The sequence below is a fragment of the Empidonax traillii genome, unplaced genomic scaffold (genome assembly GCF_003031625.1).
Source record: "Empidonax traillii isolate 1590-97213 ecotype Southwest subspecies unplaced genomic scaffold, ASM303162v1 scaffold772:size299382, whole genome shotgun sequence".
Classification (NCBI taxonomy): Eukaryota; Metazoa; Chordata; class Aves; order Passeriformes; family Tyrannidae; genus Empidonax; species Empidonax traillii.
This window is the reverse complement of record NW_020955965.1, coordinates 111593-177276: the sequence shown is the minus strand read 5'-3', so window position 1 is coordinate 177276 and position 65684 is coordinate 111593. Positions and strand designations below refer to the sequence as shown.

Sequence of the window (65684 nt, the reverse complement as noted above, 5' to 3'; positions counted from 1 at the left end):
AAAAAGTTGTGAGGAAGCCAGGATAAGTTGCTCAAATTGGCCCAAGGGCTCTTCGACACCATAGAACATCATACTCAGTACATAAAGTGGGGGAGTTACCTGGAAGAGGAGTCCAATCAGGGTTTTGGGATGGGGTCTGGCATGGGTCAGTGGGTGGTGAGCAAAATGCCTCACTTGGTTTTCCTTGGGGTTTTTTTTGTTTGTTTGTTTGTTTGTTTTTTCTTTTATTAACATTGTTATTATTTACTATCATTATTATATTTTATTTTTGTTTCAATTATTAAATTGTTTTTTTGTCTCAATCTACAAGTTTAACTTTTGATTCTCCTCCCCATTCCACCAGAGTGACGAGGGTGAGCGAGCAGCTGTGTGGTGCTTCATTGCCAGATGAGCTTAAGTCACAACAGTCATTATGGTAGAAAAACACGTACAAAACTTGTTGACTGACTCAAAACCAGTTTCTCCTCCCTAACAGAAATAGTAGCACTCCGGTCAAGTATCCTGTGATTTCCAGAGGAAATAGAGATTATACCAGAGACAAATCTTTCAAACGGCAGCTGTTGGATGGAAGAATTAACAGTGGGTCCTCACTCCTAGTTAGAAAAGACAAACACTATGATGTTCTCGTGTCAAGTAGAGACTAATGCTCAATCTGCGTAGTTAAATGACTTTTTAATTTCTTTAAAGCAATGAACTGTTTCCATTTACTATGGATTAAGTTTTGCTGTTCAAATACCATTTAATGATTTTCTCACTAAAATGTGTTTTCGTAGCGGAAAGATACCATTTATCACATGTAAGGCTAATAGAATCTATACTTAGGTCAGATTAAAAATAATCAGGCTGAGAAGTTAGGTTTCTGAACTCATTTAGTGCTGGTACATATTTCTCCGAAATCATCTGGTACTCTATAAAATTTCTCTTTGAGATTTTGAATTTAATTGTGTGTGTGTATTCTAAAGGTAATTATGCAACTACCTAATTAAAAGTTCAGTCACATAATCATTAAAAGTGTCTTTTGGTGACAGTTGCAGTATGTCAGGTTCAGAACTGAATGATTATCACCTGCTGATTGCAGAACTGAACGTCTATAATGGGAGTAATTTTAAAGCAGTACTTGTTATAAACTAATACTGTTCCTACATTATAGTGATTATTTTGTTGTGTCAGATAACTATTTGAGAAGAAAGAATTATTTTCAGCTTCATTTACTTATTGACAGACATAGAATTAGAAGGTAAAGAGTCAGAGTATTTTATGCAAAGTATTATGTGTCCCTATGGGAATGGTCAAATTAAGCACTCTTAGATGAGGAGCTTTAAGGATCTTCAAGATAGTGTTCTTTTTAAAATTTTAAAAACAGAGAGAAAGGAAGTTATTGAAAATGGTATCATATATACATTATAATATTACTGTACAACAAAAATAAAATCAGTTTCTAATATTAACCAAAATACTTCTACAATATTTAAGATTTTATAATTTTAGATAAAAGTTGTTTGCCCCTGACCAAAATTTTCCCATTTCTTTAAAAAAGATTGAGAGCTTCTGTGTCTTTGGTTTTGTTTTGTTTGTTTGTTAGTTTGGTTTTGGTTTTGTATTGGGGGGGGGGGTAGGTTGGGTTTTTTTGTTTGGTTGGGATTTTTTCCAGAGGAGTGAATAACTTATTTTTGGTCTATTCTTACACTTATATATTAAAATTCAGAGTTGTCTTGTGTTTTGAACATATTTGAATGCCATTATTTTTAGCTGACAAGAAATTAAGATTTGTTTAAAAGGAGAAAAAGGGTCAGGAATGGTTTTTATACCAGTAAAATTTATGTTAGGACTTAGAAAAATGATATCTGAATTAATATCTAAAATCCTACTATTATAAGGATATAAAAATGCATTTCCATTGCTGTTTTTCATTTCTGAACAGCAAAGATATATTAACAATCCCATAAATCACTTCATTGTTAGCAATCTCACATTGCAAGAACACAGAAAGCCTAATTGATAGCTGGTCAATAAAAAGTTGCCCTTTACTGGAAGTCATAGAAAGATTCTCTTGCTGAAGATTAGAATCTCTTAGTGCTGAATCTATTTAATTAGTACAGGTAATTGGAATTTGGCATTTACTGAAATGTTGTAAAACTGAAACAACTCAGATTATTTGTGCTTCTTGTTTTTTTTTATTTTACTGCTTCTCCAGAACCATAAGAACAAGATGGTTTTAAGACACTTTGCAACAGAGCGCCATAAAATGCTGCTTCTCGGGTCCTAATCTTGATTCACTCACACCTTCTTAAATCAGAAATATTTCTATAGAAATCGTTTCATTTGTACTAGATTTATCTAACTGCCATAAAATCTGTCAAGAAAAAAATGTTTGGTTTTGTTCGGTTTGGTCTGGTTTTATGTGTAAATATAGCAGCTGCTATGGTAGAGATATTGTCACAGGACCCTTCCCTGCTTTTGGAAGATTGGTGGTTTTTATTCCTTTGAACACTCCACATGGCTCTAGATAACTAATTATATTAGCCTGTGGAGGCTATTTTTCCATATTTCTCCAGTTGCTGATATATTCAGTTTGAATGAAATAGGAATAATATCAAGAAGAAGAATAGAAAAGTCTTAGTAATTTCACCACTATGAGCACTTCTTTTCCTAAATTAAGCGTGTAATTATCAAACTTTGTCTATATTGTCATATGGTTTAACCTTTATGGAACTAATTAGGTTGAAGCTTAAAATTACTTGCTGTCTAATTTGATGAAACAGCTGCAATTTTTTCCTTCCAAGGAGAAGCTGGGGGGAAATGTAAGCAACTGAGTTGAAAAGTATTATCAATAGCACAAAAGACAGATAGTTGTTAGAAAATAATCAGGAATTGAGGTGACCTGCATAAGAAAACTTTTTGAGTGAACTGGGTAAGCATATATGCAACATAGGAAATATTGCTGTATGGAAAAACAAAGGAAAAAATGAGATACTACATATTTATTTTGATGTCCCAGTGTTTTTACACTATTTATTCTCTGAGATTTAGAAAAGTTTTAATTAAGAAAATGATGACATGTACTTACCTTTCACAGGAGCTGTGAAAATCTAGTGCATCTCACTTGGTCATTCTGACCGATTTTGCTCAGACTAGAACAAATTCCCCAATATGTAGTCATCTTTTCTAATATATAATAATGCATTAGGTAACCTGGGGATTGAACTCCCCAAAATACTCAATGAAAGCGTGTGACAGAAGAGCTGACTCCTTTAGTCTAATAAACATTCTGGCAATAAGTCTGAACATATTGACTCTCATATTAGGGTGGGCTCTTTGAACACATGCATCCAAAGTTGCTGATCAAGCTTCACTAAGACAGTGGCTCAGGTTTATTCTGTAGTGATGACAAACATTCACAGACATTAATTCAATATTTTGAAGATGATTAGAAGATAAAACACTATCATTTTACAACTCAGTTCTCAGCTGAGATCCATAATTGTATGTTTTTACTAGTTTTGAACAGTCAAGAGATCGGCTTAGTGAGTTAGTGTGTGGTGCTGACAACACCAAGGTTGTGGTTTTGATCCCGATATTGGCCAATCATTTAACAGTCGAACTCAGTGATCGTTGTGGGTCCCTTCCAACTCAGAATATTCTGTGATTCTGTGAAATGATTCTATTTGGAAACCAATTTTCTGCATACATGCAAGGGATAGGTCTGCTTCTGTGTGAAGTCTGGATCCCTGCATCCACCCAGCCAAGAAGATCATCAGAAATTAGGAATTAGGAATAGGCAGACGGTGCATATCCAGGGTAGAAAATGCTCTACATCCACGAACCCATTAGATCTATTTACAAAGTAGCATACGTGCCCCTCATCCTGCTGGCAAGCTGTGCCGCAGTATTCTTTCTCTGCATAATTGACCACTACCTCTGTCAAGAATTTCCTGAAGCAGGACATTACGACATAGTCAGCTAAATTTATCTCCTTCTATGTGTGAAACATAGGAATGCATACTGATACAACTTAAAAAAAAAAAAAAAAGCTCCCCTCACCGCCCCCCCCGAAATAGAAACAGGCTTAAATATTGTCTTGTATTTACATGCTGCTATGGAAACCAGTAAGCAGGTAATATATGCCTTTCAACCAAAGTTAAAGACTTTGCCCCTACAATTTTTCCCATTTTTAAATAGATGATGACCACAAAACCTAAAAAACTACAGAAAAAGTTCCTGTTTAAGCTTTAGTACTGTGGATGGGGTATGTAAGATTCTTGTTACTACATAGAAATAGATAAAATACATATATATATATTTCCCTAAAGACACTATGATATTTTCTTTTTAAGTATTAAACATTCCATTTTGCTATTCAGTCTTCATAACCATTCAGGGAGAATTACATGCCTTAAAAAAAATCTTAAAATTCTGGCTAGCTGACAAAAGATATATGAAACCCAGAAATGAAACAGAAGCATAAATTATTTTCTTTTATTACAATAAGGCACTCTAAGAAAATAGATAACTTAATTAATTTTGTTCAGTTTGGTTTCAAATCAAATCTGGGGATGAAAAAAAAAAATACAAATAGAACCAAAAAACCTGGGAATGTAATCCTTGCCTTTTAGAAAGCTTTGGAGCAGTTTATATCAGATTAGGTTTCTCCATTATCATATATATGTGTATGATGATCAGAAAAAAAAGGTTTTATATAAATTATTCAACAAATTTTTTCAGGAGATAGCGTGATATTTTCTGATGCAGAACTATGAAAATATGGTTCTATGACTAGACTTGTAGGCTGTATCCACTTATAAAATAAAGACTAATAACCTTATCACTATTTCAACATCAAATTACTGGTCTGAAGAGAAATGTTACTCTTTGAAAGTCTGAAGACTGAAATATTGTTGTTACTATAGAAAATTAACACTAAATATTTCCTAGATATTTTTTTTTTCCATTCCCTCGAAGGTTGGGATGAAGCATAGGGCGGGTTCCCTTCAAAAAGTCTTTAATCTCTGGACAGTAATTTTCTTTCAGACTGAGAACTAGTATTTCATATAAATAATATGTAACTTTGTCAGGCTTCTTTTGAGTAAAAATTGAGTGTTTTCAAAGCCCCTTAAAGCAAATGAAGTGTGCTGGATCAGTCTTCTTTTTTTAATGTATTGAATTGCTGTATTACAGATTTTAAAATTGATTAAATGATTCCTAATGGTTACAATAGTGGTTATCAATGGAAAAGTTCAGCATTTATCTGAATTGCAATTAGCTATGCATTTCTGAAAGAAAAGATTTACCTTGTGTTCTAGTTCCAGCAAGGACTTTGGAAATATATTCAACTTACATTTTTATCTGCCACTTGTTACTGCAAGATATAAGAAAATCTGAGAGTGTTCCCATTAATGATTCATCTGGCATTAGAAAGTAGGAGTAATTTCCTACTGAAACTCAAAGTATTTGATTGAATACCTTCGAGATAGCTGTGAGAGAATTGCTGTGGACTGAACAAATATTTTAGAGGGGAAAAATTCCTGTAGGAACTCAAACTGCAGACTTTGCCTTAAACGGAGAGTCTATATTGTAATAACATGTGTGGTTTTATTTGAAACACGTAGCTTTGTGTGCAATCTGCGAAGAGGAGAGGTCTAAAGAGGAAAAAATGTTCAATAACAGTGTACAGTATATTAGATATGAAACTCTGCAAAGTACTATGGAGTCACATCTTTCTGTTTTCCTGCTGCTGTAATAATTCTTTACAGAAAATTCAGATAAGGTAGGAAGAAGTGATCAAGTTAGATGTCTAGTAGTCATTACTGGAAGCTATTGGGAGAAGCTGCAAGTTCATGACTGATGGGTTCAGATGGGCAAGTGAAGAGAACAACATTGGAATCCTGATTTGGAAATACGATAATAGAAAACTGACATTTCTCTTACATGGACAGGAGTGGAAGGAACAGCAGCAATGTGAAAAATTGGTAGAATATTTTGCGATGTGGAAATTAGGGAGAGTGGGGAAGTCACTAGATACACAAGGAATGAGAATACATGCGGAGAAAGAAAAAGAGTTGGAAGAGTATCACAAAGACAAAAGCTAGTAAAGGAATGAATGTTGATGATAACACTGGGAAAACAGGAGGAAAAAAATGGAATAGTAAAAGAAAGCAGAAAAATTGGCTTTAGTGAGAGGAGTAGGAAAATAAATTAACTTTTTGTAAGTACAAAAGAGAATGTATACATCACTGTTACAATCAAATTATTTAATTTATCTAAATAATAGAGATATAAAAGTAGAGCAAAAATTTTGGAATGTAATTTCAGTGCAATAGGTGTTAAGAATTTCAGAAAAAAATGTCAAAGATTTTCTTCAAACATGAAACAAATCCTTTAAGTGTAAGTTAATTAACACTGTTAATTTAAAATGTAATTACAAGAAGAGGATCAGAAAAGGAAAGTTCCCTTCTATTGCTATTCTACACCTTTTTGTGGAAAACTGGTAACAAACTCTGACAGAAATAGCTTCAGAAGTGGTTTAATAATTAGGAAAAAATATTTTTTTTTTTTTATGTTCAAAAGCTCTGTATTTTACCAAACTATTTAAAAATGCTAATATAGTGGAGAAAATATTTGGAAAGGACTCTCAAACTAATTAACACTACCCGCCACCACAACCACCCACACTACTATTATTTCTCTCAAAGAACTATACTTTCTAAAATGTAAAAAAAAAAAATTATTCCAGCACATTGTGTCTAGCAAAATTAGATTTGGATACTTCGGAACTTGAAAACTTCTCTACTTATATAGGCTAATTGGCAGAAATATAGACATCTCTAGACAACATAGTTTTAAGCTGTGCCAGTGGAGGTTTCGGTTGGACATTAGGAAGTATTTCTTCACAGAAAGGATGATGAGATGTTGGAATGGACTGTCCAGGGAGATGGTGGAGTCACCATCCCTGGAGGTATGTAAGGAAAGTTGGTTGTGGGACTTACTGCAGTGGTCTGGTTGACATGGTGGTGTTTGGTAATAGATTGGACCAGACGATCTCAGAGGTCTTTTCCAACCTAATTGATTCTGTTAGTCTGTGTTCTCCATCCTACATCAAGAAAGGTGGCAAATTATTGAAGGAATATGGGAAAAAATGTTGGGAAAATTATTTATTAGAAAAAAAAAAAAGGTTGAGCAACATCAGGAAATAATAGCATCTGGGAACGTTTAGATTGTAGGTTTTTTTCTCTAAAAAAAAGACGTAAAAGTGAAGACCACAAAGAACCACTTCAATCAACATTTTTTCCCCCCCCTAATATCACTAGATCCACTTCTGAATCAATTTAGTGTAATGAAAGCACTTTCTCTTGTGTAGACAAGGCACACACATTAATTTACCTTGTTCCCACATTAATTGAAGCATGTGCTGAGGACTCCCAATTACCTTTGAAGCCATTTCTTATTTCTCAGACATCTGTCAACTATCACAGTTCCTTACCAGAGGAAAATCTTATTTTTGACAATATTTTATCACAAAACTTTATGTCTTAACTGAGAAATTTATTTCGATCCTTGAGGAAAGCTTAGTCAAAACCTCCTTTAATAGATGTGACTGCTTTTTGTCATCTCCTATGGTCTCTATTTCTATTACCTTGATGTAGGCTCTTAACTGAAACACCTGGCTGAGGAGTGGAATTATTCCAGTCTCTTTGTAGACAAGAATCATCTGCAGGGGTTCATTCAGCCCACCCTCCGTGAGGTGCAAATGTATACATTTTCCACAGAAGGAACTTAAGTCAATTTGGCTTCTAACTTAAGTTCAAGTCTGTGGAAATATATCTGGTCCTGTTGTCCAAGGGATGCATATTTTGTCAGACAACGCACATTTTATGCTGCCCCTTTCTGGATCCAGGTGGTTGGGTGGTACTCTGATGACTCATGTGCTGTTCTTTTTAGGAACAGAGAATGAAGAATGGGTTGCTGTACTCATGACTACTCTGGTATATGCGCTAGAGAAGCTTGCTTTCTGTGCTGAGAGGGGCCTTGCTAGGTGGAGCGTACAAAACCTGCTGCTTTCTGCATAGCCTTTTATGAGGTCTGGTGCTCAAGGATGTGTATCTTCTTAAAAGAAAGCTGATGTGAATCCTATAAATCCCAAAGTACAAAGTCACACTTTCATTTCACTACGCAAGTGAAGTTCACTCTCTTTCTTTGAATAAGCATCCTTTTAAAAATAAGTACATGATGCTAACTATATTCTTGTGCTCTCGAGAACTTCTGCATTTTTTCCTCAGAAACTACCTTTCCTGTTTCATAACTGTTATCTCTTTATCCTTCTTTTGGGAAAAGTTGTTTAGCAAATACAAGGTTAAATAAAGGGTTAAAAAAACTATATATGATCTATACATGATACATTACGTTAACACAATAAAAAACCCCAAAACCAAAACAAACCCAAACCCATAGCAAGCCAACACAAAAATTTACCACAACAAACAAACAAACAAACAAACCAATCAAAATGCTCTCACAATCACTGATTTCCTAAAGATAGTCCTAAAGATGGATTTATTAAGTTATACAGAGGCAGTTAAATAAGTGGCATGGTGTTAGTGTGAGCTGCTTTTATAATTTTCTGGGCTTTTCTATCTTCTCTTAAACAGCAGTTAGGGTGTTACACAAAAGCATTAGATTCTGAGACTGTGTGTCATCTCTGTCCCATTTTTACAACAAAGCCTGAAAAAGAGTTTTGCTGGATTGCCCACCTTGCCTCACAGTTGCAGCACCCAAGCAATACACTAAAAATACTAAAACATGATCAGTATCTAATGGTAGCTGTTAGTCTAAACTTTCAAATCTTAACTTGTAAGGAGATCTGGGATACAGATATATTAAATAAATTGCCTAAGGGATTTCTTTGGTATGAGACATTGTGAGTTCTTGGAAATTTTTACTCCCAAGTAAACAGTAACATAATTTCTCCTCACAGGGAGAAGTGAACTGTGGCTATGATATTACAATTTTCAACCTCTGATCTTTCTTCCAGCCAAATAAAGCATGATATTTGTTAACACAGCAAAGAACAGGGTGGTCCTTGTGTCTGTTATTGTTTCTCTAAGTCCTTTTTGAAAAAAAAAGAAACTAATGCCTTGACAATTGATACTTTTTTCCGGCTTTGTTGCATTTATTTATTAAAGCAAGGATTTGAGAAAAAATATTTGGATTATTTCTTAAAAGTTAGAAACATTCACTGAGAAATAAGAATTATTATAAAAATTATCATAAAATTATTATTGTGACGACAAGATAATAAATACATGAGAAAAAATAGACAACTATTATAAGAAAATATAATCTTAGTACCTTTGGGCCAAAAATGTCTTAGCATGAGGCTACCTAGAAACAATTTTAAACACCCATTAGATAAAATAATGACCTGACAATGCAGGAGGAATTGTCAGTCTCATGGTGGGAGACTAAGTATGTCTCAATATACTCTATACATTCTATATACTATTTTATTAGGAATATGGGAGAATGTAAAGAATTTCTATAAAATTGGTTAGACATTTCCCAAATAGAATTGATAAAAAGAAAGTTTTAGAAATACTGTTGTATGCAGTCTTAAAATATTTATATGGATACATGTTATTTTCCAACTAAAGATAAATTAATTTTATTGCTCATTGCTCATCACTCTTATATAATACTAAGTACAAAAATTCGGATTGATGTTGATGGTGCTGATTGTCTTTAAAAGTTTAGTGCTTTTTCTAGACAACTATAAATCACAGAGGTACAGAGTGCTGGTCTGATAAAGTACAACGTCCTTATATTTCCTTGGATGCAAATGTCACAGAATTAGACAAATAAGGAGACAGACCTTCTTAGTCTCATTAGTAAGATAAACTTACTACTGAAAAACTGAAGGTTTTACTAAACCTCTAAAAAGCAGCTTGAAATTATCCAGTCTGCATCATTTCAGACAGTTGAGAATAAAATCCTAAAATACTAGCTGAATAACAATAAAAATAATGGGAAAACTCCCCAACCCTAACCCTAAAGAACCATTTGAATAATTTCTGTTGTTCACATAATCATTTATACAGACATGAATATTGTGATATTATATTTTCCTTTGTAATTGGAACTCAGACCAGATTGGATGCTACCTAGATAGAACAATGTATTATTCTGTAATTTGTTATATGTATGCATCTGCAACGATAAGCCTTGTCTGACCAATTGTAGACATCAGCAATGCAGACTGCTACCCCAAAACTTTCCATTATAGGTTCCTTTCATAATCAATAGACATAAATAAAGTGTTCCAGGGCGTGATGCATCCACGTACTAGAGTTATCATAGAGATAAAAGCATAGATACTACATAATATACCTGTTTCCTTAGTTCTTCCTCAAAAAACCTTAAGAACCTGATGATAAAGTGATGACTGCTATTTTTTCCGTCACTCAGATTTTTTTCTAGTATGAATGGGATCACATTACAAATGTAGCTACATTCTTCAAGTGATCATCTGACGTGTTCAAAGCTAATATGATTCAGTTTATCCAGAGAGCATAATTTTATTTTTTTTCCTGGCAGAACCATGTGTTAACCAGGTTGGCCTGTCAACACCTAGTATGCTAAAGCACTGTTTTTGTTCCAAAGCATTCTGGTATAACTTGGGCAGCTTTCCCAAGCTGCCAGGTGGAAGAGATGGAGAAATGCGAGTGTTAAATGACTATAAGCCAAATTGTGTCAACTGTTTCTTACTGATTTTTTTTAACCGGGGGAACTCTAAAATTGAAGTGGAACTTTCTTGATTTAAAAATAAATAAATAGATGTTGAACACCTTTTTTCCTTTCAGAAAGTGTATATGAAAAAGTTAAAATCTAGTAAACATCCTGTCATGGTAGTGGAACAGATATTACAGTTCCTGATACCTAAAGTGTTTTTGCATGGGTTTTTTCTTAATGTTTTTAAATTATGAATGGTCATTTCTGGTGTGTCGTCTTCCTTCAGCTAATTCTCAGTCATTATATTACACAAATATCAGTTCAAACTCATTTATATTACTTTCCTATCCTGCTTCAAATTGAAAACTGAAAAAGATTGTCATAATGGTACTTCTGTGCCCACTTTATTTGTGCAACATTCGAATCATTCTACAATCTGAGCAAAGAGGGGGGATATTTCATGGGGATGTACATAAAAGTTACCATCCCCTTTGGAATTCTAATAAACTCCCTACATCACTTATCTACATCTGTGTTAAAATTCTGAACTGATTCCAGTAATATTGCAGTTTTGTTTTCATTTTAAAAAAAAAGTCTTTTAACTGCCGTGTAATTTTTACTGAGTAATCAACAAAGTAGAAGATGTAGAGCACATAGATAAATGGAATGTAATGTTAATTATATTTTTGATCTAACATTTCACTGTGGTACTACATAAAAAATTCATACATTTATTCAAATAAAAACAAGAAAATAAGCAAAATAAACCACAAAACAAGATTAATCAACACAATGTAATAAAAAAATCCATTCTCATGTTCCTAGATGGAGAGCTGAAAAAGACAGTAAAAAGAGTAGTTGATATTATAATACATTTAATAATAATGTTACATTTAGTGTCTTGAATGTAGGAATTAAATCTTATGCAGTGGGTTTTCTTCTGAGCCTAGGATAATGGTCTTTTATGAAATCCTGTTATACATCCTGAGATACAAACCCTCTCACCTATAATCCTTCTTTATAACATACTCAGAAAAGAAGATTAAAAAAAAAGAAAACAATAAAAAACTCAAACCAACAACAACAAAAACATCACACACAAAAAAAGGGTAAGAAGCATGGTAAGAAGTTTGAAACATAAAGCAATAAGACTGTTATTAATAAAACCATATTGTGATTAAATAGAAAGCCACAAACATTCATAAACCTCCTTCTGTGATGATGACATTGCAGTAGACTAGCACCACTATTGAAATAAATCTTGGAGTTAATGACATAGATATTGTGGATAAGATGATCCACAATAGCTTCATTTAGCAAAGCACTTAAACTGTTAATAATATTGTTTTGGTCCATTTTAACACAGATTTAAAATCCCTGTAAAATAATGAGAAATATATTTTAGCACCAACTTCTTGGAGAGTATGTGGGACATCTCTCTTGCAGTATCCTGTGGAGGACTGGGAAATGGACTTTATTATCTTTTTGGGTTCCTTACAACTCAGCATATTCTATGATATTGTGAATGTTCCCAGTATACTTCTGGGTAAAGTCAAATAAATTAGTTTAAACAACCCTCAAAAATGTTATTTAGTTTATCTCACTTTTTTGAAAATGAGCTATTGTTTGAAATATCACACCTGCTAGATAAACTAGTAGCTGGAGATCAGGTACCAGGACAAGATATCAAAGGATTTCCTTCAGTGTAATATTTTAAACTATACTTCTGTCTTAAAACATACTGTAATATGTGATGGTTGGATGCATGGACAGTGAGGTTGCTAAATGGCAATGAGATCACATGAAGCTGACCATGTAGATGTCACTGAAGTAAATCAATATCTATACATACAGTTTTTTCTTTATTTAATACTATTTTTCTTGGTGAGAGTAATTATCCACATTGTTATATAATGTTATTCAGTAATTCTCTGATTTAAAGCCTGCTGAAGTTTAGGAATATGATTCCCTTGACTTATTAAGCCTAAGAATATTTGCACTTTTTAAAATTTTTTGATCACAACAGGAGGTCTTAACGTAATTATAAAAGGGCATCTTTAGTTCCTAATTTCTAGGGTAGCATTAATTACTGCTGTTGAAACCTTTACACTAAATTCCACTGTCACTACTGTGAGATTTCCTGGCTTTAATAATTAATTCAAACAGTATAATCCATATTATTATTAAATTTCATTTTAGTACAAAGAAGTATAATCCATTTATGGTAATACAATAACTGCTTATTCACACTTTTATGAGTGTATCTAATGAAATGTTTTAAACCTTTTTATGCAAATAGGACTTTTATATATTGATCAGATTTACAGCTTTTTGCCTTTGCTACAATTCTGCATGAACAAACTGCATTTTGTGCAGGATCTCCATAAATGTGCACATACCTGATTAGTAGAGTGAAATTATGAGTATACATATCTGTACTTATTGCCAATTATTTATGTTTTATTGTTTTAATTATAAGGAACAGTTTTTGCAGTGGTGGCAATACAATATTCCTATGTAGAACAGAGTTAAAAGAATTAATGTACTTTTAAATTAGACTGCAAATTAAAGATATTTATCTGGCATTAATTTTAGGTATCACTTAGAGGAGCTGAGATGTATTTTAAATGCAGAGTAAACCGGAAAGTAGAAGTTACATTTCACTGTTAACCGACTGTTACATGACAAGTAAACAAGTTTAATCGTGTTATTCACCTCATTGACTTTAATGATTCAATAATAGATGTAATAGGCACCTCAGGACCAGATGGCTTAGGGGAAAAAAGTCCCCATGAACTACCACTTTTTCATCTCAAGTATCTGATAAATATGTTGACTCCCTGTACTGCGATGACAGCCAGAATTTCTCACCAGCTGGCCAGTTGCTCTGCACAGTGGGTGCTATCATCCTCAGCTGAATGTTGAATTCTCAGCTCTGTAGTAAGGTCAGGACTTGAGGGTTGTTGTTTTTTTTAAACACAGTTTTTTATTGATTTCACATAAACATTACAATTATTGACAAACGGATGAGTGGCTAAGGTCTTAGTAAGGGGTGGATAAAGAGTTAAGGTTGAATTCAAAAGGAGCTCTACTGGTAACAGTGTCCATCTGCCCCTTGAATTAGCAACATGGGTTGAATGTGTAAAGTGCACATGGGGCTACAGCTACCTCTCATCAAGTTGTTTTACTAACCCAACCTTTTGCTCAGTATAGTGCTACCTCAAGCAGAGCCTGCATATGATCATGCCTGGCAGACATTTCAACCATGAAAACACTGTTTATTTCTAGCTGTCATCTGTGCTGCTGCAAAAAAAAAGTGCGCAGAAGAACACACACACCCGCCACCAGCCCCTCCCTGCCTTCCCTAGAAATGTCAACTAAATGGACACGTTGATTATCTACAGCCTGTGTAAGCCAACCCTGTTCAGATCTGAAGCAGTATACAGCCTACTGTCTGCCACTATTGCTTGCTTTTGGCCATGTTTTTTTTAGCACTTCCTCTCTACTTAAATATCACATCTGTTTCTGCCCCTAGCTATGCAAAATCCAACCATGGTAGAACCTAACAAGACAAAAGGTTGCTGTGTTTTTCTTTCATGTGTGTGTATTCACAGACATTATTTCCTCTTTGTTACTGAACTTCTGATTTGCCTTTGTAAAACAGATCATACTTGGTCCTGCATCAAGAAGAAATTTTGTCCCAAGTTTTGGAAGGAAAACTGAAACACATGTAATCAAAAGAGAAAGGAGAAAAATAAGACACAGGTGTGTTAACTATCTTGTCAGTTAAGGGATTCTGAAACACAAGATAATTCTGAAAGCCTGTGGTAAGCTAATTGTATGTCTATTCAAAACCCACTTTTAAAACAACTTGGAATTTCTCAGCAATTATATCCAAGTTGTGCTAAAATTCTAGAAAATTCAGAATAAGTGGCATCACACAACTTCCTATAAAGAAAAATAAATCTTTAATTTTCTTTATTACTCACTGTATTTGTAACAAGCTATTTATCGCACTTAAATGCACAAGTTCTTCAGCTATTATCATAATAATAAATAAGTCTCTTCTGCTACTGTAATAATATATATCTTCCCATGACAGTATATAAAGCCACTTATTCGTATTAATTCACTTACTCATACAATATCAGTTTGGAAAAGGGTACTACAATTCCTCTGTGTAGAAATGTCTGGTTTAAATGAACAGAAAGCTACTGATAGTAGTCTCTTAATCAAAGACATGTCTCTGTTCACATATCTTTTAATGAAGTATGTATGTGCCAAAAAAATTGCATCTGGAAAAATTATTTTTTGGCCAAAAGAGAAGTAGGAGCAAGTAAAAAATAAATGACTGAAAGCCAGTAAAACAAAGTATTAAAATATAAAGAAATTAATATTCTCAGCACAATGAAAATCAATACAAAGATACATCAACTGAGGCAAGTAAAGTGTAGAAAATAAAAAACACACACAAAAAAGGGAGGTGGAAATAGGAATAACAGTAATGTAAAAACAACAATAGAAACAAAAATATTTTTTTCAGTTCTGTTGGAACCAAAACAAAAAAACCAAACAGCAAAATCAAAGCAGAAGAAATGTTCTCTTCATCACTTTTCATAAAAGTAACAATAAACTCTCTCTGCTCAAGTACATAAACCAAGGTACAACACACACAAAAAATGTGATGGAACTACATAATGAACAGATACCAGGCCACATGGAGAATTTACTCTTTGGCACTTCACAGCTGCATGCAGTCACAAAAGCTAAATGGTCCAGAACAATTCATTTCTCCAGTGGGGATCAATTTTTTTCTACAACAGATAACATGTAGTACTGGGATTTTTTCAGCACTATGTTTCTATGACCCTCACAATCTATATATGTAATTTTTTTCAGTTCAAAATGTCTGATAGTAGACAAAGTCTGTGCAGACCAGATGGCTGAATAAACTTTTGAGTGAAGATCTTATTGAATGAAATTATTCTACATAATATAAAGATGGGAAACATTCTGGAGTATTTAGGAATGCAGGTTCTTTTGGGAAAATGTTAGAAAAGTCACAGGATAGCAAATATACAAATTTCATTCATTTTTTTTTCCCTAAAGCCTTTCAATACAACTTCATAGGAAGAATAATCTGGAGAATTACATGTAGGTTTTGCTTTGAAGAAGCTAGTTGGCCCACACCAAAGGGAAGCTAGAAGTGAATTAACACTCACACAGGACTGAAGAGCAAACTAAGCATATACATCTTTAGAGAATGTAAACAGATACTAAAATCAATGAATAAAAATGTTTTCAAGTTGGATATATCTTTTTGTAGGCAAAGGGTTAATTTAAATAACTGCTGGGAGTGAACTTTTAATAATAGTAAATTACAAAAAAATTATGTCAATTCTTAATTTGTGTCAATTCATCATTGAAAGGATTTTGGGATTGATAAATGGTAAGAATTAATCCAAACAAAAGTAAATGGCCAGTCTTCGCAAACAAAGAACCGGGGAAGGTCTTTACACCTTCCAGTCTGCGCATTGGATTTTTTAGGTGAGACACAGTGTGCGCGGAACTGAGCCTACCCTTTAATCCTAAGGTTCATCTGCCGGGGCCAAGCGAGCTTGGATGGTGGCAGCGAGGTCCTCAGGACGTAGATGGATTGCCTTACAGGGCTAAAGAGCTCCATCTGCCCGGGGAGTGGCCCTGACTGGGAATCGAATCCGGGTCTCTGGTCTAGAGGGTAAAGACCAAACAAAAGTACACAGGATCAGAACTTGTCTTTATTCAGAAACTGTGTGAACTAATTCCTCTCTAGAATGACCAGCTGAAGAGTATAATCTCTTCTGAAGTTTCACATCTGAAGTTTCTCAGTCTTCAACAGTAAGACAGGTTGTCCTGAGGACAGCTGTAGACAGACCTTGGAGCCTGTAGACAGAGATAAGAAGTTGAATAGGCCCCCTGTAATCAAGGAGGAAACAGTTAGTGACCTGCTGAGCCACTTGGATCCTCACAAGTCTATGGGACCAGATGAGATCCACCCAAGGGTGATGAGGGAGCTGGCAGAAGAGCTCACCAAGTTGCTCTCCATCATTTACCAACAGTCCTGGCTCTCTGGGGAGGTCCCAGGTGATTGGAAGTTGGCAAATGTTATGGCAATCCACAAAAAGGGCCAGAAGGAGGACCTGGGGAGCTACAAGCCTGTCAGCCTGGTCTCAGTGCCTGGCAAGGTTATGGAGCAGATCATCCTAAGTACAATTACACAACACCTACAGGATAGAAAAGGGATCAGACCCAGCCAGCACAGGTTTAGGAAGGGCAGATCCTGTCTGACCAACCTGATCTCCTTTCATGATCAGGTGACCCACCTGGTGGGTGAGGGAAAGGCTGTGGATGTGGTCTATCTGGACTTCAGCAAAGTCTTTGACACTGTCTCCCATAATATACTCCTGAAAAATGTGGCAACTCACGATTTGGACAGGGCCACTCTGTGCTGGGTCAGGAACTGGCTGGAGGGTCGGGCCCAGAGAGTGCTGGTGAACAGGGCTGCATCCAGCTGGCCGCCGGTCACCAGTGGTGTCCCCCAGGGATCAGTGCTGGGTCCAGTCCTGTTTAACATCTTAGATGAGGGGATTGAGTCCATCATTAGCAAATTTGCAGACAACACCAAGCTAGTGGGGAGTGTCGATCAGCTGGAGGGCTCTGCAGAGGCTGGATCACCCATGTAATTCTATGATTCTATGATTCCATGATCTTTCCTGGAATGTTCTTATGCTAGAATAAAACATGTTGTGTGATAAATTTAGATTCATTTATAATGAGATGCAAAATTAGTCCATACTGTGCCTTACATCCCAGTCTTCCAAGCATCTGGATCAGGATAAAGATGCATTGCAACTTTGTTTTGAAAACAGCCTGGTTTTACCTCTCTACTCAAGCACATCAGGAAATATCTTTACAGTGAAAGCAAGACATAGGTTGCAGAAAGAAGGGCGCAATAGATGTCCATGTCTTAATTTTATTCTGGTATAGGTTCAGGATATATCTGGACAACTCAGATTCTGAAATACCCGTAAGTAACTTGTGAGATATTTTTGTCCATAAACTTTGTCGAATTAACAGTTCTGCCCCCTCACCAGTGGTCAGCACAACTGCGCAGGGGCTCAAGGCTTAAGATGTCATCCCTGACTCAGCTGTCTGTTCAGACCTGAACTCTTTTTCCACCTTCTTGCAGGGTGAGCTGATTTGGGAAACTGATTTGAATTGAAACCACAGTAGTGTGTCTGCTTTGATCTAAGGGATTTTGAAGTTGCAGCCTTGGATAAGGGCTGTTAGACCACGTGGTTCAAACCTCTTTTATTATGGGTACTTTTTTTTTTTTTACAAAGCACACAGAAAGGTTTTGGTTTGCTGCTTAGTCACACAGGATTCAAACTTTTTAACAATATGTGTCATGGATAAATGCTTAAAGAGAATAAAAATTACTGTCACTTTTATTTCATTTTAGTTCTTGTTTTCTTTCTTCCTTTGCAAGTGTTTGATATTGAAAATTTCACTTTCAGTTTCAAGAACTCTTTGATGTCACACTTTGAAGAGGGTTATTTCTTTTCAGTGAAAAACTATATCAGTCAATATAAATGCCTTTTTTTTCCCTCCAGGGACAGCATCAAAAAGGAATTATTAAGAGTGCCTTCACAATGCTACAGACAAATAAAGGTTAACTGTGTCTGAATAAGTAACTAAAGCAATTTTACATATTCTATGTCTAGATGAATGTACATAATACACCTGAACTCTGGAAGCTTGCCCTGTCTAGCATTTTTTAGTTTTACTTTGACTTTTTCTGTCTCCTGTCTACCCAAATACTGATTATGTGGGTCGTTAATGGTCATCTGTGTATTGTTGATAATTAACCTCACAGACAAAGGGTAATTGCTCAATTGTCTTTGGAGAGTCTGATGGAAGAAGTCAGAGGTAGTGGCCAACCAGAACGTGAAAAAGCAAAAGTCTCTAGAGTTAATAATGGAAGTTTGTATTAACATCTTTTAACTTTCACTTGACAGTACATACATTTTCTCCTTCTAAACACACATGGCCCAAAAGCCAAACTGCTATATTAGATATTGTAAGTTTACACTAATATGCAATATTTCTGGATATTTGTGAGATAAGCTTTTTCGTTGTTTCCTTTCATGATGTTTATATTTAAAAGAGGTGTTTGTTTAAACTCTAGTGAAGATATCGTTACAATTACCACTGGGAGATTTTAAATTCGGTTTTAGTGATGGAAAAACTTTCTAAAAATATATAATTCTGGGTGGTCAAATGTACTCAATATGCCAGTAATGATTCTACTAGTGTTACAACAGAAAACCGAACAGATTTAACAGATGATATCCAGAAAGCTAAATAGCAGTCTCTATTCTAATCTGGTAGCATTATGTATTCGAGGTGCTGATAGAAAGACTTATGTAACATAAACAGAAAACAGTCGAATCATTTCTTCTGAGTGTACTTCTCAGACAGGATAAAATTTCAGTGAGGACTTTTGTGCCATTAATAAGGAGCTTGTGACCTTCCTAATGTCTAAATCCAGAGGTACTCTGGAATAAGATTATAGGGTGGTGAGACATTGGTACAGGTTGTCCAGGGTGGTTGTAGATGTTCCAGTCATAGCAGTGTTCAAGGCCATGTTGAATAAGGCCTGTAGGAATAGATACATTTCCAGAAGAAATCATAACCAGAAGTTAGAACTCGTTTCTCTAGGAAGTCTTTCTGGCTAAGGTAGTGGTGCTTTCTCAAAGGCAGTTTCAATGCTTTCCCCTCTCCCTGCAAAGCAAGAGAAGTTCTCAGCCTTGATCTCTGGTACACAGAGAGATAACATGTTTGCAGACATGTACAAGGCCTCCTTGGGCCAGAAAGAGTGGGGGAGGAGAGACAGAAGACACAAAAAAGCTTGGAGGAGGAGGGGCTTTGTCTTTTGTTTTGTGTATATTTACCTTACAAGGCCTCGAGCAACCTGGTCTAGTGAAAGGTGTCCCTGCCCATGGCAGGGGTGGTTGGGACTAGGTGATCTTTAAGGTCCCTTCCATCCTCATAACAGTCTATGATGATTCTATGATTTGATATCATCTAATTCCAGGCATCGTCTTTATGACCTGTATTCAAATGAGAGTTTCCACAACTGATAGAATTGATGCCATATTGCTTTTCACAAATGGACAGGAAGGTAACTAAACTGCCTCAAAGACCCCAACACAATTATTTTTAGTATCTATTATAATGTTGCCATTTTTAACACAATCTGTATTTTCCCTAACCAATTTTCCATATTCATGATCTTACGCCTTGCTATGATTGTATACAAAGCTGCTAATTAGTAAGAGATTAATTTGAAATTGTTCATTCCTACTTCACTTTATAGTAGGTAGCAGACCCAATAATATTGCTGAAGTGAATTGAAGTGAAGTGAATCATCACAGAGTTCATTTTTATGAACATATTTAATAACAAAAGCACATTATCCTAAACTTTTTAATTTTGTGGTCAATCTACAACATGTAGAAAAATTGAAATGAACCTAGAAAACTGAATTCAAAATGTAGGAAGCCAGGAGTTTGTATTCCTAGCAAAACCAGTGCAGATATTGAAAATATATTAGGTTAAACATGCTAGATGCAACATTATCTTCACTTTAGTCGGTGAGGCAGTGTGATTTTCCTCCTGGTATTTTGGAGTGTCAAGGGAAGCAAGCCATCATATTCCCATCCCATTTTCCCCAGATCTTTCCCTCTAACCCAAGCTGAGTCTGACAAAATTAATTTGGTACATGGCTGAGAATCCTTGAGCTGACCCTACCTGTAGCATGCTAGAGAAAATTCTCACCTATCAGTTAGTTTATAAGTAGATCAAGTAACTTTTCCAGATACAATACACATTTTCCATTGAAAAGCTGTTTTCTAAACTCTGCAGATTTGCTGCAAAGAATAATGAAGAGTTTTCATTTCATACTTACCTGTAACACGGTTCTGAGACATCCCTTCTGTGTAGAGATTAATACTGTGATTATCAAATCACAAAAAAATCATACACAGTGAACAAGTTGAGAGAAAATTACTAACAGAAAAAAAAAACCCCTGAAATATTTTTAAAAGATAAAATTGGTAGCGGAATTGAAAGACAAAAATTAGAAATTTTACTTCTCCATAGCATTCTTATAGCATATAAGAAGTGATGTATCTAAATATCTATGCAGTAAGCACTATTTCTCATTCTTTTAGGCTTACTTGTGATGCCCTTACTCACTTGAGTAGTACCTATCTGCTCAGATTCTCCAACTGAATTCACCAAGTGAGATGTTATTCACTGGAAAAGACGTAAAATTCTTTCTTTGCTGGTGTAGTGGGTTGACTCTGGCTGCAAGCCAGATGTCCACCAAAGCCATTCTATCACTCCCCTCCACAACCGGACAAGGGAGAGAAAATATAACAAAGGGTTCACAGGTTGAGATAAGGACAGGGAGAGATCACTCACCGATTACTGACACAGGCAAAACAGAGTCAACTTGAGGATGTTAATTTAATTTATTACTAACAAAATCAGAGCTGGATAACAAGAAGTAAAACAAATCTTAAAAACACCTTCCTCCCACCCCTCTCTCCTTCCCAGGCTCTACTTACTCCCCCACAGTGGCCCAGGGAGATGTGCAGTGGGGGTTATGGTCAGTTCATCATAGGTTGCTCCTGCAGCTGCTAAGGGAGAGGAGGCCTTCCCTTGCTTCCTGTGGGGTCTCTCCCACAGGAAACAGTCCTTCACAAACTTCTTCAGCATGAGTCTATCCCACAGGCAACAGTTCTCCACAAACTGCTCCAATGTGGATTCCTTCTAAGGGGTCCAGTCCTTCAGGCACAGAATGCTCCAGTGTGGGTCCTCCACAGGGCCACAAGTTCCACCAGGAAACCTGCTCCAGCATGGGCTACTCTCTCCATGGGTCAGCAGGACCCTGCCAGGACCTTGCTCCATTATGGATCTCGCAAGGACTCACAGCCCTCTTTTGGGCATCTACCTACTCTGGTATGAGTCTCCTCCATGGGTTGCACCTCCATGGGCTTCACTGAGGTCTGCACCATGAGCTGCATGGGAATCTAATTCCTGAAACACCTCCTCCTGCTCTTTCTTCACTGATCTTGGTGCCTGCAGAGCTGTTCCTCTCAAATATTCTCACTCCGCTCTTCTCTGAGAGCAATTACATCTGCACAATAACTTTTCCTTCTTAAATAAGTTATCACAGAACTGCTGCTGTCATTCCTGATTGGCTTAGCCCTGGGCCAGCGGTGGGTCCATCCTGGAGCTGGCTGGCATTGGCTCTGCCAGACATGGAGCAAGCTGCTGGCAGCCACTTACAGAAGCCACCCATGTAGCCTTCCACCCCACTACCAAAACCCTGCCATGCAAAGCCAAAACAGCTGGGTCAGATGCAAGCACTTTGATGGAAGTTATCAAATATCCTGCTGAAAATATTGACATTGAACTATTGTTTCTAGAGAATGAGAACAGCAGGTTTTGTATGTTATTAGAAGTATTTTTCAGTTCAAAATGTAAAAAAAAAAAAAATATGTGCAGGAATACAAATAATGTGTGTAGTTTCTAGAAATGTAAACATTGCTGCATTTTGCAGGCATGAGTGAGTATTTCTTAAAAATTTTTTAGAATACAACATTGTTAGCAGAAACAGAAAGAAACCATAAAATATCCCATGATAAAGCTTAATAATTAAGTTCCTTTAGAATAAGATCTAAGTGGCAGCAAAAATTATATTGCAGGACTTAAGATCACTTTTCATCTGTAAATTATACATGATTGTTTCTTTCCAGACCATAGAAAGTTAGTATACGTGACCTTTTCGACAGGAAACATAATCTTCTATGAGGAGTTGCAAATTTGTTCACTATGCAGCAACTTTGATATTTATGCCTTTTAACTAGTTTAACGAACTTTTCTAGATATACTTGAAAATGCTTAACAGTTTGCTGTCTTTCTGGAAAATGTCAGGAAACACAAACAAACATTCAGTAGCAGAAAGGTGTCATGGCTCAGAAACTACTACAAGAACAAGAGATTATTAAAATTGTTATAATTCACTAGATTCAGTTTGTGTAATTTCCAAAGAAGAAATGTCATAAAGAAAACTTTGTGGTGGCATGTGCTATGCAGTACTACTGTGAGCCAGTGAAGTGTTTGAAAAGTATTATTTCTGTAAACAATTTTTTTTGCAAACCCAAAGAACAACTTTCATGCTTGACTTCCTCTTCTACATGAATCTTGGAATTCAAAGTTTTATATAAATCAAATACTGTCTGCATTTATTTTTACTGCACTTTATTGTATATGACCATAATATAATCTATTTACAACACACCCTAAGATTAGCTCATTTCATTAAAGAATGGTGCTAATAACACCAGGGTTGTGGGTTTGATCCCTGTATGTGCCATTCACTTAAGAGCTGGACTCAATGGTCCTTGTGGGTCCCTTTCAACTCAGAATATTCTGTGACTAAATGCTGTAAATTGCTATAAAATGAAGCAGCATATACCAGTGTGATGCTGGAACTCTAAATCATTGATATTTCCTAGTTCCCAGACTAATGTTGTTTTTCTCGAGCCTATGGTATCAGAAGTCTTTTTTTTTTTTTTTTTTTTTTTAAGTTACATACCCAGTCCTAAATTATCCTGTTACCAAAACCCAACAGGTATACGCTAGAGCATATACCCACCCACCTCTGAATATATAGGTTAGCTATCATTTCAGAATTGAATGAAAATGGATGTTGAACTGTAGAAGTGAATCAAAAAGCATATATCAATCTTCTTTTAAAATTGGTCTAAAAGTGTATGACATAGCTTAAACTAATGAAGAAGAACTTACAAGTATTTCATAGGCTTTAAATAATTATCTTGTGCTACATCATTAAACTGAGCTGATATTATTACCTCCTCTGTTATAACATCATTATACAAGATTTAAGCATTTTCCAGGGATGTCATAAGTGTCAAATCTTTCTAAAGTTACCTCTTCTGTGCCACTAGATTAAGATTAAATTTATAAATGATTTTCCTCTCTGCTTTTTGTCGTAATTTTTCACTTAAAATAAACAGTTTGACATTACAAAATCCTTTAAAAAAATTGTTTGCAAATTAAATTGATCTAGGCGTGTTTCCCTACTTTCGATGTGGCAACACTGTTTACTTTAAGTCCATTTCTGCTATGCACTAGTGTAGGCAGGAGCCAACAGCTCAGCAAATAGGCAGAGGCTCCGCACAGAGCTGCTAATCAACTTTGCTTAACAACTGATATTAGTTAGGGAACTAGTGGATTAGGACAACGTATTTGCAAAATGTCAGATCTGTTTGTTTTGAGACAACAAGAGCTACTTCAGAGGGAGATTAAAGATCAGATGAGGTCCTGTGAGGAAAAAGAAACAGATAATTCGGTTTGGACTCTGCATTAGAAGCATAGAGTAAAATATAATAAAATCAGCACCATCTCGAAGAATCTCAAGTCAAGGGAAAAAAAGTCAAGACATCCAGGGATATACCACGTTGGAGTATATCAGGAAGGGATTTGGATCACAGTCTCTGTGTTTATGTGAAGTAGAAAATTGGTTTAATCTCACTTTATAAACAGACTTTGGATTTTATTATTTTAGTAAAGGCAAACAGGGCACATGCAATTCTCACAGAGAATGAATAGTGTATATTTTAGAATGAAAAAGTGTTTTGTATATACAAAACAGATTAACTATCCATTAATTGTTTTAAAGGCCAAGCAGATAAATGCCTAAACTGCCACAGTACTAATATATAATTTACAGTATTGAGATGAAATCTGTGGCATATCTACTAAGTGTACATATGAAGTAGCTGTGCTGAATCCAGACCGAGGGACCTGGAGCAGCAAAAGTCAGAGGCAAGTCCTAACAGCTGGCTGACCAGGTGTGACGGATGCACTCTCATTCTTACACCCGGCTCACACTGGTCACATCCAGCATCCTAAAGGAGATCCCCTTCTCTCCTAAAGGAGAGATTTCCCAGGGTCAAGTGGGAATATAATGAGCCAGGATTAAGTTCTCAGACCAAAAGCAGATCTTCATTAGAGTTGAACAGGAAATATTTCAGCCTTCTCACATGGGCTATTTCTGACCTCACCTACAGAAGTGCTACCTTTGAAATGGTTGTCTGCTCCTCAACCTTTTAGGTAGTCACAATAGAAAGACATCTTACTTTTAAAGGCTGGTGAATCTGGTCCTTAGTGTCCATATCCTAGTTGCACAGGCACTAGGTCACTGATTGCCACTCCCAGTACATGGTACCTGTCCTGCTCTTGGAAGAACACAGATACATTAGACACTTCAACAAATCCTCCTGTCTGTCCAGCATGGGTGAGATCTCAGCTGATCCTGTTGGCCTGATTTTGGACCTCACATTTAAACAGAGATTTGGACCAGTGCGACACAGTCTGACTGCGCAACAATGGCCTGAAATATAGAAAAAAGAAAATAACTACCTATAAAGAAAATCTGAAGAGTTCAGCTAGTTTAATCTGAAGAACTGAAAACTAAAGGGAGACTAAGCAACAACGTTCAAATCCATGGAATATTATGGCAGAAAAGAATAAATGAACTGTTCTCTGAGGGCAGAGGAAAAAAGAAATAGGTTAAATTGCAGTAAAGGAGGTCTAACAGGCTAGGAGAAACTTTACAGGCTTGAGGTTATTTAGGCAAGGTAACAGATTGCTCTGCAGGATGTGGAATCTCTATCTTTAGATGCTTTTAAGAACAGGTTAGATAAACATCTGTCAGGAAAAGTTTAGATAGAGTGACCCTCTCTTCAGGAGCAAATTTCCACAGATGAATTCCTGAAGTGTTTGAGAAGTTTTTCAGCCTCATTTCCAAAGACTTTAGCATATCTCAAAATTGTATGTTTAATGAATTTACAAACTCATTAACAGAGAACTACACATCATCCGGTCATCAATGTTGCATTATTTATTAGAGTTGGTTTGTTGTTTTGCTCTTTGCTCTGTTTGCATAACAAACACCACCTTTAAGAGAGGCATAGCAGAGCTGCACATAACTGTAAAACAGAGCAGGACCCTGCTAGTATTATTTATGAACAATAATCCCTAGTGTATTACACAGTGGTTTCACTTTGGCAGAGAGAAAGGATTCAATTTACAACATAAAATTAGCATAAATCCAATAAATAGGGTAGTTGAAATTTAAACAATATACTGGCTTTTAAGAATATGTGAAATAGTTGTCATTTTTGTAGTTATAATCCTACTTGTTCCAGTCTTATTCCTGCAATGAAATCTTGGAATACCTGCCTTATAAAGGCATTCTAGCTAATTTATATTCTGCTTAAATGTGTGATTATTCTAGGAGGTTGGATTAAGAAGGAATACTTTCCTTTTTTTGATTAATGTTAGCTCAGAACCCATACAAAGCCATTTATCAACAGATGCTTTTTGACACCTGAAGTCTGTTCATCCAGACATTTTTTTCCTAAAGCATGTTTGTATAAACATTCTCTAATGTATAAAATACAGCAGTTCTGCATAGCTTTGAAAGTCAAAAGGTATTATATTCAACAGATGACAAATGGTTTATTTTCCCCAAAGATCATGACTTTGTATTTTATGTTATTTATACAGAACAATGCTGCAGCTCCGTGTTCCAGAAGAAAAAGGAAAAAAGGAAAGGACATAGATGTGTCTTTTTGATGCTCAACAGTGTTCACAGGACATATATATATATATATATATATATATATAAAATTTAAACACAGCATTGTCAGTAAGTTGTTCTCATAAAAGTACACTACAAAAAAATTATCACCAGTGAAGGAAGGCAAAAGATAAACTTATCTTTCCTACAGTAGCAGGTCTATTACCCTCTTTACAATAAATGTTCCATAAAGTAAATCCCATAGATATTTTTCTCAAATGCTGCTGTATTAATCACTTAAAATAAACCAGTCAGAGTGATTTCAAAATGGTCTGCGGGCCCAAAGCAGTGCTGGAAGACAGATGTTTATAATCACCAGTGCTTCTTCATACTAATTTTTTCAAATATTTCTTCCTAGAAGATACCTAAGACTCTGGTTTTACTTAAGGGAAATTCAAGCCTGAATGATGTTCCAGATTTTACAAAACATTTCCATTAGGAGTCTCCATTGACAGAAAATTTTTAAAGTTTAGCAAAAAGGGCAGTTATTAGGGAAAACAGCAATATTCAACAACAATGCCAGTTGGATTAGAGTTGAGCAATGTTTGTTTCCTTTTGAAAGTGAAAAAATCTTGGGGAGCAGCACATGGGCATAGGGAAACAGATAGCAGAGACTGTGTGATACTGGTGGCACAGTACTTAAAGTTTGTTACATCTTTCCAAGATTAACTATTATATTCATTAGACGTTCTACCCTACTTTTTCATACAGTTCTCCTCATCTGATGTGGGAGAGGGGAAAAAAAATAAAAATCCTAAAGTTTTCTGTGTAGAAATGAAAGAAATACAAAACAAAGTCCACTGGAATGAAGTGAAACACAGTGATGGAGATTTTTGTGTCAGTTTAGGTTTTAAATTAATTATAATCCTTTTAAAATGAATTGTAGTCCTTGAAAAAGACAAAACTGTTATTATATCTGTCTAGCTGAAAAAAAATAAATCCAGACTTTTTTCTTTATAACTAAAGTCAACTGAAATTAGTAACTATAGATTAAATAGATAAAAGTCTTAATAATTTGTGTTTTCCTTCTGTAGAGAATGTATCACAAAAAAATCTTAAGACCAGAACTGCCTGGTTATGTAACATTCATATAACAGCTGAAAGTTAATTAGCAACTCTTAAACAATGATTTTTGTGTAGAAAAGCCAATGAAGGCATGATTATATTTAGTTGTGGTCATACCATATTATCCAGTGAAAAAATGACATTTAAAAAACCAGAACAAATCAGAATAAACCAGGGGTATATTATTCTAAGACAAAAGATATGTTCAAGAGTTGTGAATGATCAGTGTCTACTGATACTGTCCTTTTACTCAGTGCAGTGGAGTGCAACGAAATTACTTCAATAATGCACAAGACAGACACAAAGCAGAGAAACCAGTGAGGGATTTTTCTGACAGGTGACCTGAGTTGGTGCATAGCTGCTGCAGAGAGCTGACCTAGGGCTGGCTTCCTTTTATCGGATGATTTCAGGTCTTAGTGTTACCCTCCTTTTGGAACATTTATTGCTCTTGGTTTAATTTGCAAAATGTGCTTGTGTATGCTACAGCCACTCAAAATCTGGAATAGAAGTGAAAGTTTATATTGATCTACAATTCAGGTGATAATGGGTACCAAAATGCACAACAATTAAATTACTCTGCTAATGCAATAAAGGATAGTTACCTGTAAGGGGTGGTAAGTGACAATTCAAAACATTCTTTCTACTCCATTTCTGCGCTTGACAGAACTTTTTAGCTCACTGCACATACTGTTTTTACTGAAGAGTTACATAAGCAACCTCATAAATTAGTCAGCCTGCACTGTGAGTAAATGCTGCTGGAAGGTATGTAATGGTTAGTCCAACATATCATCAGTCAGCAGGAAACTCCAGTATGTTTAATTACAGGATGGAGGAAAATGGGAGACAGAAGAGAAAGAATAAAAAAATATTATATGTGTATATGTATTTGTATACATATGCATACATATACATACATATACATATGCATTGAATACACCTTCTGTCCCATTTGTCTTAAATAATGTTCCCTCTGTTCTTCTTCAGAGGAATGACAGAATCTCACTGATGGTATAGACATCTAATAACAATTTCTATTTATTTTGGAAATAAATAATTTTTTAAAGTTTAAGATAAATTAAAAATAAAGTCTTAAAAATTAAATTGAATTTAAAAATGAAAAAATAAATATTAAAAATAATTTAAAAAATAATATTTCTCTTTCTTTTGGAAACTCACAGATTGTGTAAGAGTAAAAACATTTTTTAAGATTATTTATATATATATATTTACGCATAGATATGATTTACTTGATAATCCCATAGATATTTCTAAGGAATCAATGATTTTTTGCATTGTTACTTTTTATAAAAACTCAGATTATCTACTTTGATTTCAATTAACCTTGCATGATGTTATTATAGCCTTAAATAATGGGAAGGAACTAAATAATTAAGTAGAAAATTGAAGTGAACAGCTCGTGAAAGGAATCAGGTTGAATATTATTTTAAGTACAAACTTGTATCAAATAAAGAAATAAAACTAAAATTTCTAATCTTAGCAAGATTGATATATTAATATATTAAATTTTTAAGTTTCTACCTGCAGCTAGTGTAATTTTCTCCAGTTATAGTCACTCAGATTTGCTTATAACTGTTTTGTGCATCTCATGCTTAGATGGTTACTTGGAAATATTTCTACTCATCCTAAACACAGAATTATCTGAGAAAGAAGGTTAAAAATTTTTTTATTAAAAAAATCAATAAAAATTAATGTATTAAATGTACTTGTTATCAGAGCTGTATTTCTAATGTGATCCAGTCAATGTTCCAGTTATTTTACCTTTGCTTTGCCTTATTTTTGTAGAAGTGCCTGGCACACTGTACACATTAGCAAAACTAAACTATATGTGCTATATTTTAACTGACTCTTACACAGCTGAAAACTACACAATAAATTAGGAAATGTGTTAGTAACAACTGAAAGAAACAGGAGATATAGACAAATTATTTTGACAACCTACTCAGATGAAATATTGTAACACAAAGCAAGGAAAATGCTCATATTTTATAAGGACACTTTGTTCTCACAACCAGTCCACAGCTCAGAAAATTTAGATCATGACGACTTAATATGAGGGGAACATAAATGCAGCACATTTCCTCTACAGTCACTTGGAATCAGTATAAGGATCCAAAATTTCTGTGATGTCAAACACTAGAGGTCACAACGTGTAAAAAATTAAGAATCTCCTTGGGCCAAATTAAATGTCTTAACATAGATATTTTTTTTTAATCTTTTCCTACTCTTGCTGGTATTTTGATGTCTCAGCAACAGGTTCTAACTATTACTTCTGATAGGTCTTTGGGGAGGAACTGATTTATTTCATGGGGTTTTTTTGTTGCTGTTGTTGTTGCTTTTCTGTTTTTTTTTCCTTATCACACTTTGATTCTAAAATACGTGTGCACAGATATGTTGTGTCTGGCTGAGATGGAGTTCATTTCCCCATAGCAGCCCTCATGATGCTGTGCTTTGAACTGGTAGCTGGAAAGGTTTTGATAACACACCAGTGTTTTGGCTACTGCTGAGCAGTGCTGGTGAAGCAGCAGCACTGTCTCAGCATTCCTCCACCACTCCTCCAATTGAGGGCAAGATCCTGGGAGGGTACACAAGCTGACCCAAACTAACCAAAGGGATATTCCATACCATGTTATAGGAGGAGGAAGCAGGGGCACTCATCGTTTTTTACAGTGTTTGCCTCCTGAGTAACCTCCACAGGTGCTGAAGCCCTGCTTCCCGGCACATAGCCGAACATCACTTGCTAGTGGGAAGTAGAGAACAAACCTTGTTATTTTCCTCTTCACTTGTGTGTGTGTGCAAACTTCACTTTGGCTTTAGTAAACTGCTTTGTACCAAACTATGAACCATTTTGCATTTTTTTGTTTCTTCCCTGTCCAGTTGAGAAAGGGGAGTGATACAGTGGCTTGGTGGGCCCCTGGCATAGAGTCAGGGTCAGCCCACTGTAACTGATAATCATTTTATTGCCATCATAGTAATTACAACCCTTAGGCAAACTAATTTTAGTGGTTAATTTTCATCTATGTTTCAGGAGAGCTCTGCCTCAATCTTTCCATGTACAATATACCCTACATTTTTAATAATTTAATAGCCTCAGGAAAGAAATAGTTCTGGTGTGGGTGTATGGGTGTATAGCCAGAGTCACAATAAAACACAATTATAAAAAAAGCTCAGCTTGAGTTCCATTTACCTCCAAAAAAAACCCCCTATGAAATTGTTTTCAAGTGTATTTCCAAAATGTCTTGTAGTGTTTAAATGTTCGGTTCTGTTATGGTACAATTTTCAGTGAAATAATATCATTATAGAGGAACATGTGCAGGATTCTCTTAAGTGTCGCATTTATCAGACCCAGCATTTTTACATGTTCATAGTTTGGGTGCTGCTAAGGTATTGATATTTTTAGAAGTTTACAGGTTGCTTATGCTGTTTTTGCTTTCATATTAAAATTATGATACTACCTGACACTATTCTAGAAAACAAGCACATTTGAACAAAACAAAACAAAATATTAGCTTTGTTTATTCAAAATAACACAAGGAAAAGCCAGAAATAAGGTATATTTTCCGTGTGCATCAAACTTAAACAATAATATGTACATCTTCTTGAATGCTAAGAAAACAAGTCATATCCAAGTTAAAATTCATCCAAAATATTCCATAATATTCCATGGAAATATTTTACCAAATACTAGATTTTACACACCCTCCCCCCACAGCGTTGCTTTACCACAGGAAATGTTAACTCTCTTGAAGATGGAAACCTTCTATTTAAAAAGGGCAAATTTCCATCTCACAGAATGTGGATATTTCATTAATATTGTAGCTTAGTATTACTATGATATGATACAGTAAAGATGAAAAAGGAGTGCATTTTGCAGTGATTGATTTTATCTGTTGGAATGTAATAGCAAGCTGTTTATTTAATCAGGACTCTTATTGTGGTACTTGAACCATGTGTCCTAATTTGATATAAAAATGTCAGGATATTCATATAAACTTATTTTAAACTAGTTAAAATCAATGCATTCCAAGCATGTAAGATATAACATATGGATTTCTGTTCTTTAACCTTATGAACATTTGCACATGTTCAGGAAAGCCCACTGGATAAAATTTATGTATTGCTAATGATTTTTATTGGCCCCATGGCCCAAAGTGGTGGCAAAATGCCCAGGACTTTGAAATAATTCTGTTTTACTTAGTAGTCAGAATGCAGAGAGCCATAAAAATAGAAGGGGCTTGATGGAAGTCCAAATGCTTTCTAACTGGCAGAACTGAGGTTGCTTTTGCTGTGCAGCCTTTTGTTGTCAGATCTCTAAAGCATTTTTTGGAGGGGGGGAGATAACCTAATAAAACATATTAAACAATGATGTAAAGAAGGAGTGATGTCCTTGAGTTTAAATTTTCGCACTGTTTCTTGGAGGACCTGATGAGGAAAATACTCATAAGTTGAGAGGGAAGTAGAAAAGAACTGGTTTCACTGTATCTTTTTCTTTGCGTGGGACCATTTGGAATTTTCTCTGTTGGAGCATCTTAAGGATGCTTTTCAAGCTTCTGAAGAAAAATACCGCTTACCATTGAAACTGGAGAGCAGCGGTTCCCACACCATAGTCACCTATGGCTGATCCTAAGTATGCTAATGAAGATGTTTGTTCAAAAGTTAATGGTGCTTCAAAAAGCTTGCAGATTCCTTTCTGCAGGTACAACTGTGCTATTTATTCAGTTTGCACACTTCTTATGCTCATATTCTGTGATTTCACTATGTTAAACAAACCATTAGTAAAATTGAAAAAAAAAGAAGACAATAATTTATAGTTCCTATTTGGAAATCTTTGACATAACTGTGCCTTTTTCTCAACTCAAATCTAGGTTTCCATGTTTAAGCAGCAAATACAAATCAAAAACACAAAATACTTTGTTATGAGACAATTACACCATTCCTTGTGACTAAAAATGTAGAACTCTTCATAATACTTTAAATTTTGTAAGAAATAATTGGGAAAGTTTTGGAGATTCGGAGAAGGTGTAACTAATTCCCCTGAAATCTACACCATTTGCAGTAGAACTAAGGAAAAAAGAATGACATGATGTAAAGTGACAACTACTCCTTATACAATTATCATTATTAGTACTGTAATAAAATCTATTCTAAGTATAGGCTAAGCCCTTGCAAAATCTACAAGAGACTTTATATTAAAAGTATGAGAAAAAGAAGAAAAATAGGGTAGCATCTAAACTATTTACATACATTGAAATTACGAATTCAGGGTGTCTTTGAACATCAAATACTGGGGAAGAACAAGGAAAAACTCATTCTTACCTCAAACTGGATCTACTGTATAGTTTTAAAGAAAGTGGAAATTTGCAGACTTTAAATATTGACCTTAAAAATTGTTCTTATTTTTTAACATTGCAAGTGCAATTTCAAAAAAAAAAAAAAAAAAATCTTTAATAGTTCTTATGGGGGTTTTATTGCAGAAGTAGTGCTGGGATTCAATTCTGCAATAAATCTGTGAGCATACGCTGCTGAGTCCTTAATACTCTTTATAAGGAGTCAAAAGCAATAAGAAGAACTCATCTGATCAACTTTAAACACATATTAGGATGAAATGAACTGTAACTAAAAAGTTCTTCCTTCTAACTGTTAATATATAAAATAATCTAAAGATTAGTATCTCAGTGTCTCCAAGAACTAACTACATAATTGGGATTTCAGTACTCATAATTCTCAGTATTTCTAGGCTAAATTCTTAATGGAAATCAGAATTAAAATAATCATCCATCTAAAAAGCTCACCAATATAATCTGTGCATTACTGTGAAATTGAATTTAAAAAATAATTCTTTACAACTTAAAAAAAAAAAAAAAGGAATTTGGAGAAACTTTTTTAAAAAAAATTTAAGCTTACCTCAGTGCCATTTCACTCAACAGCTTTGGTGAAAGAAAGGAATGGAAGAAGGATGACCAACATTATCTCAGAAAATTTATTTCCTTAGAAGACTATATTAAAAAGCCACATTTAGGTGGCTTCCCACCTGTCCAAACATTAATTCTGGCAAATTAAACTGTAAGAAAGATATGAGTGATCAAAAGAGTCTTCAGAGTAAAGGCAGGTCTTTAACTGAAGTTATAATTTATTTTATAAGCTTCAACTATAATTACAATATTAAAAATAATAAAAATATTCCCCCAAGACATAAGATTCCTTTACAAAGACAGCAGTTTAATGTGACCTTAAAACAAGGATCACATCGAGTGACAAAGGGAGTCTTATTTTGGTCTTCAAATACGCTGTTAGAGTTCTTGGAGCCTTGATTCATGAAATTATTTCCATTTTTAACATGACTCTTTTCTTTTTTTGATTATAATTACAGTTATTTTTGCTCCTTTCTGCTTTTATTTAATGTCCATTCTGACATAATTACTTCATGGTATATTTCCAGACAATTTTCCTACTTACTCTCTCTGATCTTTTTCAAATAATTCAAAATTAAAAAGAAAAAAAAAAAAAAAGGTCTTTGTTGCTTTTATTTTTTTCCTCAGTTTCTTTCAAACTAAGAAAAAGGTCTTTGCTAAAGCAAATCTCTAGCCAAGTCACCTGTGAAAATGTTTTCTTTCCTCCTACCACTAGCTCTTTTTTTTTTTCAGCCAGGTCTTTTATCTAACTGTGATGCAATTTCTGGCAGCTTAGCAACAAGATCTTCCCTGCACTTTTATTCACAGCACAAATGGTCACAGATAGACACAGTGAAGAAAACAGTCACAGTATTTATTCCCGTGCAAAAGTGTGTTCTTAAGAATTGGAAAAGATCACTTCACTCTGCCTGTTGCAATAAAAGTGTACGGCAGCCATGAACTGAATTTAGCTTGAGGAAATTTCTCATCTTGCTTCCGGATATCAAGGTATTCAAGAACTAATGTGTTCAAAGACAAGTTTTTGTCTTTCAGCATTAGGAGGTATACAGGCTATCTTTGTGTAATATTGTAATTTTAGTAGTAGTACTAACAAAATTATCTAAAGGATACACTTAGAAATTTATTTTATTATTTTATTTTATTTTAATTCTGGAAGAGGATAGAGCCCTGCATTTTCTACTATTTAAAGAGGGAAAAATAATACCCATCAAGTTGTTGCTAATTAGAAACGTGGCACCCAGTGATTGTTTCTAGATAGCCAATTACTGGCATAGCCACAGCTTTGGAAGTGTTGGCACAACAGCTCTGTAATTCACATGTCAGCTGATGTTAGCTGAACTTTTCTCCTGCATGACTGAAGCAGATGGCAACTTCCTTTAGCTGAAGGAAGGCAGGATAAAAATTTCTTGTACATTTTCTCATGCGTTGAAAATTCTTGAGTAGATTCTCAAGAATTTACTAGGCAATCTGTAGAATTTAGGCAAACTGTAAAAAAGCTGTTCAACTGACAGCCTAGAGGGACTCGACACATAGAGAATATTTTAAATCAAGAGGTCTGTTAAATGTACAATATTAGTGTACTCTATATTAATGTACTCAGCATCAATGGAAGCATGTTAACTGGTGACTTGCTATACATATTGGGTGTCCCTACAAGTCATCTTTAACCTGCTGATATTCACTTTTTGAACAACATAATCTATGTATTTGGTACTGCTGACTAATTTCTGCTATATTTGTTTACAGGAATATTCTGTATATCCATGCCTATTAAGCAGAGAGCCCTGATTAAACTGATGTCTCTGTCATTATACATTGTCAAGCTACCAACAGCAGAACTTTATGTGTTGTAGAGAATTTTGCCAAAAGAACATCAAACAGTTAGGTGATGACCAGATATAAAAATAACAATTTGCTACTGCTTCTTAGCATTATCTGCCAGGGATACATACAGAAGCAAATTTAGACTATAAAATAAGGTGCTATCAATTAAAAGGAAACTAAATCATTTCAATCACTTTAATGAAGATCTTCCTGGTATCACTGGTTTGACAAGCTCCTCTTTAGAAGGTCAACTGCTAAAGCAGCTTTCTACATTCTTTAATAGCTCTGCTACTGAGGCAACACAAGCAGGCAGTTGACCAACCATGGTGACATAAAAGGAACTCCTGCTCACACAAAAATCACATATTGTTGTAATATAGTTTTAAAGAAAGGTGGTTTTAATAAAGAATTCTCTTTATACAGGAGGCATTTTTTTTAGATTTATATCCTGTAGACTATGATGACAACTCAATAATGACTGTGCCAGACCCCTATATTAATAAGATTTAATATGGCAAAGTTTCCAGAAATGTGTTTTTTGAAATATTATGAGCCAAAAACTGTTCCTCTGAAGCTGAATCTCATCAACAGTTTGCTTTTTTTTTTTTTAAGTTTGAATTCAAAGAATTATATATAGAATGCAAAAAAAAAGGCAAATTTGTTAACTAGTCCCTTCATACAGAAGATATATGGTTACTGTGTCATATTCCTACTGGAGAAGTAGACTACTTCTTTTCTAAGCCTTTTAAAGTTTGTTGTTTTGGAGCTAAGAATAGAATGAAATTAATTTTTGACTGTAAGTGTACGAGTGCCAGAACTTCTGCCTTGAAGTACCAGCTAAAACACTGGTATTTATATGACTGCACTAAAGTGAAATATTCCCAAATATTATGAATAATATCCCAATAAAATATCCCAAATATTCAAATTTTAGCAAGCATCTATTGATGCTTTTGTATGATCTATTCTATCAATGAATTAAACATTTGTTTCTTAACAAAATCATTGTTTAACTCTTCTAAAATTTTGTATATAATTTGATACTCTAAGCACTTAAATTTACAATAAAATTATTGAATTTGTCCCTTAAGTGCAAGTTTTATGTGAGTAGTCGCATTTGATGGAGTACATTGAGATAACTATCTCATAAGCCAATGCAGCTTTAATTGTAAACTTGTGTTTTTGGTTTGTATTTTTGTGTATTTCTTCTCTCTCAGTTTATATCAGAGTACTTTGTATTTCAAATTAAAGCTGAGTACGGCCAATCACTAAAGGTGTATGCGAGCCTTTTTATTTTTCCTTTTAAGTAAGTGAAAATTCAGATTAAATCCATCGTTCCTACAAGTCTTTAGCTAGTTATCCAAGGATGATTTTTATTTTTTCTTGTACGAAACAACTATGCATATAAACATATGTAGATGGATATGTGTTATGTTTGTGGTTTATATATCTAAAAACTTCTACATGTGCACACAGGTCAAAGCAGAAATGTGGAATGCATTTATATTTTGGTTCAACAGTATAGAAATTTTTTTAAATGTGTAATAGATACGTTTGGTGCATAATTTTACAAACAGTACATTAGACTGATTCAAGAGAAAATTACCAAAGATGCTGTGTCTGTGTGAGGTAAACTACTGAAACATCAGTTTCTTAGATCATTCTTTAAATAAATTAATTTCAACAGGTAGCTATTTTTCAAACTATATTATTAATTTTAAATCAGAGTATGAGCAGATCTGAACATCTGCAGGGCTTTCCATCTTCTTGAAAATATTCTGTTACTGTGCATTTACCTGAACTGAATATTAGGTGTAGCACTGGAAGTGTAGAGGTGTAGACATTGAAAGCAGGGGTGCTGTCTGCTTTGTACAGCTGTTATTCTCCTGAACAGCGGAAAATAGCTGAAATTAAGAGTTTAGCTTCATCTTACATACTTGTGTCACTTAATAAGGTCTAAATCATTAAATTTAGTGGAAGGGGTGAAATTACGAGTAAAAGGATGCCACAGAATTCCACATAACTAGGCAAAACTTTGATCAGTTGTGACTCAGAGTCAGAATCCATTTTTCAGAACTCATCCTGTAACAGAAAAGCTACAGTGTAGTCCTTATACCTTGTAGGGGGGAATCCTTCTAGTTATTGTTATTTAAGTAAGGATATATCTTACTGTATTTGGAGATGTCAAAGAAGCAGGAACAATATATATGGTTTGGAGCAATTGTCAAGTTTATATCTAGCTGAGTATTCTGCATTTGATGTGAGCCTCTGGCAAGAGTTTTGGGAAATGAATGTGATACAGGGCAGATAATGAACATTCTTACCACTGAGGTATTCATATTATTTCTTTTGCTTAGCCACAGGAAAAGTACATACAACTTGGCAACACAGTGTGTCTAAAAACTTTGATACGCATTATTTCATAGCAGAAATTTTAAAAATACGAAGAAAACATCATGAAATGTTTTACCTTGCATTTTCTTTCACTGCCATTGAAAAAAGCTATGTAAAATACAAAGTTTCATTCATATTTCAGCTGCAGACAGCAAACACAATAATTGAAAACAACATCATGATGATTCACTTCATCTTCCCTGATGCATTTCACACCTGCTAACCAAGGTCAGTAACAAATTACAAAATCTTAGTACATTTGAGAGTTGGCAAGCAAGCATTTCACAAGCCCTTTGCAGATTTAGGTTTATAACTTATCTGGGGCTGGCATTACCATATAGTTCAGTGATATTAATTTAATATGTCTTTGATAGATGTTTTCATGTAAGTAAATATAGAAAACCACATATATATACCTATATAATTATAGGTATGTTTAATTTTGTATATAACTTTTTTATGGAAGACTTTCCAAGCAAAACTGAAACAAACAAAAAAAACCCCCAAACTTTGAAAGATTTAATTGTCACATACAAAAAATTATGGGATAATTAGATAAATGAATTGTCTCTGTACAGTTTTTAGTCTGTTTCTTCTCTATACGTCCTTGTAATAAGGGGGAAAAAAAAAAGCTAAAGAGTCAATACTTTAAAAAAAATAGAAAACAGTAGACATTAAATTTCAAACATTTTTACTGGTTGTGTTCTATGAATTTATATGGTCAGCTTTTCATTTTCCTTGATAAATGTGTACTGTATGTTTGTACTACCCCTCTCTGTATTCAACCATATGGATCTATAGTCAGAATTACGTAGAAAAACATCAATATGGACTGTCCTCATTAGAGGACATTAGACTGTTTCTAATCTGAGGTTAATGGTTTTGCAGGGTTTCTTTCAGTTTTATTCAGGAGGTAACATCAGTTCTCTGTAATTGCAATGGCTGCATGCAAAGAATGGCAGTCCACAGCTCAGTGTCCAAATGGAGATCAGTAACAACTGGTGATCCTTGGCAGTCCCTATTGGAACCACTACTGTTCAATATCTTTATTAATCACACAGACAGTGGAACTGAGTGCACCCTCAGCAAGTTTGTACATGACACTGAGTGGTGCAGCTGATGCGCTAGAGGGAAGACACGCCATCCAGAAGGACCTTCACAGACTTGAAGTCAAAGACAATATGTACTTCAAGAAGTTCAACATTAGCTCAGTTTGTTAGAGCACAGTGCTACTAAAACCAAGGTTGTGGTTTTCATCCCCATATGGGCCATTCACTTGAGAGCTGGACTTGGTGATTCTTGTGGGTCCCTTCCAACTCGGAATGTTCTGTGAAAGGAGAGGAGAGGGAAGTCTGTGAAAGTGTAAGGTCTTGCACCTGGGTTGGGACAATTTTCAGTATCAATACAAAGTGGTGAATGGACTGAGAGCAGACCTGCAGAGACTTGGGGACATCAGCAGATGAAGTTAGATATGAGCCAGCAGTGCCCATTTACAACCAACCATATTCCAAATTGCAAAAATGAAAGCACAGCCAGCAGGTCAAGTTTAGTGATTTTTCTCCTCCACTCTACTCTCATGAGATCCCATCTGGAGGGTGTGTCCAGCTGTGTCCAGCGCTGGGATCCCCAGCACAGGTTCAGCACAGGGATCCTCAGCACAAGCCCAGCACATGAACCTGTTGCAGCTGGTCTGGAGGAAGACCGTGAAAATGACCAGAGGGCTGAATGCCTCTCCTATAAGGAAAGGCTGAGGCAGTTGGAGTTGTTCAGACTGAAGAAGAGAAGCACAAGGGAGGCCTTATTGTAGTTTATCCATATGTAAAGTGGTCTTTTGAGAAAGACAGATGCAGACTTTTTACCAGGCCCTGAAGTGACTAAAGGGCCTTTTTTAAACTGAAAAAAGATAGATTTAGATTGGAGATAATGAGGAAATTTCTTATTATGGGAGTGATGAGGCACTGGAACAGGTTGCCCAGGACCCATCACTGGAAGTGTTGTTGTGGATACACCATCATTGGAAGTGTTGAATATTTGGTTTTGAGCAACCTCATCTGGTGAAAGATGGCCCTGCCTATGGCAAAGAGGTTGGATTCGGGGAACTTTGAAGAGGCTCTCCAACCCAAACAATGCTATGATTTTATGATTCTCGGATTCTGTATGGCTTTGTGTCTATACAAAAGAGTTCCAAGTGTTATTAATACTTAGGATTATAGAATAAGCATCAAAAATAGCATTTTTCATTATGTAACAGCTTACGGAAAATCTGTGCATTATTATTAGTTCTAGTAACATTTTAATTGGTGTTAATATTCTATTTCAACTGTTTATGTCTATTAATTTCATTTATAGTTTTTAATTTTTACGAGCTTTTAAATATGTTTCTGATTATATTAAAACATTTTTCTACTTCGTACCTTATGTTCATGCCTCTGTTACCATAATATCTTATAACTTTACATGAACAAGTTAACTCTGATGTCACTTTGCCTTGAAGAAGATTATAGTACCATAAATATTACCTTTGAAAGCTTACAAATTACATCAAAGCTCTTGAAGAAATCTTTTATACACTCAGAAAGCTCACTTCAGTGCTCCAGAGTGCTTGGACAAGTTTTTTGAAGGAGTTGAACTAAGACATATTAGAAAAAAGGAAAAATCTGTTTGGCCAAAGAAGCCTTGAAGAAAAACCCTCCTATGTGTGCAAAAGGCTTTATTTAATGATCTGACTACTAATAATTGAAATTTTACCACTAGCAAGGTTAAACCTATAAAACTGGTATTCATCTGTCTTCTCTTCTCCAGCTTAAAAACCCCTGACATTTTCACTATTCTAAATACTGGTCTTGATTTATACAGTCTAATGCTAGACAGGGATTCTTCTCTGTCTCCTTTTACTTCTCTGCAAAACATCATTCCACTTCTCATTCTCACCTAGAGAACAGAGAAATACTTCATCTGAAAATCCTCTAAAGTGTGTATAACTGTCAATCGACACTAAGGGTACAGAACAAATGCCAAGAATTTGTAGAGTCTTTTAGTGTTGTAACTTCACTGCTCTCCCGGGTGAATTTTGCAAATAGTGTAGAGTGTAGAGAGTAAGAGGCTGACAGCTCTGAAGCACAGTTGAAATCTCTGGCAAACAGATTTGCTGAACTTTTAGTTTTCAACTAAATGCTTTGTCATCTCATAATAGGGACAAATTTAGTCTAATTTTCAAACTTGTCTCTTCAGGAGATCTTTAAGAATTCTGCCATGTGATTTACTGTGGAATTTTATTTAGAATTATTGCTACTGGGCACAGAAGACTGTGGAAGCCAAAGCTGGGCTTTTTCCTTATATTTCAAGTGCGTGATATGCTATGTATGCTCTAAGACTCATGGGCATTACTGTTACACAGCATTAATGCTGTGTAATTTTTTTATTGAATTTAATGAATTTAAGATATGCACAGTCACAAACTGAGAGGTCTAAAGACATGACTCAGCATTCCTTTCACCAACCTATGACAAATACAGAAGCAAATGTGTGACTGATGAAGTGGAATTAAACATTAATTTGTATGAATTCAACAGTGTATTTTATTTTCTTCAATAACCATGTAGGTGTTTTAATCACAGTTTTTATTTCAAATAAGAAGTAGATATCTGGCACAGTAATCCATGAATTCTCATATGCTGTTTAATTCTAATGGAATTTTTATTTTTTTTTATTTTTTTAGAGATCATTTTTTTCCCAGCAACAAAGTTGGCATAAAAAAGTAAAGACAAATGCATTGGTGTGATAAACCAGTTTCTTGTTTACTTTTTTTCTCAAACAGCTTTGATTTTTAGCTAATAAATAGTGTGGAATTTAAAAATGTATGAATTTTATAAAACCCAAATGAACATTTGTAGCAATCTTCTGCTCATACTTCCTGTTTAGTTATCTGCACAATGTGGAATACTGTAAATTTTTTTGCAGTTTTTGTTGCTGAAGTGACTAATGTACTGGTGCCTTAACATGTAATTTGCTAGACATGAGAACAAGTTAAAATATCTCAAAATCAGAGAAAACTTTTTTCCTGTAATTTGCTGACTGTTCATTTCCTCTGCCAAACAATGAGCCTTTGAAGACGCCTTTTCTACATTACCATCCTGAATTTTTCCATGTTTACTTAATGCATTATGAGATCAATTTACAATCTATTTAGCTCTGTCTCTCTGCATACAGTTGTGCATCATCACACCTAGTCTTGTTTATATTACTGCTGTCAACAAAGCAGCTCTTACAAAGTTCTTGTCCTGTTGATGGCCCTGGACAATGCAATTATTTATATCAAATTGGAGTAATTTCAGATGTTAAATGTGTGCAATTTCCATTTTTTTATGCTACACAGCTGGGTTCTTAATATGTGTTTGCTTTTTTTTTTTTTAATGTTGATTTTTTTTCTGGATATCTAGAATATCAGCTCAAATATACTGTTCAATTAATAATGTCATCAAAATAAAAAATGCAAAATCATGCTGCTTTATTATATATTTTCATGGAAAAGAAAAAAAAATCCAAAAAACCCACACATCTTTTGAAAAGAGATCTGCCATGTCAGGTCATGTTATATTATTTTCTCCAAAGATCTGATGTCCGGTTCTATAAGAGCCATGATTAACATTCTCATAATGGAAGGAATATATGAGCTCTGTTTCACTGGGGCTTAGTTACAGTATTTAGACCTGAGGTTACAAATCCTTATAATGAGTCATGAATGAGACTGTCTTGCATTGAAATGACTTGATAAACAAGATCATTGTGGCTATATTATCTACTGATGAGATAAACTGCCAAAGAATCCAAGCTATGATAATATGGTCCATCTGTGTTCTGCATGTAAGAAGTGAGCTGTTAATGTATTGCGCTATGTATACATATCATAGGATCATAGAATATCCTGAATTGGAAGGGACCCACAAGAATCATCAAATTTTGACTCCTGGCCCTGCACAGGACAACCCCAAGAATCACACCATGTACCTGAGAGCATTGTCTAAAAGCTTTTTGAACTCAGGCTTGATGCTGTGACCACTTCCCTGGGGAGCCTGTTCTAGTGCTGAATCACCCTCTAGGTGAAGAACTTTTTTCTAATATCAAACCTAAACCTTCCCTGACACGACTTCAGGGTCCTGTCACTGGTCATCACTGAGAAGAGATCAGTCCCTGCCCCTCTACTTCCCCTTGTGAGAAATCTGTAGACTGTAATGAGATCTCCCCTCAGTCTCCTCTTCTCTACGCTGAACAGACCAAGTGATCTCAGCCGCTCCTCATACGGCTTCCCCTCAAGGTTCTTCACCATCTTTGATGCCCTCCTTTGGGTGTTCTCTAAGAGTGTAATATCTTTCTTATATTGTGGTGCCCAAAATCGCAACAAGTATTCAAGGTGTGGTTCTGTGTGATAACTTACAGACAGAAAAAAATTGCAGGGATTGTTCTCACTGTAGAGGTGTGAGGGTTTAATTGTTGATAGATGTGAAATGTTTGAGGTCCACAGATGGTAGTTAATCTCAAAGTACAAAATATTATCATTATCCTATATGTAGAGGACTATAACTCAGTCTGATTACATGTATATTCTACCAGCCTTGTGATTTGGTAATCAAACACTTCTTGAACTGGAAATATTTGCAGTGCATATGTTAATATAATACAACCTAGTGAGATTGTAGGTTGTATACAAACACTCATGTATTATTCAGGGTTTTTAATAAAATTGCTAGGCAACACAGCTGCCTAGGGTAAACTCTAAAAAAACATGGATAGCAATGTAAGCAATAAATACTACTGTCTTTAGAAGGTCAGGAAAAAATAAGAGGTTTTACTGATGTTTTTATCTCAGTAAGGTAACTTGCTCTCACAAGAACAACAGACTCTGTCTGATAGCTTAGTGAAGACAAAAACAAGAACCCCAGAAAAGGCTGTAGGTCTGCGTCGTGTCCTTACAAATGGTAGTCTGCATGAAAGATAAAGGAAAATAAATTTCATTGACCTGAGCCTGGACTCCTATCGCCAGAGACTTCAAATGCATGAAAGTTAGGAGCCTGATCATATATGGAAAGAATGAGTTTAATTGCTGGAGAAATTTAATTCTCCCTGTTGACTATAGAGGAAATAGCTATATTTAGGTGCGTGTCACAACACACTCTTTGTAGGAATAGCCAGCTCAAGAGATTCCTGTCCTTTTTTCCAGTACGCGCTTCAGTTCTGCACCTCTTCATTTATTTAACACTACAGGTTGTTAGTGGTCATTACTACTCATTTCACCTATTAGTTTAAACGTTGTCCTCAAAACCAGGGCAGCTAAATTTTTAGACAGCTGTGTTGCACTGAATACCATATCTTGCTGGATTTACATCATGTGAAATTGTATTCAGAGCTTCTCTAGCTCTGTTGAAGGGAGCATGTTTGAAAAAACTTCCAACTTTTTTCACACTTCTACAAACAAAGAACAATTGTAAGGTCAGCACCATTTTTCTTATTTTAATTAATTCATCGTTTAGTGTTGAAAGAAATTCCTCAGATCTTTTTTTTACCATTTTGATATGAATGCTAGGCTGCATCTAAAATGGGCTTATTTCTAACTCTATAAAAATAAGCAATAAGGGAAATGCTAGATTCAGACTAATTTTTCAACCTTATACAGCAGAGAATGCTTGAAATATTTACCCTTTTAAAGATTTTTGAAAAGTCTTAATACAAAAATCAACTGCAAATCAAGCAATTAATTTATGCAATAGAGAGTAAATACGAAATATTAATAAATTTTAATAGAAATAAATACAAATCTGTCAGAGGTGGGCCGACAGAAGCCTACAGAGAATGGAGAAAGATGCAAAAGGGCTGAGAAGAAGTCTCAGAGGAAGAAGTTTTTCTGGAAGTTCTTTAACAACTGCAGCTGCAAAAAGTTGCCTGAGACCCAGCTATAAGGCGCAACCTCACAAACTTCTGTAGAACTCCCCTGTCTGTACCCCAGACCACTCCTTCCTTTCCTCCCCAACTCTCTCTTCCCCCTGTATGGCCAGATATATCCCCTGCGGCCAATCCCTCCATTTCTCTTATCATTGACCCTCAGGATTTGATGTTCCTAGCAAGAATCCCACCTTTGTTCCCGATCCTTCCATATTCCCCTGTATATAAACTGACATCTTGTTTTAATAAACGCCATTTTGGGTCACCCGTGTGTGACTGTCTCCTAACAAAGTGTGCCAGTGAGGGTCTCTTCTTGAGGGACCCCCCCCCCCCAATACAAATCTATCATATTTTATCTTAAAATAACTTCATTCAGGAAGCCATTTCTCTCACATGCTGTTCCTCAGAAAGGGAATAAAAAGCTATAACAGCCATAAACAAGTAAATGAGGATATATGATATGAATACCTGTTGAGAAACCATCTAAGATGTTATTCAGTGCAGATGCTTCTTATAATTAGGAAGAGAAAATATTGAAGAAGTGGTCTTAGATTCACAGAACAGCCTTCTTTAAAGTTTTATTTTGTTTTCTCTTTTCTCCTGCACTGTTTCTCAGTGTTCCTGAAATACAGTTCATATTCTCACATCCTTCCTGTCAAACCTTGTTCTGTCTTTCCTGGTTCCTCAACAGAGGGGTGCTTATGTGAGTTTTTCCTACAGGCTTCAAAGGTCTCATAATCTTTAATTTTGCTTCTGGTGTTGGAGAAGGGTGGTTGAGGAAGACAACACTAATTTAGAATTGAAGTCTCAGTCTTACTGGAAGAAACTCAATTTAAACAATTACTAACTCAGATGAGAGTTGCTGATATTAAGAAATGGAAGGAAAAAAACATTTTACAGCATTGAATCTTTTTACTGATTCCTGGTACTTAAGACTCACTCAGATTTTTTTGTTGTTGTTGTTTTGACGCTGCAGAAATTTTCATTACTATCAGTTCATAAGAAAACTCATGGGAGTAACTCTGCAACAGAAAGTCTTGGTCAGAGCTAGGACACTGTCAAACAGAGGCTCAATTCTCTTCCTTTTGTACTGTTGTAAATCAGAAGTGACTGCACCGATTTCTATGGATTTCGACTGACATAAACTAATTTAAATCCTATAATGTTTTATTGTCATGTTTCTTATCATAAGAATGAGGCATTTTTTTCATCTCCCCATGTAGAACAGCATTAAGAAGGAGGAAAAAAAATTCAAATTGTTTAGTTCAAGAATAAAACTTCCTAGTAGTACAGATCCATTTTAAAGATTAAGCCAATCTTAAAGTAAAACTTTACAAACATGTGCTGCCTTATGTAAACTACTTATTCAGAACCCACGTTTAAAATTTAAACTATCAGGCATTGTTAGGAACAAGAGCTGTACTGTACCTGATTTTGAAAACTGCTGAGTGCCTTTATTTTCTCTACAGAAGTTGAAAATTGCCTTGATGTTCCCTGTTTTAACATTCTCATTATGAGAAGAGATTAAAGTGGGTCACAGTGGCAAAGATTTAAAGAAGATTTAAATGGAGATCGTGAATTCCTTTAGGGATCCCAAAATCTTAGAATATGTAAACAACAAAGTACATAATCTAATCCCCTCCTCTCTGTTAATTGGTGAAGTCAGTCCTCTACATGACAACAGTTTATCATAGCACAGAGATTTACCACCCTATTATCATCCAGTTGTTATAATCCATTTTTATTTTTGTTAACTGCCTCATATTTTTACTTTCATTCTATAAAGGGAGGGCCATTGTTTCAGAAGAATTGCATGTTTTTCTTTTTAACAGTTCACTGGAATGCCTAAGCTTATTCATAACTAACTCTGACTGTGGGAATACTAGGGTCTGTATGTGCTAAAATTTTTCAGATAATTTAAGGCAGGGATTCTAAATGGAGTCTCTAAGTCATACACACAAATATACATGCATACATATATGTATACATATACACACACACACCTACCACTCTCTCATAAAGTATAAAGTATTTCCCTTTTGTTTCAATTTACTACAATTGTTTGATAATAGAAATACAAGCTTCCAACTCTGAATAAATCTGAAATCCAATTTGGGGGAAACTTTGGGCATAAAAATCCCAAGGACTGAGTAGATTCACAAAACTCACATAAACACCCCTCTTTTGAGGAACCAGGAGAGACAGAACTAGGCTAGACATGAAGGATGGGAAACACAAGGAAAGGAGCTGGACAAGATAATAATGGGTTAAATGGGATAGTTCTGAGAGAGAAGCAGCATGGAAAGGGATCGATAGCCACAATTTTACTAAAGAACTAAATTTGGGAGAAGCATGATAAAACTGTAGTAATTTTCTGGATCATTTCACATTAATTGTTCTATGGTTGTTTTACTTATTACCAGAGGACATAACTGATTGTTAAATGTTAATAGTTTTGGATTGAATAAATCATAAAACCTCTTTCTCTGTTTCTGAAGAACTATACTATGCAAAACAATACTATAATAAACAATATCAGTAAGTGAGGATCACAGAAGTTTCCCAAAGGAAGAAAGAAAGAACTATTAATGTCCCAGATACACAAACAAAATTGAGAGGGGTTTCCGACTGCTCCTCACTTAGGCATAAGTTTAACAAAGACAGTCTTAGGTAAATAAACTAGTTCTTATGTGAATATTTCTATTATTCATTTATTTCTCCCAACATCACTTTAAGGGTTTTTAAATGAAGATTTGTAGACATTGTCCTTCACTTTATGTGCCATATTATGTTGTCAAGATTCTCTCCTGTCAAATTTCCTTGGAGTATAACATCTACAAATATAATGATCACAACTGTTTTTTCCCAGAGAGCCAAGCAAGACCTACAGAGAATTTTAAAGGCTTGTTGTATTCCTCGGCTGGCCATATCTGAGGCAGAGTGAGAACTAGAAAAATCAATCACAGTTAAAGAGTTCTGCATCTAGTGAAGGAAGGCTTACCCTCAGAAGTGTGGCAGGTTAAACTGCCTCAGTCTAGGGCATTTCAATTTAATTCCTGCCAATTAGCATAAACCTTATATTACTATTCAACTATTGAGAAAAAAAAATATAAAGAGTTAAAGAAAAAATTAGGGAAATCCCTTTCCTACCTCTCTGGCCATGCTCTGCTTCAGTCAATCACATCTCCAATTCAGAGTCTCAATTTCCCTTTATTTTGCCACATGTTACACTCAGTCCCTTTCAATCCCTTTTGTAAGATGACAGGCAGTATAGGAGGTTGGGGTTTGCACTTAGTGGTTTCTTTCTGCTGCTTCTTGCTTCTTATCTATTTTCCTCCACTGCTTCTTACTCCTTAAAATACTCCCCCGCCCCAGTATGGTTCACCTGCTCTTACCCTCCTGTTGGTGTGTCCCTGTCTCAGCATGGATCCTCCACTGGCTTCAGTCCCTTGGGATATCACTGCCCTGATGTGCATTACCCACAGCCATAGTTCCCTCAGAGGTACCTCCTCCATTTATGAGAATCTCTTTCTGAGGTGGTTGCTCCAGCTGTGTCTCCTACCCCTCACAGCTGCTGCTCTTAGATATGTTTGAGTAGAGGAACCATGAGCTCCTCTCTGTGGTTGAAGCTCTGACATTCAATGATCTTTTTTGGCTTGTTTTGCAGCCTTATGGAACCAGGTAGGACTAGAACAAGGTGGTTTACTGCCTTCTCCCACACAGCTCACCCTGACAGCGCCCTGCTACCAAAACTCTGCTATTTATGCTCAATATAAGACAAAACATAATTATAATGATGGACTATATACCCATCCCCAGAATGGAATGTGATGCCTTCCCACATAGGCTTGGTAAATTAGTGAAGGAACATGAATGGTGACAAAATGTTTTGAATTTGGTCTCTGTTGAGACCTTGTGAACAGACAGGTTATTCATGAAATAAACAGATTGCATTTGTTTGCAGTTTGCAGAGCATGATGGGCTCAGAAAATGTGGGTTATGTCTACTAAACAAACTCCCTTTGCGCCTTTTCATTACAGACTCAAGTAATCTCTTTGAAAATCAATAACACCTCCAGCCTATACTCGCACCTCAAAAAGGGATTTGTGCCTATTCAAGCTTTTGAAACTGCATTCATAAATGCTTTTGCACTTCGATGATTTTTTCCCAGTGATAAATTCCTGCCAAATTAAATATTTCTCTCCTTTATAGTGAAATAGGTGTTCAGAGCTAATTCCTGATGTGATCATTTCCAGGTTCCCAGTTCAATATGATTTATCTACCTGAAAGAAGCATTATGGTTGTTATCAGCCACCACTAATGAAAGCACGAAAATGACACAGTATGTACTTCTACTGGCCAGTCATATAGTCTAAATATAACCATATAAACCACTGCTGTGGTTCTGGTACTCCTTGTGACGTGTTGAAATGAAAAGTTGCTAACAGATATGAGTGTGCAGATTTAGTATAAAAGAATGTCTGTAAGCCAGCTGGCCTAATGTTTGTGCACTGTAAGGAGGTCAAAGGCCTTGTATGGTCTTAATAAATAGAATCAACTGACTTCATATGTATTTTGGCACTAATATGTGGCCTATGGCATCATTTCCTGGGGTTTAGTACAATATTAATAAAAAGGCTATTCCAGATTAGGACCAAATCAGTGTTATGGTGGAGAACAGTTTTGCTCTTTGCTCAATCAGAAAAAAAAATAAATTAAATTGAATAAGGCACAGCTGCTTATGGCATTACTTTGAAATACCCACACAAATCCTCAAGTTAAGTTGAAGCTTGCTTCATTTTTTTTATTTCTCATTAGTTTGCTTTAAATCACTGACCTCTCTGGAAATGAAAAAAAAAGGAAAGAAAGAAGAAGTAAGTCCTACCCAGGCCAGAGAGATGAATAAAGCACATACCTACAATAAATCCAGGTTTAACCTTTGGCTCTGAAACACCCTGAATTCATTATGTTTGTTTGAGCAGCCACTGTTAGTCTGTTGTGACGACAAATTAAAATCTGATTTAAATTAAAGCAAATCACAAAATAATTAGAAGCTTCTTGTCTCTCATACCACTTTCCATCTTTTCATCAGTTACTGGTCCAGGTTAGGGATCCATCACCTGCCATCTGATGCTTCAGAAGGTTTATCTGTTCATCTGGGTTTTTTTGCCTTCACCAACATATTCTGTTGGAGATCAGATGGCACCTGAAGAATCACCTATTGAGACATCATACCAGGAACGGAAAGCCAGATGCATTGAGGAGACAAACCCAGAGAGTGTTCAGATGATGGAAATCACCATTTGGGACTTTTTACACCACAGTGTTATGTTTGTGAGGCAAATCTACACGTAGATTCGTCCTCCACGTTTTGTTCCTTCTTCATGGACTTTCCTGCCCTCAGGCAGCAACATTTACCCCACGGTTGAGTTACCATGAGGTACCAACCAATTACCCTGTTTGGTGGGCTTTTGCCTTTACCACTCCCTTATTACCACCCAGTTCATCCTTCTTATGTATATTTATTCCCTTTTACCCAATGTATGTGTGAGGATTTGCATGCTCCTCCTAGTCTCCGCCCCTGTTCCAGAACCACCCCTTCCAAACCCTATAAAACTCCTCCATTTTCTTGATAAATTAGTTTAGCTTGTTGCTCTCTAGAAGCAGCTTCACTGCTCCTGGGTTCAAACCTCAAGCTGCCTTTAGAACTACATCTTGCCTCTCTTTTGAGCTGTGTGAGTGAGCGAGTGTATGAACTCTGGCTAGCTGGCTGCTTTATCTTCCACCTCACTGGAGAGTAACGGACCTTGAGCTGGATCGCTCCCCTCCCCTGATGCACACAACTGCGACAAAATTCTTTTTTTTCATGGTATCATGTGGGGTACTTATACATTAAGCACTGTTTGACCTGCTTTCTTTCAAAGATTCTTACTTTAGATCTCAGAGGAAAACATACTTCTTGATTTCTTATTTACGAGTCCTAATTGCTTGTTCCACACACTCATTAGCCATTTTTTCTGAAAATTTTTATGAAAGAATCTCTGGAAGATATAATTTCAAATATTTTTTTTTCTCACTGTAATGCATTCTATTTCTGCATTGAGCTGTGTTGTGACTCAGTGTGCAGTACCCATTTCCACAGATGTGTTTGTCATTTATGAGAGCCTATAATCCTGTCCTACTTATTATTTTGTTTCACTTTTTCTCCTTGATAAATGTCAAAATCAACTTTGTATTTAAATATGGAAGCATGGATATAGTAGTGAGTATGAGAAAAGTTATATGCTAAAATTCTAAATCCAGGAGAGTGTCATTCATTAATCAGTAGTATGTGGATTTTCTCCCTATCTGAAGTATACAAGTTGTCTGTATTTAAATTAGATGTTTAAGACATTTTGGAAAATAGTGAGTGTGTGTGTGTGCCTTTGTTTACCTGAATGTGTGTATGAATTTTTGATGGCTGAGGGATGAAAGACAATGAAGTTGCAATTTCAACATAAATAGGTGAAAAATTCTTTTCAGTTTTTCTTCAGCTAAGCTAAGGCAAAAATCTTACATTCAATATCTCCGTTTGGTTTGGTTTGGTTTTTTTCCAATAAACAAATAATTTGGGATTAAAAGAGTGGTGTTTAATTTCCTAACTTGACTGCCTGCTGCCTTTTTAGATACTTCAATATCTCCTGTTTTCCTTCCATCTGCAAATGAATTTTAAAATGTTTTTGAAAACATTTAAAAGTGAGTAGGAAGTGATTTTGCCAGTGGTAAAAATATTAATTTTTAATTTTCTGTGTCTGTATGGTGAGCTGGAATTATTAATGCATACACCAGTTTTGGAATGATGTAGCTTTCAAAAAGTTGTTTTCTGTCATTTTGCTATTTTAAGGTATGACTTATTCTGACAAGGAGATGAAGCTAGTAGAAATAGGAACCGGAAGTAATCTTATGAATGATGCTTTTCAAATCATTAAAGCTTGCGGAAACAGATGCAACATATTCTTTTTTTAAGCCTCTAGATTATTATCAGCCTTGAGGTTACATATTAATTATAATATCTTCAGCACCCCTGCTAAATCACTTGAATTACAGTAAGGATTTTTAAAAGGAACTCTTCTAAGACCTAGGCCTTGGCATGCAATTCAAACTATGAAAATGCGAACAGAATGATTTTTGTTACAGACTGGATTCTGTGATTCTGTAAATGTGAAATAGTGTGCAAGTTACTTAAACAACTTGTACATGTAGACTGTTACACATTCTTGATTCTTTTTTGTCTTTTTCAAAACATGCGAAATTGAAATAATTCTTAAAATATACCTGCAATTAAGTATTTTCAGTAAAATCCAGGAAATCACACTACCTTGATACTAGTTTCTCATGTATTTCTTGAATTTACCCATTTTGTAGACCAGTGGTTTTAGAGATATGAGGTAATAAATGCTTGTGTGAATATTTCCCATCAGTCACAAGGACTGAACTTGTCAAGATTAATTAATTAATTGATTCACCAGTACTTACAAGGACATAAAACTGATTCAGAAAAATTTTTGTATATGTCTTAGGAAAAAAAAAATTACACTGAAAAGAAGCCAATATTGAATTTTTAGTCACGTGCACTAAGTGAATTAAGGATTAACAAGAAACTGTTCTCACACGAGTGTTTCAAATGTTCAAATGAGTGAGCTATTTCATACTTTGAAAAAATGAAGTAGAAAACTCTAGTCTTAAATTACTAACTCGATAAATGCTTCCCACTCTCTAACACTCCTAAAAATGCTTTGAGTTCATCCATCCACTTGATAACCAGCAGCATTACTTGAGTAAAGAAGGCAGATTATTCTGGAAAAAATGAAGAAATTAAAAATTTTTCTGGCCATAGATCTTGTAACCCTTCCACAGTTTCTCCATTCTTTCCATATACCATCTTATATGACTTCCTATCTCCTAGTAATGTACTGAAAAATGCAATTATTTTCAGAAGAGAACAGAGATATTTTCTGAGTTAACTGGTTTGAAGTACAGCTAAATGGAAACAAACAGAAACTAAGATATTCTTTGAGAAATTGTAATGACATATTATATATTGAGTGTTAACCTGACATATCAGGAATAATAAAAATTATGTCAGCAGTTTATGATCCTACCCTCCATTAACAATAAAGGTAATTCCTGGCTGACTGTCTCATAGATGAAGATAAATTATAACTGATTATGTTATGGAGAAGTGAAACATATGAAGTCATATTTTAATGGATGGTCTTTTAAGTACAATATAATTAATTCTCTGTTTAGGATAGAATATGTTGATGTGAGTGGAGAAAAGTAATTCAGGAGTCAATGAAAAAATTATTTTCCTCTTTTTGGATCTGTTGATTTTTGTGTATACTTACAATAGGTAGAGATATAGACAAATATCCTGTCAGATGCTCCTAGTATTAAAAAGATATTTTGCATGTTCATCTTCATATTTTAATTCTTCCTAAAGAGTTCAAAATACAAAATTAGGACTCTCATATGTATCTGAAATTAAGTGACTGATTTTAAGTTTCCATATTTTAGTGGGATTATAGTTTATAGTTTAGAGATATTTTATAGTTTATAGATGTAGTTTATAGATATTAATAACTAATGTGTTTAGTTCCTGAAAGGAGAAAGGAAATTATTATCCATATCTACTATAACTATGTATAATTCATAGCATAAAGATCTATCTAACACAACTGATTTTTTTCAGTACGAATATCATACTCCCTTAGAGAGGTTAATGCTCCTAGCTCATGAGTTGGCTGATGTAGATTATGTCAATTAATTAAAATCATATCAGTTGTGGAGCTTTTTTTGTTTGATTAGTTTAGTTTTGTTTTATTTTCTGCTTTTTTTTTCCCTCATAGATAGAAAAGAGCAATGAGTCACTTCCTACTAGATTAAACCACCATATTCATGCTACATGTTCTGCATAAAGTGTATTGGCACAAATAACATGCAAAATTTTAATGGTTAATATTAGAAAGAGAAGTAAAAAGCAATATAATAAAATCAGAAAGCAAGAATTTATTCCATTCTTTCAGAATAACACTGAATATTTGCCTTTGAAAATGCTGTTGGTTCAGCAATGGAACACACAGGAACTCAACACTTTCTAAGACTGAAATGTTTGTTTGTTTAGGTGACTGAATATAGACTGAGGATTTTTTTAGTCCCATTTCTTGCTTAATGGTTGTCCTTAATGTCTCCTTTTTGAATAACTGATATTTTGGAAGAAGAAAACAAAGGAAGATGAGTGATCAAGCCATGGCAGTCACATTTGCAAAGTTCAAAATACAGCAGTGACAGCACTTTCACTGATGTTTTCTGTGGATAGAGGAAATTGGGCTAGATCTCATTCACAGACCATTGCTGGTCCTGAACTGTACAGTGTAAATCCTCTGCAAACAAACTTACTATCCAGATCCAAAGAAGGGTTGCTTCCTGGGTTGACAGATTTCACTGCTTGTTTTGGAAATGTTTTGGACTCTTTATTGTGGAAATGTAGTTACTGATTTATTTCTTGTGATTTAAACCAGCAAGAGAGTGTTGCTTGAGGTATGTAACAAGGATTAGTTCACCCTTTTGATTTGCCATGAGTTAAAGTTGAAGTCGCCAGAGAGAATTTGATTTTAAAGTAGAAATAGTGCTTTTAAAATCAAATTCTCTCCGGCAACTTCAGTCAATCACTTTAAAGTGCTTTTATTTATAAGCTACATTTTATTTCCCTCCTGTAGGCAAATGAAAGAAAAATATATTGGAGACTGAAGAAGTTTCTGAGCCTGCCCTTTCTTATTCAGAACTTAATTCCAAAGTTATTTATAATATCTCTCCATACATTTCTAACATTAGGAATTTGTGTTATCAACTGTATTCTGGTCTTTTCATTTCTTCAGGTTCCCTTCCTAGCTGTGCTTATTCTGTGACCCAGGAAGGCACTATCTTTCCAGTTACTTTTAGCCAAAGCAGAGACCTGTAATGTGAAAAATGTGAGTACTAATGAAGATATATGATTAAAATGATCTTACCTTGTACTCAACTAGAAGCATGCTGTAATAGTGTAACTCACAGTATGTTAACTATTTTTCAACATTCTGATAGCATAGTCAGATACAATATTACATGTGCATGTGAACAATATCATCCTCAAAGAAGCAAAGAAATAAGGATGTATTTGCATTGTGGTTTAACCTCAGTTTTCAACTAAGACCTGCACAACTGCTCATGCCCTCACCCATGGTAGAATGGGGGAAAGAATCAGAAGAGTAAAATTAAGAAAACTCATGTGTTGGTATAAGGACATGTCATTAATGTCAATAATAATACCACCACCAACAACAATAACAATTATTATTATCATTATTTATTAATGATAATTTATTAAACTAGTGATGCGAACAGAAAAACAACATTCACCACCAAATCACCAATGTCCACCCTGCTTCTGAACAGCAGCCTCTTGGAGAGCTTTCCCCCAGGTTTGCATGCTGAGCATGAGGCCATATGGTATGGGATATCCCTTTGATCAGTTGGGGTCAGCTGTCCCGGCTGTGTTGCCTCCCAGCTCCTCGTGCACCCGCAACCTCCTCACTGGTGGGGTGAGAAACAGAAAAGGGCTTGACTGTGCAAGAACTGTTCAGCAATAATGAAAATATCCCTATGTTATCAGCACTACTCTCATCCTAAATCCAAAACACTGCACTGTACTAGCTACTAGAAGAAAATTAACTCAGCTGAAATCAGGACAAATTGGATGTAAGAGACATCCAAGGAACAAAGATTTCCAGACCAGGACAAGATAACAACATACTCCAAACAGGCAGGACATTCTCCCAAACACAAAAGACAAAATTAAATAAACAATACTAGGAGCAGAGGAGACACATCAATCCCACATTTCTTTCTGGAGGAAAGACAAGGAAGAAAGATGAGATCAGTTCCAATTTCTCTTACCAGCAATGTCTTAAGCTTCATCACTTCAACCTTGGTGCAAAGGACGACCAAGACTCTCCTCCATCAGTTCTAAGTGTACAGCATTAACTCTATGGTATTGCATACTCACAGGTAGTTTAGAGTATGATTGTTAAACATGACCAGCTTTTTATATGTATTGATGGTTAATATTGTGAAAGAATTGACCATAGCTTGAAGTGAATTTTTAATTACTTAATTTAGAAAAGATTCTTTTTGAAGATTAAATTTGGCCCAATTTTTCTCTTAATTAACCCATCTTTAGCCTAGGATAAGCTGGGCATACTTAGTGAGTTAAACTCCACAATTCCAGTGTGTCTAGTAGAGTGTTTTGAATTTCGTGGAATTGTGGTATCTATCACTGAAACTTTTTGGATTTTACAAAGGAAGAGCTGTTCTTCCCTAGCTTCATTCATGTCTTACTATTGTAAAGTAAGTGACATGCTTTTTAACCACTTACGTTTCACTAACAAGCCTTTAGCTCTGGAAACCATAAACCCAGAGAATACAGTAGTAGGGGGATGGTGCCAAGATTTATGGGACAGATCAGCCTGACTGAATGCAAAAGATGAGGAGGAAGTCCAGGGAGATTTCAACAACTGAAAAAGCAGTAAAAATGAGAAAGCTGAGGATAATGACTGTAGAAGAGGAATGCTGACATCTGGGGATGGAGAAATAAACTAATTTCAGAAAATATGGAAATAGAAATACTCATGTGCTTTAAAAGGGGAGTGATATATGTTATTTTGCAAATTGCCTCTCTCTCTTAAAATCAGAACCAGGCCTATGTGACTTCACATGATAAATGTTTTACTCTGTTTATCCCTGTTTTGATGAAAGGAACCCCTGTCACCCTGACAGAGATAACTACCTGGATTTAGAAGTAGTTAAAAAAAATTAAATCTGACCTGCAATCTGAGTACTATTCTTACTGCTATTCTGCAAGAACTGACATTAAAGCTAGTATAGGTAGAGTTGCTTGAGTAGAAACACTAGAAAAAGCAACTGAAGGAAAAAAAGACACTAAATCTCATCTCTGAAGGAGGCAGTTGACTGTGTTCTGGTCCTAGCTGACGAGGCCTGAATTTTTAAACAACATCATTGACAAGTAAGATGTATTTGACTATGATAGAATCATACAATGCTTTGTCTTCGAAGGGACTTTAAAGGTCATCTAGTTCCAACTCCTCTGTCACAGGCAGGGACATATTCCACTAGATGTGTGGCTTTGTTATTATCCAAGAAATTCACCTGGCTTTGTATTACAAAAAAAGGTGGATCATCTTTACACAGACACAGACTCCACTGGATGTCAGTTGAACAGTATATGGATGTTCACAAAACCCTACTGAGGAAAATGTGTCAAGGAAAGTCATGGATTTCTTTGGCAAGTCTCTGGTGCCCCAAAAAAATAAACACTGAATTATAATTACACCAAGAAAAATCTTTATACTGTGAGTTCATTGGCCTTTCAGTCTCTAGTGATTTACTGCCTGAAAATTAAAATATTTCTAATAGTGATTATTTCCTTGTGAGATACCTTCTTCCTTTCAAATTTCTTCTCGTGTCTTTATAGTCAAAGCATATTTTGCAAATCAGATGCCTCCTAAAGGAAAGGAGAATAGAGACCGAGGAATGTCTCAGTCCATGCCATTTTAATCGATTTAAGACCCTTAAAGATGGAAGAGTTGATCTGGAGGAGGTCCTCTGGGTTGTGGATAAAATTTGGTCTGGCTGAATGAGAGCAGCTGTAGCAGTAGCTGCAAGGAGCCCATGCAGAGTTCAACATGGAAACTGAGTGACTGGGATAGGCCCTCCAAAGAGAGCACTGGAAGATTTTTAAGTGATCACTGACAAGACATGCAGTTAGCATACTGGAAGAAATAATCACAGTTAAGTTCAAAAGTGGTGTTAGTTTAAAAACCTAAGTTCACTCATTTAAAAGCACAGAGCTGATGCAACTGGTGAAAGGCAGAGATGAACAAAGGTCAGCATATACAATCAACTAGCTTGAGTGAGCTGAAACTTGAGACCAGATTCATTCCACATATCTTATTCTCTGCTGCATCATTACACATTTTTATCATTATAAATTTTTCCAGTATATATAGTTTACTCTGCACTTTCTCCAACTAATCTTGAAGTGTTGGAGGTAGAATGATTATATTTGGCCATAAAAATATTCTGTTAAAAAAAAGAAAGACATAATTCATTCCATGGTTTAACAAAATACAGAATGATTTATGCTTATTCTGAGTAGATTAACTTCAGTAGTTCTTTAGAGAGCTAATACTAATGTATTTACAAGTATATCTTTCATTCTACATGATAATTATACAGGGAAAATATTCTTCATTAACAACTTAGAAAGGTATTGTGAATATCTAAACAAAAAACTGTTTTGACTAGAACACTAAATAAAATTAATTAGTATTTTGCACAATGCAGTATCATATTATATTTATTCACCTATTCCAAACATAATTGAAATTATGAATCCTTTACTACTGGTCACTCATTATTGTTTTTGTGCTTGAGGTTTTCTTTTTGTAATTTTTTGTAAAAAAATTTCTAAATTAGTTTAATTAAACAGAGAAAGTAATTGAATGGGAAAAAGGATTATGTCTCAAAGCATGCATTATTTCTAATGAGATTTACACCACTATTTGACTTACTTTATCAAGTCAGATTATTATTACTTCTCAGTTGAACTTCCTGGTATGAAATTAGCTGTATCTGTTCCAGGGGGAGATAATGCAGCCTATTTTACAAATCCATTTACAATAAATAATAAGAAAAACAAATGGTTCAATAGAAAACTTGTGCAGTTTGCGGTGTTTGTTGTGGGTTTGGTTTGGTTGGTTGGTTGGTTGGTTTTTTGAGGGGTTTTTTGTGTGTGTTTTTGTTTTTGTTGTTGTCGTTTATTTCCTAAATCAATGTTGTGGGTAACAAAGTTCTTTCACTATCAATTTTTCTTTTAGTTTTGAAATCTTAAAATAATTTACTGAAGCCCTTTTTTTTTTTTTTCCTAATGCATTATGTGAAAAAATACTGAACAATACAGGCAAAGGTGGCTCAAACCTAATTTTAAGGTACTTTCTTTTTTTTCTGTTGTATGTAGAAATGTTTCTGTCTTATTTCCCTTGGTGTTTTATTCTTATTATTGATTAATATACATCTGATAAAAATTATCTTCCTGAAGCAGCAGCTTTTATTATATTAATATATAGAAGCTTTGTCTCTTATAGTCAGGGGATTTTTTAAACATTTCTTTTCTTAAATTCTCTATTCTCATTTTATCTGCTTTAAATATTACTTGCCATCAGAAATGAAAAATTTTGGAAGTAAAATTGCCAGTGCACGTTGGTCACTTTTTTCTTCTGTTGACTATATTAGATGACAAATTATTCCAAAGAAATTAGTACTGATCTCTCTGCACGATGCTTCATTCAAAAAGAGATTGGGAGAGATTATATTCAGTAGCGTGTCTTGTTGTCTTGGACATATATAAACTAGACCACAAAAACAGAATTAGATACTTTTTATCATTCAGCATCAGCCCTGATTAAATCAGGAAGGTCACAGTTGACTGCAGGTTACCCATTGTGATGCCTATCTACAAGAAGGACTGGAAGGAGGATCCAGGAAACTACAGGCCTGTCAACCTGACCTGGTTCCTTGGAAAGGTCATGGACCAGATCATCTTCATTTCCATCATGCAGCACGTTCAGGACCACCAGGATCTCAGGCACAACCGCCATGGGTTTATGAAAGAGAGGTCCTACTTGACTTGACTAAACTTATCTGATATGTCAAGGTGACTCTCTTACTGGATGAGAGAAAGGCTGTAGATGTTGTCTGCTTGGACTTTAGTAAAGCCTTTGACACTGTTTCCTACAACATTCTCCTGGAGAAACTGTCTGCTCATGGCTTGGGCGGGTGCACTGTTAGCTGAGTAAAAACTGGTTGGTTGGCCAAGCCCAGGTGCTGGTGAAGGATCTGGAGCACAGGGCTTACGAGAAGCAGCTGAGGGAGTTTGGGTTTGGCCTGGAGAAAAGGAGGTTTAGAGAGAACCGTCCTTGCTCTCTGCAACTATCTGAGAGGAGTTTATAAAAAGGTGCATATCAGTCTCTTCTCCCAGGTAACAAGCAAGAGGACAAGAAGAAATGGCCTCAACTTACTCCACAGGAGGCTTAGATCAGATATTAGGAAACATTTCTTCATCAAAAGGGTTTTCAGCTATTGGCAAAGCTGCCAAAGGAAGTGTTGAAAAGATGGAGCATTTGGGTTAGTGATTGGGCTCGGAGCCTCAAGTATTTTATGATTCTATTTTATGATCCAGTAAAAATATTATTAATATTTTATTTCCACTGATCAGCATGTCTCAAATTTGGGGAAAGAAGAACTGTGTATGCTCATGTATGCTCATACATGTATTCAAATAATTTGTATATTTTCTATTCATCATTTAACTTTCTTCCCTCTGACTCATAAGGAAAAATTATTAGCTGATGTAAGTAAAAAAAAAAAAAAAAGTTTTTATTTCTTACCTCTTCACCTTGCTTGTGCAATATCTCCTAATTAACCTCAATACAAAAGTGATTTCATCCAGGAAAATTCAAGATTTTTTTTTTTCATTACATGCTTTCTCACTGTAATTCCTGAGCATAAGAAACGGCGGGGGGGGGGAAGAAAAAAAAAACAACTAAGTTAGCTGATAGAATTTTATTGCAGTTTTTCATACTTTTATTGTAGTTTTTCATACTTTCCATGATGATTAGTAGAAAAGATGAAGAGAGTTCTCTTTCCTCACCACTGAAGACAGTAAGTGGATCATCTGTGTAACATGATAGCTCCCTCTTAATAGGCCAAATGGAAAATCTATATCCACTCTTTTTTTTCCCCTGAACTTTGGGCAAGAACCCACATTTCATCACTTTCTCTTACATATGTAGGAATAGTTATTATAGGTTCTTTTCTCTATACATTTTTCATTATGCTTAATGATCATGTTTTCTCTTTAATTATCAACATGGATTAGTAAATTATCTCTCTCATTTCCTTTTAAAAACAAATTGGCACAGGTGTAGTCTCACCACCCCAGTGAAAGAAATGGACTCCAGAATCACTCTAGATGATGATATACTCTGTTTTAGTCCTCTGAAGCAGATTCTTTCAGATCACTCTCATATGTTTTGAAACATTGTCTGATGTTTTGAATAACAGACTCATTCCTGAAGAGGAGGGTGGAGAGTTATGTATCATTCTTTTACTCACAAGCTGCCTTCCAAATAGAATGAACGCATTAAACTGAGGTTAGTGGACTCAAGCACACGTTACCTGCATAGAAATCTAAGCGGGAGCCCCTGGTGGTCTAGTGGTTAAGGACGCGGCGCTGTCTCCCCCGAGGTCCGGGTTCGTTTCCTGGTCAGGGCCCCTCCCTAATGAGATGGAGCTTGTTAGCCCTGTAAGGCAATCCATCTACGTCCTGAGGACCTCGCTGCCACCGTCCAAGCTCGCTTGGCCCCGGCAGATAAACCTTAGGATTAAAGGGTGGGCTCAGTTCCGCGCACACTGTGTCTCACCTAAAAAATCCAATTCGCAGGCTGGAAGGTGTAAAGACCTTCCCTGGTTCTTCATTCACGAAGACTGGCCATTATATGTTCTATAGAAATCTAAGTGAAGAACCAACCAACTAAAAAAATACTTGCTTAGCTATCAACAACTGTACTTGTAGATAACTTCTGCTAGGAGGGATTAGAAGTCAGAAAATCATAATGATGAATGCTGTTCTAAGAATTAATCCAGTGTGACTTTCTCAGCAAAGAGAAAATCTAAGAGGGACACAAAAACCTCTCAGTTTTCTTGACAACTGAAACTATCAGGTATCATAGCTCATAGAAGAATGTGTCTTTGAGATAGTTATATACTAATGTTTCTTAAAGCAGTTTGTATCTATATGAATAATATACTTCCTCTTTAGATACAATTTTTTCACAAACACAGTCTCACCAAATATCAAATCACATCTTCCTTGTCTCTTCAAACCATATTCTTTTATGTGTTCTGGTAGAGATCATATCCAAAGCCAATGAAAAATTTAGTAAAGCAATTTTTCAGTTTCCAGTCCTTTAAATGCTTCCGTGTATATTTATATATATAGGTATTATAGAGAGAGAGGTGTATAAATATATTATATAATATATATAACATATATGTTATATTTAAATATATATAGGTGGATATATATAGGATATATATTTAGGTACTACCTGATGTTTTAAATGACAGAACTGCTGAAAATATGACTTATTTAATAAACACTTATAATTGTGAAAATAAATTATGTATGCAAGAGGAGTACCACAAAATAAGAAAAAATACATACAAGTATAAACAATAAAAATTTTAAGCTGTTATTCTCTATGGGAAAAAATAATCCAATGTTTATTTTTATAATAACTTATTGATAGCTTCAGAATTTGGTCCCGTTTAATTATATTCACCATTTACAGCACAATTTTCAAATGTAATGCAGACTGCATGGATTATTCTGCCTACATGCCCCTTGATCTTTTAGTTTTCCATTAATTGCAGCTCCATGATTTTTACTTCCTACCTGTTTTGTTGAGGAGAAAATGGATTTCAGATGGTATAAAACAAGAAAGAGAGCAGGAAGAACATTGACCTGGATTAATAAGAATTGACTACCACCTGAAAGTTCAAAATACCAAGTCTCATGTGTAGAAATTAATGGACTGATGAACAGTTGCTGTGATCTCAGAAATCATCATAAAGTGATGGTATCAGAAGAGTCACAACGGGGTGATTAATATTGATCACTCAGTAATGAAAAGGCAGATTTGGTCTTTCAGAAAAAGTTCTCTCAGGAGACAGAGGAAGTATTACTTTGTGTTCATAAGGCATTGTTGATATTTCTTCTGGAATTTTACATGTTTTTAATCACATTCAGAAAGCTGAAAGATGAATATTACTGAATGAAGACACTAAAAATGGACAGAAAAAAGAGCATAGTTTGGTTATCCTAAGTAGAAGAATGGCTAGAGAGATAAACAACTAAGAACAGATCTTCAAACAAAGAAAATTGATGGTTTGGGAACAGATGGATATGTACAATGATGAATAGGTTTAGGTTAGACATTTCCTGTTGGAATCATAAGATTCAGACATGGCTTTTCAGCAGTAATGGAGGAGTCAAAGCCACTATATTACTATAAGATGGATTTTGATTTATGAACATAAAGAAGTATATAACATAATTATTGATGAAAGCATTTGGATTTAATAAGCCAGGAGTTTTCTTCAAACCGTAGCTATCTAGCCTGAAGTATGACCTAAATTTAGAAAAGCTTAGGTTTTTAAAACTGTCTTTTGATGTCATCTTTAGTGCCAAACCTCCTCAATTGCTTCTGCAGCATTAAAGTAGGTTATTTCACCTGCAAATGAGATTCAAAATTCCTAAAAAATTGTCACTACTTGAAATGCTTATGAAGGACTTGAATGAATAAAAAATAGCACTGTTTCAGCATTAAAATTCAGAATCAAGTGACACTTCACACTCTATTCTGTTAATTTTAACAGAGTTATGTTACTAACTTTAAATGCATAGAACAGAGAGTTTTACATATTCTACAGAAAAAAGTATGAGACATCTTAATCAGGTGTACTAGTCTATGATAATCTATTGCTAATTTATTTTTGTTAATACATTGAAGTAATTTATACTGTCATGGATTATCTATGTACACTCCTCACGACAAAACTTATTGATACATCCATCATTCTTCTAAAATCTACTCATTGTGAATATGCTAAAACAACGTTCCATTAGCAGATTTGCTAAATAAAATAATGTCACCCAGAGAGTTTACAGATTTCTCAGCTCTTAAAATATCTGATCAGGAGAACTGCATTCATGCATTTTGGCACTAGAGTTATAAATTATGCATAATACAGCATAATATTAAAACATTAACATAACTTAACAATACCAACCTATCAGTTCCTTAGTGAAGGAAATAAAAAGTGTTATATCTGAGTGTCTCGACTTGATTCACCTAGTTTGTACATGTTTAAGATTTATAGTAGTAAAAATCGTTATTTAAAAGCCTTAGATCTTTACTAATATGACCTTACTTTTTTCTTTAGCTATGTAATTTTCTACATACCAGGTTTTGTCTTTTTTTTTTTTTTTTTTTTCAACTGACATGCTAAGTAATGTCCTTTTCTTAACCTGCAGAACAGTACAGTTAGCCAAGACAAGACAGCTTAAAGAGATAAATCTCTGGACCACATCTAATTTCACTCTGTTTCCAAAGTATTAAAATACATGTAACAGTTGTCTTTTAAGGATACTTCAACACATTTAGCTAATTTTTAGCAGACGCAAATGGATAATACTTTTCCTCATATGTGATGCTTGTCACACTAATAGCATTCCTAGTGTTTCTGAAATCTCAGACGAATGTTTTCCTATTTCAAGTGTCTAGCCAAGAATATGGAGGTTGGTGTGATATTATGGAATTTTTTTCAGACTTAGAAAGACAGATCTTGGATTGACATAGGGATTTCTGAAAGTTTGTCTGATCTTTAATATTTTATTTTGTTTTATTTTGTGCTACTGTCTCAGTCATAAGTTACAAATACACCACTGGAAAAGACTGTCCCATTACACATATAGACAATAGTAACTGTGCAATATTCCTGTTACTGATCTCTCAGGGTTGTGTGACATGACTAAGGTATCATGGCCATAGGCAGAGAACCAGAGAAAGTGCTGTATCAAAAAAAATCCATGTTATTTTACCTCTGTTTCAAAGGTAATTAAACATGCTTTACTCAAAAAATTCCCTACTCCTCTACAATAGCTCCTAATGAAAGTGCTATGTGAGGAGGGTGTTGTGTTTCATTGTATGAAACACAATATATAATAGTGACAAAAAGTTCAAACCAGTATAACTATATTTCATCTGATTATATGAGACATGCTTTGTTTTCTCATATCTGTCTGCTTTTATTTTTTTTAGATGAAGGAGAACACAAGCAGAAAGACTAAACTTTCGTAACAGCGTTAGGTTTTGACTCTTCTCTGACACACTCTACATAGGAAAAAAAAGACAAAATAAGGCATCTATTCCTACCCTGTTTTCTCTAGAAGTAAGAAATAAAGAAAATCATAAGCTTCATACATCCAGCCTATCTGCTTACTATTAGTAATTCTGATTTTCTTAATCATTAAGGTTCATTCAGACACCGGGATCAGCTGTCCATGCTGAGAGCATGGATTTGAACTCAGCATCCATTATGGCATTATAAAGTAGTCTTGGTGGGCTCTCAATCACCCAAATCCTCTTTGTGTCTATAAAAATAATTATGTGGGAATGTAAATAAATAGCATGAATATGCAGTTTAACAGTAAAGGTTATGATGGAAGGTTATTTGGGGAAAATAAGCCCAGTTTCTGTCCTTGCTATAGAGTGCTTCAGTATTTTTCATTCCAGGCTGACTTTATATTCAAGACTGATGAGAGAAAAATAAGGAGAATACCCTCATCAGCATGGAAGGGTCATATCCCTTTTTATTGCTTTTCCCAAGGTTTGTACTTTTGTATCCTAAACTAGAGGATGCACTAGATTTTGCAGAAGAGGCCTAAATTATAGTTCAGCAGATGAGTATGAATTTCCTCAGGCAAAAGAGGGCACTTAACACAAATCTAATTTATTGAACAAGTAGTGTAACTTGTTGTGTTACAAAATGTAGGCGGAAGTCACAACACGAGTTACAGGCTGCTCTCGTTTTAAAGTTAAAGGAAAAACTACACATATCTATTAAAAAAGATACATTACAGCCTAAGATAAATGCCTAAATTCAAGGGAGAGGTAGAATTTATAAAATACTCTTCCTTTGGACTTTTTGTGTCATCTATTAGGTATGTCTTCTCTGCTATGGATGATGTCTTTTATGGATCAAATACATAGATGTTGCTACATATGAAAGTGAGAGATAAGTACCTTCACATGTCT

The 65684-nt window shown here is 35.1% G+C and overlaps 1 long non-coding RNA gene across 1 annotated transcript; it reads left to right on the top strand.

Annotated features, from left to right (window-relative positions):
* The first annotated feature begins 25043 nt into the window (after positions 1–25043).
* On the top strand, positions 25044–26462 carry LOC114066545. The gene is made up of 2 exons (XR_003573201.1): positions 25044–25153; positions 26428–26462. It is a non-coding gene; the product is annotated as an uncharacterized LOC114066545 (long non-coding RNA).
* The last annotated feature ends 39222 nt before the right edge of the window (positions 26463–65684 follow it).